Source organism: Fundulus heteroclitus, chromosome 18 (assembly GCF_011125445.2).
Source record: "Fundulus heteroclitus isolate FHET01 chromosome 18, MU-UCD_Fhet_4.1, whole genome shotgun sequence".
Lineage (NCBI taxonomy): Eukaryota > Metazoa > Chordata > Actinopteri > Cyprinodontiformes > Fundulidae > Fundulus > Fundulus heteroclitus.
Genome location: NC_046378.1, coordinates 6,589,172 through 6,661,260, shown reverse-complemented (window position 1 = coordinate 6,661,260; position 72,089 = coordinate 6,589,172). Strand labels below are relative to the sequence as shown.

Genomic DNA, 72,089 nt, shown 5'->3' with positions numbered 1-72,089 from the left:
AACTACGAACACATCTCTGAATTAAAAGATAATGAAGGTAGATACGACATGATAACAGGAAAAATCGAAGGTACTCTTACAACCTTATTAAATGTATATATTCCTCCAAACAGTGACTTATCCTTCTATAAACACATATTTGAACTAATTTCAACAAAAAGTCTAGGGATATTGATATGTGCCGGGGACATTAACGTCCCATTAAAAATCTCGCTGGACTCTTCCACTGGTAGGGGCGATTCTAGGAAAATAGGAAAAAAGATCCTACAACTAATGGAAGAGACTGGTTTAGCAGACGTGTGGAGGGAAAATAATCCAACCAAGAGAGAATATACTCATTACTCACACCCTCATAACGTCTACTCAAGGTTAGACTATATATTTATGTTCAAAAATGACTTATTAAATGTGAAGGATTGTGAAATTGGACCATGTACAATCTCAGATCACAATCCAGTCGCCATGAATGTTTATCTGCCAAGGAAGAAATGTACACTTTGGAGATTAAATAATAACATTTTAAATAATCAAAATGCTAAACAAAAGCTTACTGAAGAGATTAAAGACTACCTTAATCATAACGATAAAGGTGAGGTGTCCCCAGGAACCCTTTGGGACACATTAAAAGCAGTAATGAGAGGAAGAATAATAAGCATCTCCTCTTACCTAAAGAAAATCAACCAACTCAAATTAACAAGCTTAGAGGAGAAGATATTAAAACTCCAACAGGAACATTCTAAAAATATGAAAAAAGAGATCAAAATTGAAATTGATGAACTGAAAAAGAAATAAATGAGATTGAAACCTTAACAATACAAAAGAAATTAATCTTTATGAAACAACAATACTATGAAACGGGTGGAAAATCCTTAAAACTCCTCTCTTACAAACTAAGGAAACAACAAGCAGAGAGAACAATTTACAAAATTAGGAACCCCCAAAATGATAAAATAGAGACCGAACACAAACAAATACAACGTTGCTTCCAAAAATACTATACAAATCTTTACTCACAATCAGTCATAAATAATGAGGGTGACATAGATAACTTCCTGGAAAAGTTAAACTTACCAATAGTGACAGAAGAACAAAATAAGAAGCTTCTTGCTGCAGTTACCACAGAAGAAATTCATTTGGCAATCACAAAACTAAAAAGGGGCAAAATGGCGGGAGCGGATGGATATGGCCCAGAGTGGTACAAAACAATGGAGAGTCATCTCACTCCAGTTTTACTCAAAACCTTCAACTGGGTGCTTGAAAAGAAAACTACTCCAACATCATGGAATGAAGCAATAATTTCTCTCATACCAAAAGAGGGAAAAGATAGATTGGAGTGCGGCAGCTTTCGGCCTATCAGTATTCTAAATATTGATTACAAACTATTCACATCCATAATTTCACGGCGACTGGAAGCGATCTTACCAATAATAATACACAAAGACCAAACAGGGTTCATTAAACAAAGACAAACACAGGACAGTATAAGAAGAGTGTTAAATATAATACAACAGGTTAATCAACAAAAACAAGAAACCCTAGTAATTAGCTTAGATGCAGAAAAAGCTTTTGACTCCGTGAGGTGGATCTTCTTATACAAAGTACTAAATAAATTTGGCTTTCATCGATCAATAATTGAGACAATTTCAGGACTATATTCTAAACCTACAGCTAGGATAAAAATCAACGGAGACCTCACGGAGTCAATCGCCCTCGAAAGAGGATCAAGACAAGGCTGCAATATGTCTGCTCTCCTTTTTGCCTTGTATATAGAACCGCTCGCTCAATGGATAAGGGAAAACCAGAATATAAAAGGTGTAACAATCCTGGGACAGGAGCAAAAGCTTGCCCTGTTTGCAGACGATCTACTGCTGACCATTACACATCCAACCCAAACATTACCTTTAACTATCAAAATGATTGAAGAATATGGTACATTCTCAGGATACAAAATTAATGTTAGTAAGACTCAAGTTTTAACTTTAAATTACAATCCTCCACAGAATATTAAAAATAGCTACAAATGGAAATGGGAAGCCGAATCAATCAAATATCTGGGTATGGTTTTACACAAAGATTTTAATAAAATGATTGATGTTAATTATGGACCTCTGAATGTTAAATTGCAATCTGACCTACAAAGATGGGGTTCATTACCATTTCTTGATTTGCACTCAAGAATTGACTCAGTTAGAATGACTCTCCTCCCACAAATGCTTTATCTATTCCAATGCCTTCCATTCTATATTCCACAAAAACAATTTGATGAATGGGATAAAATTATATCCAGATATATTTGGAAGGGTAAAAAACCTAGAATCAAGTATAAAACATTACAGTTACCGAAAAATAAGGGGGGTAGGAACTTGCCATGTTTACGGAAGTATTTTTATGCTGCACAGTTAAGACCTCTTGTATGTATGTGCTCTCCAGTTTACACAGCAGGCTGGAAAGATCTAGAGAAAAAAGTAATTAATGGAATACCTTTGAAAGCCTTAATGGTGGATACTAAACTACAGAGTAACATTGATATTCAGGAAAACCACCTATTAAACGTTATGATTAAAATATGGAATGAAACTATAAAACTTTGTCACTTAGAACAGGCCTCCAAAATTTTAAGATGGTGTGCTTATGACACCGACTTTGCCCCTAATAAATCTGACAAAAGATTCAAACTATGGGTTTCCAAAGGAATAACTGACTATAACTCCCTTGTCCACAAGGGGGCATTCCAATCTTTTGATAATTTAAAAAGAAAACATGGATTAGATACTGATGACTTCTTTAGATATCTTCAAGTAAGAAGCTATTTCAATAAAAATATCGACATGCACTCAATTAATCAAGGCTTTTTTCATACTTTCTTATCAATAATAAAATCAATGTCCCCATCAAAAATAGTTTCTAAACTATACAAAAGCATCCTTGGGTGTGAAGTGGAGAGCACATATTATGTGAAAGAAAAGTGGGAAAGGGAAGGTGGTTTCGTAATCACAGAGGAGGGTTGGGAACATATATGTGAAATACAATGGGCTACAACTGGATCAAATGTCTGGCGTGAATTCTGTTGGAAGAATATCATGAGGTTTTTCATTACACCAGCACAGAAAAAATACCAAGGGACGAGTGATGCTTGTTGGAGATGTAACAGTGAAGGTGCCAACCATTTCCATATTTTTTGGGAATGTGCGATCATACAAGAATATTGGTCAGAGATTCACTACCATTTACAGAATGTATTCTCTATTGTTTTTCCCTTGTCATTTGAATGCTTGTACTTAGGTAGAATAGAGGTGGACAACTTCAGTAATTATAGCAGAAAACTTTTGTACATTTTGTTGGCAGCTAGTAAGAAAGCAGTCACAAGGAAATGGCTGAAGCCTGACTGCCCAACGGTCGATGACTGGATCAATATTGTCAAAGAGATCTACACAATGGAAAAAATCTCTTTCCTCATCAAAGTGAAACTGGATGCTTTTTACGCTTTTTGGTCTAAATGGACAGAATATGTGAAGCCTACTCATACAGACTTTATGTAAAAATCCCAGTGAAATGTCATGTGATTGCAATGTTTCTGCTCCCCACAATGTTCACTGATGTTCTTAACTGTTTAAAAATGAAAATATGTGAAAGAGCAAGCATACAGTAAATGTATACAATGTAATTTGTAATGTACAATATGCTTTTTCAATAAAAAGTAAATTTGAAAAAAAATAATTCGTTGTTGGACTAGAAATAACCCCAAATGGGCTATTTTCCAAGCTTCTTTTCAATGCTCATTGTAGTTCTTAGTGTTGGCTTTCATTCAACTGTTGCCTCATGTTTAACCATCCAGACCTCTAAGGGTTTACATTAACTGTATTTCAAGGTGAATGAGCAAACCTCCGTGAAGAGTCCCAAAGAGCACATGCTCCTCAGTCTGGCAACAGATGTGTACGATGCTTCTCCAAACCAGCAGGAGCTTCTGCCCTACATCATGAAGGTCAACCCACTACCTGTGGTCAAGAACCAACAGATCAAGATCACTGCCCACACAGGAGGTCAGATCCCACCGTTAATTCATAACCAGTTTCCAAGTATGAGCTTAACAGGGAATCTTTCGGCTGTGTGACAGAAAACGAGGAGTGGATCAGTACAGGCCTGTACCTCCCTCCTGGCCTGAAGACAAAAATAATCCTACCGCTGAAGCTGGTCAACAGTGGATGGAAGGTAGAGGACCCACTTAAACAACCACTATGAACAGCTAAGTCTGTTATACATCAAATATTTCCACACATCAGTGCCTCTGTTCATTGGTCAGGCGAGCAAAGAGAAAATCAAGCCATGAAGAGCAGCAGCACCTTATGCAGATTTTCAACCGAGTAACAATTGACCTGTGTCGTCCAAAGATCCAGATAGGCTGCCAAAGTGATGAGCTGCACAAAGAGGAGTTATGGAGAGCACCATACGTCATCAAAATATTCCCTGTTGCATCAGAGAAGATGCAGGTGTGGAACATGTGGGGGGGACTCATCTACCTGCTAGCTCCACGTGATGTAAAAGTGGATGAGGAAGAGGTTGTGGTCCAGGAGGCTGTGTCTGCTCCCTATTACAAGTCTGGTGAGTGTTTTACCATCTGCACACATGCTTTATAAGGGGATCATTTCATGATTTTATGTGTGTGATGTGCTCTAGACTTTCTGAAATGTTTAATAAGTTCCCAGACCCTCACACACAACAAATGTCAATATTGTCACATGGTTCTCCATGACTTAGTTGGAAAACGAAGGGAATCTGTCTGATTGCTGTGTTGTAGAGAAATGTCCTTCAGGTTGACTTACGTCAATAAGTAAAAAACTAGAGGCAAACTTTTGATACGGAGAACATTATGATTACACTGCTAGATGAGGCAAATTGGTTAATTTGTAGAAACAAACTACCCATATTTCCATCCATTGTCTATTCCTGTTTGTCCTTGAAGGACTAATAAAATGAACAAAAAGCAGTTCGTTGATCTTTAGTCGATCAGTATTTTATTCATTTTTGCAAGAATGAATATAGAAAACCAGACATGTGTCACAAGTCGCTCAGCATCTGTTTTAACCAGAGATAGAGAACCAATTTTACTGGCAGTGATTTTAACCAATTAACATAAGAATCATTGTGAAAGAGAGAAAGCGCCCAGAGTGAGATTTGAACCCATGACCTTAGCATCTGTGTCAACCACTACACCACTGTCCAAATATCCTCTTAGGCTCAATTTCTTTTTACTACAAAAGTATAAAACCCAACAAGTTGGATAACAAGAACATTATACTCTTAGCTTACACAAGTAGCTTTCTTTCATGGCTGAAAATGTCGTCACTGTGTAGGTTATATCAACAACTTTTTCTTATAGGGTTATTATCCCAACCATAGTTCCTTTAATGAAAAATATCATCCAGATATTTCTGTGACAACATCCATTCTTGTTTTTCCTTCAGGTGTAACAAAGGAAGCTGATTGGTCCTCTCTGCGCCAAGCTCCGGCACCGTGGGCAGAGATGGAGTTTGACAACATCATCCTCACCGTACCGTCACACATCGTTCGTGAATTGGAGAGGCCTGAGGAGGTGGAAAAACTCTGGAATGGTATCATGAAGGGTGTTGCCGATCTGGCTGTCATTCCACAAAAATTCATCCGCAAAGAGCGCATCGTGGCTGATGTACAGATTTCTGTTGGTACGGACGCTTTTCGATCAAATTCTCCTCCTTAAAAATAACTTTAAAAAAATATTCAAACATTCTTTGTTGCCTTCTGCAGAAATAATCAGGTAATTTTGGCTTACTTAAATAAAATGAGATACTTTATGATAAATAAAAACTATTAGAACGTATTTAAGGAACAGATAAAAAAAATATACCTCACATTATACATAAACCTGCTTTACTCAATTGCTAAAGACTAAAGTCAAATGAACATAGTCTTGCAGCAGTGCAACTTTTATTACAGCAGGAGCTTTTAAATAAAAAATTTTTTTTTGAAAAGGTCAAAAACCACAAGGCTATGGCATTTCCCTTGTAATTCAGACAGTTATTTGTTTTATTTGTTCTGATTTCTAATAGCACACCAAAAAGCAATAAAAGAGCGCCACCGGATTCTGCTAATGTCAACATTTTGGTTTTGTATTCATCCAAAGCTCCACTTTGCACATCTGTAATGCAATGATTCAAACAAATACTTTAGGTGGATAAAAGATCCAGTAGTAACAACACTGCTGTGGAGGCAGCTGGCCGGACAGCATCACTGTTAGTGAAAGAAAAAAGCTTGAAGCTACTTTAAATATTAATTATGTTTTTAAAACCTGGACTATTTTATGTTTTCTCTTTCCAGGTTATATGCATTCTGGTTATCCTGTCATGATGCATTCAACGGTAGCAAAAAGGATCCTAGACGCAGAGTATATCAGGACCAATGGTCTGTGGGGAGAACTTCATGAACTTGGACACAACCAACAGAGAAGCTGCTGGGAGTTTCCACCTCACACCACAGAGGCCACATGTAACCTGTGGCCTTTGTATATTAATGAGCAGGTGCTGGGAGTCAGCAGGGCAAAGGTGGGATTTTTTTTATTGTCTATTTCAGATGGAGGTTTGCACAAGATGTTTATGTCTCTTCAGGCATGCCTGCTGTGTATTAATCCTTTAACAATGTTATCTTTATCAGCAAACCAGGATCTTTCTGTAGCATTCATGAGGGTAATCCTTTTTGAGGGTCTATTTGTTCATAAGGACTATTTTGAACGCTGTAGGTTTAGAAGATGCCATTTTAATGGAAATTAAAATGGCATCTTCTTTCATCCTTCTGTCTTTCATGTGGTTCTGTAGCTCGTCAGACCTGCACTGTGTAGACAGTGATATCTACTGGTTTCATTGACAGATGCTCAGATTGCAATGAAAAACCTTTATGTACAAAAGGCGCAAGGTCATCTGCCGGCAGATAACTGTATCGCTCTCCCAGACATGTATTCATAAAATACATGGAATATAAATACTAAATGTGGGCAGTGTCTGTGTGACTTACAGGATTTCGGCCTATCCATGAAGCTGTTAAACAGTCTCATGTCTGAAATTGTATTTACAGTCCAGATACACGGCCTCATCTTCAAAGATTCCTAAGAAGGAGTGCTAAATTGTGTGGGGAAATTGCATCCACAATGGATAAGATGAGCAAAACCAATTTGGTCCAACCCATTTATTTGAGTAAATTGCGTGTGCTACTTTGCACATAGTAAATTTGCATATCCTCCTTCCATAAATTTGTGTGGTTTTGTCATCAGCATATGATCTGCATATTCATGAAGGCACACTTGGAGAAAAAAAAAAAAAAGTTTGCACCCGCTGTTCCGCTCATTTTACACAGAGAGATTGCTCTGTACTAGGGCTGGACGATGTAGAAAAAAAGCATATCGAATAACATAGAAATCAAATTGATATCGATAATTATCAACAAATTCAAAACATATATTTTAAGTGCAGCCCTGGCCATTTTATGCTGTTGCTTAGCGACCTATTTTTAGATACACAACACTGAATTCAAAGTCAACCCTTTATTCATGCAACTTTTTACCAAAACTGCAAGTTTTACAAAAAGAAAAAGAACCTGTGCTCTCTGAACTCTTTGAAGGGGGCGGAGCTTTGTGATGGAGCATTTCCTGGGTCTGTGTTTGTGATTGGTTAGGAGGATGTAACGACTGTAATGTTAACCTGCATGGCTAGAATGCAAAAGTAGGGAAACTGTTAATTTATTGAACTATTTATTGATCTTTTTTTTTTCTATCGATCGATATATCGTAATTGAATTATCATCCAGCACTACTCCGTACCTTGTATGAAGATAGTTTTTGTACACACTAATTGATTTGCACATGTTTTAATACGTGCAAACCATTTGAAGATCAGGCAACAAATGTGTCGCAACAAAAGGCTGAGTGCATTTGTTAATTTACATTAACTTAAATAACACTGGACACTTTTGTCATCTTTTTCTAATATGAAATAAATGTCTCAAATGCAGGCTAATGACGTGGCTCCGGAGTTTCGGAAAAAAACCATCAAAGAATATGTTGAAGGAGGCAAAAAGCTTGATGACTGGTACACCTGGACAGCCCTGGAGACATACATGGAGGTGTGTGTGTGTGTGTGTGTGTGTGTGTGTTGGAGGAAGTAATATGTGACTTGGTAACCATAGGATACTTTTTCTACTCTTTATTTGGCTTTTTTTAAGTTACAGTGGGGCTTCATAGCATTTACAGTATGCTGTTGGCACATATAGATGAACAATGTTTGCATTGTTAGATGAAGATGATAAATGTGCAGAACGATTTTAATTTATTTACTCACAGCTCATGTTCCTGTCCTAATGTGTACAGGATCAGGGAGGTGATTGGCCTGAGAGGCAAAAAGGCATTTTACAGCTTCTATCTTTTAACTCTTGATGTTTAAAACAACAGGATTTACTTTGAGGAACAAATGAGGTCATATCTTTATAATCATGTTTTCCTTTTTTGTAGCTTCAGGACAAGTTTGACTGGGATGCCTTTAAAAAGGTGTTTGCCATCTACCATAAAATGAAAACCTACCCCAGTGACAACGGTGGAAAGATGAACCTATATGCTGAGACTTTCTCCAAGGTTGTGAATATGAACCTGACTGGATTCTTCAAAGCCTGGGGATGGCCCATCGAACAAGCTACTGTGGAGAAACTCTCCAACCTGCCTCCTTGGACCGATCACCCCATGGCCCAGTATTCCTAAACCTGCCGCTGGATCAGGTTTAGAGCATTATGGACTTGAGCTAGTTTATGATAACAAATAAACACTCTTTTCCTTTCTTTAGTTTACACTGTAGGTGTGTTGTAATCAACAAAAATGTCTGTGTTTCAATGTGTGTCATTGGTGGGATCTGAATTTTCTGCGAGAAAAGGAAAACATTAGATAAGACTACAGTTGAGTAACGAGTAGCCAAATTTGAACAAACATGCGGAACAGGGCAGGAAGCACAGTAAAATAAAACAAGCCAAACCACAAGTAGGTTAAAGGTCAGCAAAATGCTAAGATCTCAGTACTACTCACCTGGAGTAGTGGGAGTGGTAGAGGACAGGCTGCAACAGCACCCATAAATAATCTAGCACCAAGTTTTCTGGGAAAAGTCAGTAAAATTTGAGGTATTGAGCCAACATGAAAACCTGTGTTTTTGTTCAGCATGTTCTATCGAGAACAAGTTACACGAATGGTTATTGGTGTGTCCGACCCACTTGTTCCAACTGGCAGATTGAGACAATAAAATTCTTTATTGTAAATAAGAATTTCTTCTTAATAACTTGCCTGGTTAAATTGGGTTTAAAATAAATCAAATAAAAATCTGCTGTAGTCTTTTAAGAAACTTAAAATTCAACCTAACAGTTAATTATCTTTTTATTTGATGGCTATGAAACAATAAAAAAAATCTTCAAGATACCTTAAAAATGTATATTTTTTTCTGTAATGGAAATGTACTGAAAAAAGTACAAAATTAAAGGAATCACAAAGCAGCTGGGAAGAACGTTCTCAACAGTTTATAATGTTGTGCTTTTCTATTGTGTTGAAATGTTGGGTTTTCACTCCTTGTTGTCTCTGTCGGTTAAATGAAACCCTTTCATGTAATCAGATCGCCCTTTTTAGTGTGACGCTCGTTTTTAACTCTTTGTAATCACATATACACAGCTAAAAAGCTTGAAGCTCAGACTCGGTTGCTTTGTTTTGAAAGTTTGTTTTAGGACAGCACGTGCAGACGTTTGGCAGGAACAATATCATGAATAAGCTGTTGTTTTTGCAACAAAAAAAAATCTTGTGAAAAATGAAGAACTTGTCTGATAACCTTTGTACAACATTCTGTAACCAGTTAGAGCCGAGTAAATTTGGTTCCCTTTTACATTTGTTTAAGCATGTTTTCTGCGTCTGACTGCTCATGTGTTGATAAGCACTGTGACAGCTTCATGAAGTTTCAAAAATATTTCTTGGTTCTCTGGCTGGAAAATAGTCAGGGAGTTATGAAAGACAATAAATATATAAGCTTCCATTTAAGTACTCCCAATCTCACTTGTCTTCTTTCCAGAAATTGTACCTAATTTGTGCCAGACTTATTAGGATAACCTGAGTCACTGTGTTGTTACTGTTGCGGTTGGCAGAGAACGCAAATCTAATTCAAATAATGATAAAAATATATACAGTTTTTGACCTTACCTATTTCACTTTTTTATTCAGACCACCAGCACAAACTGTTGTTAGTGAAAAAAGAAAGTTTAATATTATTCTACAAACCACTGTTTATGTATGATCAAACTAAAATGCACAATAAAATTCATGCACACAAACACATGACAGACTATATACTATATACTATATTTGACACATGAATGTTGAGGGTGTCGGCCTTTTGGCTGCTCAGAGGATGATTTTTATATGTAAGATACATAGATGGAACATCCTGCTGGAAACCTGAAAGCTTAGGTCAACTTTTGTGACAAAAACGTTATTTTAGAAAAATATTACCCCCGTGATGTTTGAACACGGACATCTATATCCATCTGTGCGTCCGTCCATTCATTCATTTGCCAAGACTGGGTTGCAGGGACAACAGCTAAAGCAGAGATTTTCTGACTTTCTCTTCTAAGACTCCATGAAATTTTGATCAGCCATGAGATGTAGTTTCAGGACAGAGTCTTGGGTCTTTCCTGAGCCTCATACCAATGGGACAAGTCTGATATAACTTCCTTCTAAACTACTCTGAAGGCATTCTTACAAGTGACAAAACCACCTCAAAACAGATAATTTTTCACTTTTTTCAAATTTAGTGGTTGATATACAACTCCTAAGTATCTGGCAGGATTTAGCCATTTAAATTGTGACTTTGGTCAAACATTTTTGGGTATCCTGTTACAGGCTTTTCTGGTTTGCTGAAATTTTTGCTATGATTCTCGCCTTTCTGTCAACTCATCCTGCACCACTGTAATCAAGATTATCTAAAGCACCCATGAGACATCTCCCTTGGCAGCTCTATCAAGCTCATCTCCTTCACCTGATCATCTGCCTATTTATACCAGATTTCATCTGTTTTGTAAGATTCTTAGAAAAAAAGAACAGCAATAAGCACCTTGACTAGCTTACCTTGTTGTGGTTTCTCATGACACCTGCTGCTTACATTTACATTTGATATCACAATTGGCTAAAACCAACCTTTGGTAGGCGGGTACTAGGTGTGGCTTTGTCCAATCAGCTGGGAAAGTTCTGCTGAATGTCCCTCCTTTCCCCAAATAGATTCGATGGGGGCAGCCCCAGGTAGAGGATGTGCAGAACAGAGAGGGATACACATTATCAATCTGGCTTGCCGGGTTAGTCTCGCCTTGCCCTTGTCAGATATCTCATTGCCGTCCAATTTCTGGACTTCAACCAAGTTTCTGCCTATCGACCAACCGCCCTTGCCCAGACCCAGTGGTGGACAATCATAGATAGTTGTTAATTGCTTTATTATTCAAGCTAAGTTTATAAAGTGTTTGCAGACTGGTTATCGTCCATTTTATTGGGTTTCGATAACTAACTACAATAACATTGACAACAATATATTCTGCTGCCACTGTTCTGGTTCCAAATACACATCTACACAGACTACAAAACACATTGGTGCCGTTTTCATCTTACCTTTCTTCTGCTTATAATGCAGTCAACTCCCATTGTTGGCTTCCATTGCTCAATAACATAGGCACCAGTATCCACCTTTTTTTCTGTAAACAGTGCGTGGCTGTGTGACTCTATTGCAACTGAGCTTTCTGAGTTTGTTATCGGAGGTTACTGAGATTCTGGGTCGCTGCATGGCTCAGCAGGACTAACGCTTGTGTACAAAACACTGGACAGCTTACTGCCCTAGTACATACAATCCTCGAGGGACGTGTAAAATAGGAAAAGATGTTACTTGTACACAGCAATGATGAAGCAGATCTTTATGCTTTTCTAGTCAAAAATGGTGCACATTAAATGTATATCACTGATGTTACAACAACAAATACGCCCTTAAAATCATGATTTATTAGCTCTTTAAACATTTTAAAATGGTTCCCGTGTTCAGCGGAAATTTCGGGTCCTGTCTGGTTCATTATAATTTAGCTCATTATTTCAGAAAGAAGTGGTGTACATGAGCCAGGTTTGTCGGGCCTTTTCAGTTCTGACAAAAATTTTTAGTGGGCCTGAGATCAGGGCTTTGTGACAGCAATTCCCAAACATTAAAGGTGTCGTCCTTAAGGCATGCTGGAAGATCTGTTTGAGCCCAGGTTTTAACTTTCCAGTTAATATTTCAAGGTATTGCTGTAATATATCCACATGATGCTTTTTATCATCTATTTTGCAAAGTACACCAGTCTCTACTGCAGCAAACCACACCCACAGCATGACGCCATGCCAAGCTTGACCCTCAATCAGCAACCCTGCTCCTGCTTTTATGAAGGCTCTCTTGCCTTCGTAAGGCAAGAGATGGCGGGGCTTTGGGGCAATGGCCTTTGCACCCAGTTTGTATGCATCTGTTACATACACACTGACTCCAAGATCTTTACTAAATTCCTCTAAAAGACTGACTTGGTAGTGGGCTCTGTTCGGTATCCCCAAAGTCTCCAAGCCAGATCAGAGCATTCTCCACCAGAGCAGGACAGAGGGTCTCATGGCTCAGGACTACAATTCTCCCTCGGCCATACACTGAAAGCAGCCATGAGGATGAGACGTTGGCTGTTTATCTATAAGGGAAAGGCATTTCTCTTTAGTACCAGTGAGAAGGAGACATTAAGTGTAACAAAGGTTCCACTTTGTGTCAGGTAGTGTTTGTTTCTAAGAGGAAGAGAAGTTTATTAGGTTAGAAATGTTAGGTCATATAATTCTAGGACATCAGTAATTACATTTTTGCACATCTATATTCTTCAACAAGCAAGCAAGAACAAAGCAGGCATTTTTGCTTGAGCAACTTTGTGTCTGTAGCAAAACATTCAAGCCCAGACATGTGTAGTTCTGAGAAGGCCAGGTGAGCAATGTGGGCTGTTTTTTCCCCTGTAAAAAGGGTGGAATGGGGAGGGACTTCCAATGATCAGTGAGGTGAGCATGTCTGTCCTTTATTGGTCTTTAACCTTATCTTACACATTTTGCAATGTTACTGAGACCACTAACCTTGTTTGCAAGTTACAATGATTAAGGTAACACTATTCCCTCTTTCTGTACACTTCATCACTGAGTTGTTTATCTGACTTTCCTCTGTGTCCTGCGTTGACAACAAAGTTGCTGCCAGAGCTGCCACAAATGTTTGTGAGTCGGGTGATGGGCTCAGCACACAATGCTCTAAGTCAGAGACAATTCCCTGACCTTTTCTCTGAAAATTAAACAGATATTTTTCTTAGACTACTTCTTCCACTACTACCAATACTACTAATACAAACCTTAAGAACTTTCTTCCTCAAAAAACAATCAAAAATATTTGAATCACATTTCAATTAGACTTCAGCAGATTTTTGCTGATTGATTTTAAACTCCATTTAACCAGGCAAGTTATTAAGAAGAAATTCTTATTTACAATAAAGAATTTGGTCATGAGTCTCAATCTGCCAGTTGGAACAAGCGGGTCGTACACGCTAATAACTATTCATGCAACCCTTTCTCGATAGAACATGCTGAACAAAAACACAGGTTTTCATGTTGGCTCAGTACCTCAAATTTTACTGGCCTTTCCCTGAAAACATAAATCAAATTTGGTGCTAGATTATTTGTGGGCGCTGTTGCAGCCTGTCCTCTGCCACTCCCACTACTTTTCTAGGTAGCTCTTCCTCTCAACTACACCTTTAGTATCATTGCAGAATGTAGAAGTACTACATAATACACCCTGATCAAACTAGTCCCCCCTCCTTTAAACCTTGCACAAGAGAAAGCTTGCATTCTTTTGACGCTGGTTTAGTATCACACTGAGGGACTAGAACACTTTGTGAGAGCTGGGTGGAAGACTGCTATGCTGTTTGGGACACTGGCTGACAGAGAAAGTACTCTTTACTTCACTACTTCCTATTTCAGCATTTAACTTTGATTCCTCTTCAGCGTATGCATTGTATTCAGCCTCTATGACCTCAAGGTTTCCTTGATTTTCAACATTTTAATCTCTGTTGTTGAGCACCAGCTCGCCTTTCTCTTGGCAGATATTTCCATGTTTATTTCATCTTGTTTAGACACCAATCGTGAAGCTGCCTCTGCTTTTCTTGCAGATAAATGACTTACTTGCTGACTATGTGTCACGATCTTGGGTTTTTTGTTTAGTTTTTTACTTTTTGGATTGACTATTTTACTCCATGCTCCACATTTCTCAGCCACTAGTCATCCAATCAGCTCTGCTGCCTCCCTGTCATCTGATCAGCTCCACCTGTTGCAATTAATTAGTGATAACTCTGCTCACCTGTTTACATGCCTATTTATACCTGCCCCAGTCAGCCACTGGCTGCCAGAACGTCTCGTCTCATGTGCACTACTGCTGTGATGCTACCAGTTCCTGTGTGCTCAGCCAGCTGGACTCTTCTGTTTTCCTCTCTGATGAAAGGTGCCTGGATCTGCAAGCTGCACAAATCTGCCTGTTTCCCCATGAGTTCCAGCCACTCACTCTGCCCATTCTAGTGGTTCCTCGGTCCACATTGGGCTGCACCTGATCAGCTCCTGCCTTCAACACTCGGTCTAAGTCTTACTACCTGCATCTTCTGGTTTCCTGCACATCCCTGCCCGCACCATCAGCCACTACTCATCTGTCAAGTCTGGTTCTACTTGTCTGGTTCTGCTTACCTGCCCCAGCTACCACAACTAATCGTTACAGTATGTTCTGGCCAGCATTAACCCGACGCCGACAGTGTTCACGTTCAGGAATTGCTATCATGAGGGACACTTGGATTCAGTTTAGTATCAATAGTGTTGTGCCAGTTCAGACGTGACAAAAAGCGGGCATCAATTCGGGACGTAACGGACTGCGTTACCCATGATGCAATGTGGTCAAAATGGCCACCAACTTCCATCACGCAACACAACAAAATGGCAGCCGATCAAGATAAGGTTGCTATGGTGATGGCTATAAAAGCCGATCACACACGACAATCTTCTTTCTTCCCTGGCTTTTAGCCAACCCGAGAAGACACACACACAGCTGTTTCCGTTGGGGTGATCCCACGCCACGTGTTCGATTGCTCGCTGGACCGAGATTTTTCGACGCAACGGTTATTCCCTGCTTTTTATAACAGGAGGTCGACTAAAATAAGTACTTTTAAATTCCCTCTGATCAAAAGACTGAGAGACGCCGTATCTCCCAGTGATCGAAGAGGACCCCGCTTTGTCTGGCCAACAAAGCGACTGTGAACCCAGAGGAAGAAACAAAGCAGCTTTTTCCCCGTCCCGCTGCAGCCTGCGGACTACTGCGCTCGTCAAGGCGCGTCCAGAAAGCCACTACTCGGAGCGCTCCGGACCAGCCCCGAGGCACCTCAAAGTAACGGGGTCTCCCCTTTTATTTCTGTTTCACCAACAGGGTGTTTAGAAGTGCCTGGGCAGGCGTTAGAACTTTATAGGTGTTGGTTAATGCTTTTATTCCACGACGAAGTTGGAATTATTTTGCTGAACATTTTCTTTGTATGTGCATGCATTTTACAATTGATTTTGCTGTGTTGATTTGTGATCCATCAAGAACCCCGCCGTGGGTTACTGCTTCATTTTCTTTTCCATCTTCTTCCCTGCTTTCCCCCCTCTCTCTTTTCGCTTCTTCTTATCAACTTAATCTTTTTGTCCGAGCTCGATTCGCGGGCTTTGCTTTAAACTCCCAGTTAGCTGCGCCCCTCGAAGCGAGGCATTATCCCATCAGCGTAAGCGTGGTTACGTCATTAGGACCTCCCCTCATACGTCATCGTAGCAGCCATCTTGGGAGGGTGAGGTATATATGAACTGTGAGTCAAGTTAAGATCTGCTAACCGCTCATTTTAATCCATTGTTTATTTTTGTTTTGTTCTTTATTTCCACATATATATTTTGCATGTTTTAGTTTAGTAATGAGTAAGAATTCCAAAGTTGTTGAATCAGAGAATTACTGTAACAGGGAATTGCTTTTGGTTCAATAAAACCAACGACTGCGGAATAGACATTGTTTTGTGTTCAGTCCAATTCACAGTTGCCTGGGTATTCAGAAATCAGAGCTAACCTCCTTTGGAGTTAACATCTGATATTAATACAGAGACAATATCATTGGATGGTGATAAGGAATAAGGATTTAAACTCTAATTGCAGTTACATTGGGGTTCTCACAGCCTGCTGGATAAACCTGGTCGGTTAACAGTCCGACCTGATCATTTATTCCAGCATGAACGAGTTCATAACAGCAAGTTAACTAATGCATTAGGGGTATAAATATTTATAAGCTTATAGCTAACATCACCACCATTTGAACTATATTTGTTATAGCGGAATTTTGAGTTGAATGATTTATTATTTAAATTATAATACCAAATTATAATTAATAATAATAATAAGCATATTCAACCAGCTTATGGCATAACAATAGCAACATCGGTTACTCATCTGACGCTTTCCTTGAGGTGGATGCTGAAGTGATTCAGCATCCACCTCTTCGTTCTAATCTCTTCCTGCATCAGTGTCTGCTCCCTTCTAAAGAGAACGAGGAGTTGCCACGATTGCCAGTTATCCCGCTTCCCCATGGCCACTCATCTCCTCAGTGATGTTGGTCTTACTAAGACTATCAGAGTCTTACTATCAGAGCTCTGATTACCCCGTATTTTCCTAACAGAGCACTTCGCTCTCAGACTGCAGGTCTGCTGGTGGTTCCTGGAGTTTCTAAAAGTAGAATGGGAGGCAGATCCTTTAGCTATAAGGCTCCTCTTCTGTTTAACCAACTCCCAGTTTTGGTTCATGAGGCAGATACCCTGTCTACTTTTAAGATTAAGCTTACAACTTTCCCTTTTGATGAAGCTTATAGTGAGTGTCTTGTTACCATGAGCTACCTCTATAGTCATGCTGCTACAGGCTTAGGCTGCTGGAGGACATAAGGGTCTATTTCTCTCACTCTGCTGATCTCTTCTCCTACTGTTCTCCATTTTGCATCGTCTGTTATTTCAGCTTTTTGTTTTCTTCTTCACTAGGTACACCTGGTCTGGTGTTCTGTTAACTGTGACATCGTCCAGGAAGACAGATCACCCGCTAATACCATCTAATGTAGAACAGATTACTGAATCAATGTGTGCTTCTGTGCTTTTTTGTCTCTCTTGTTGTGTCTCTGCTCTGTCTTTTCTAACCTCCAGTCGGTCGAGGCAGATGATCGTTCATACTGAGCCCGGTTCTGCCGGAGGTTTTTCCTTCCCAATAAAGGGGAATTTTTCTTTCCACTGTCGCTTCATGCTTGTTCGGTATGAGGGATTGCTGCAAAGCCATGGACAATGCAGACGACTCTCCCTGTGGCTCTACGCTTCTTCAGGAGGAGTGAATGCTGCTTGTCAGGACTTAATCCAAAAAACTGGGTTCCCTTATATAGTAATTTTTTTCTGACCAATCTGTATAATCTGATTGAATTTATCTTTGGAAAGTGCCTCGATGACATGTTTCATGAATTGCCGCGATATAAATAAAAATAAAGTGAATCTGTGCCTCTTCATCTAAGTATTGGCATGAGTTTCTGATGTATCCTGCTCCATTTTCAACAATAACTTGAACCAGCAACTTCAGAAAATAAAGGAAACTTAACCAAAGCACTAGTTAACAAGATTAGCTATTTCAAAACCTCAGCAAAGCAACAACCTTCAATGAGTTTACAATATCTGCAGCATGTGATTAACTTTTAATTTCTTTTCTTTTTCCAGACTTAAAGACAGTTTGAACTGTTATGATTCAAAGCAAAACTGCAGTTCCAAAATCTTCCATTGGTTGCCTTCAATCCACCTGCAGCAGCCCACTGCAGTTTGAAAGTGCAGCTGATGTAGAAACTGATATGCTGACATACAGTGCAGGCTTCCATCCTCCACACATGGCATGCAGAGCTTCAACTGCTCACTTGTTAACAGGCCACTTTTTTTTTTTTTTTTTTTTTTTGCTGTAGCGCCTTTATTTTCTTTTGGGGTTTATTCATTGTTTTGCATTAGTTTATATGGCAGCCATTTTGTTTCCCCCTTGTGTGTCATATGGTTTAGCTAAACCAGTGTTTAAGTCCCCTAATGTGAGTTCAGCAGGTTTGTCTCATGTTTTTATGTTTTTAAGTTTTGTTTGATTTTCTGTCTAGTTTATTAATTTGACCTTTTACTGGCTGTTTGTTTTGGATTTGTCAATTATTAATATTTTTGGGGTAAATAAAAACTCATCTTTTGAACTAAACACCTGTGTTCTTTATGCTTTACTGCTTGGTCCCTGACAAGGTGTGTGTGTGTGTGTGTGTGCGCGCGCAAGTTGCCAACTCCTCTGCAAGGAAAGTCGCCATTGGCTGTTCTAAAAGTCTCTAGATGATGTAATTGGCTAATCAGCATATTTGTTCATATACTTGTGATCCAGGCTATAGGAAATATAAGCTTTCGGCAAGACAAGGAAAAAAAAACATCGTGCATCACTGAAAATAAACTTTATGAAATAACTCATGAATATTCATACATTGCCTGAATCCACATCATCATACATCAGAATGATTCACAGAATGAATGAGGTCAATAAGTGCATGAAACTGTGGGAATCTAATTCAGGGAATTATTTTAGTGCAGGGTTTTAGGAGAAAAATGATTAGATGAAAAACTAAATTTACATTGTATTCATATACTGCTTTGCAATCCTCAATAGCTTTGCGTTATACATTTGCAACAGAGCAGAGTGGGTCTCCTCTGCTGTCTTTTCTCTGACTGCATGCGGGGCTCTCAGGACAAGGCAGCTGCAACTTCCTGTGAACGCTTGGGGATGTGGAGAGGGACTCATGCAGCCCTCGCTGCTGCCTCAATACAGTAACTGCAGAACGACTGGTACTTTCATGTGAAATCGCTACAATCGCCAAAAACACAGAAAAAAGTCCCTAGATTTTTCTCTTGGCACTTTTCTGAAAAAAAGAGGGTTCTGAATAGGTGTTAAATAGAACAACAAAGTCACTAAATTGGTAACACTGGGCGTGTGTCTGATTGCTGTATAATGCTTTTATACCTGATTGTGGGTGATGAGGGATTAAGTGGTTTGAAAAATGGATGGATGGATGGATGGACAAAAGCATGTATCATTTGTACCAACAGGAAAATTGTACTGCAACCTAGATGTTTTTTAGACAAATACTGCAGAACTAAACAAGTTAACATAATGTAAAACATTCCACAGTAACAATAATTTGACACCCTTAGGCCCAATTTATACAGTTTATCAGCAAAAAGATCTATTCTGAGGTGAATTACGCTTTAAATTTAATCTTAACCTTAAATTAGCTTTCAGGCAATGACAGTCTCAGTCTTAGGCTGGGATCTGAATGATACTGTCTTATTAGCCATCAACCAACCTTTTTTCTAATTTAAGTATGCGTCCTACACTACGTAGAATGTTTGAATTTACTCCTCGGTTAACAACAAGCTAACACTTCTGTTTCCATTTTCTCCAAGAAAAGTCACATCACCTTTTAAAACAAAACCCAAACGCATTTCTTGATTAGAATACACATGTTCTCTGTCAACATTTCCATAATTACAATGGCAAGAAAAGACTAACTATGCCTATTGTCAAGTAAACCTGGTCAGTATATTATAAACCTGATCTAGTGGGAGGTTTAGGAATACTGGGCCATGGGGTGATCGGTCCAGGGAGGCAGTTTGGAGAGCTTCTTCTCAGTAGCTTGTTCGATGGGCCATCCCCAGGCTTTAAAGTATCCACTTAGATTCATGTTCACAGCTTTGGAGAAAGTCTCAGCATATAGGTTCATCTTCTCATCGTTGTCACTGGGACAGTTGCTCATGTCGTGGTAGTCGGCAAACACCTTCTTGAAGGCAGCCCAGCCAAACCTTTCCTGGAGCTACAAAGAAGAAAAAAGTTAGAACTGTGCAGATGGTCTTCTATAATCATTCATGTTAATGACAATGCACGCAGACACCGTTCGTATTACTACAACTACTAATTCAGCTGCTGGTTACATGCATTCAGCCCAAGTTTTATTCATATCACATTAACTTTGCTGTGTTTTTCCTCAAGACATTTTTTGTTTTACTAACCTGTAAGTATGTCTCCAGGGCAGTCCAAACTTTCCAGTCGCTGAGCTTCCTGCCTCCTTCAACATACTTCTCTACACATTCCTTCCGACTCGCAGGGGTCATCGCAGGATGAGCCTGGATTAAAGAAATTAATTTCACTTAAACAGCTTCTTCACATTCTTTGACTCTCCAAGCAGCTGAAGGTCTGAGCATCTTCCACAGCCCGAGGTGTAGCTTCAACCTCTTGTCCTGCAGCTGCACAGAGTGACCTCCACCTCGAGGAAGATCAACACCAACAAGGCAACAGGTCCAGACATCGTGTCAGTTCGGACACTAAAATCATATGCTTACCATCTTGCAGTTGCAATATTAATGAGCCAATCAAAGATTGCCGTTGTATCTGAATTTATCATGACAGATAGCCAGCAAGAGCTGGAAAGCAATGTGCTGGGAGAAAGGGGTTCTCTCTCAGGATAGCAAGGCTCAACCACTCGGTCAACTGAAAGCCGGCTGGGAGAGAGGCGGTTTGTCTGGGCATAGCAAGCTTCGACCGCCTGGTCAGCTGGAAGCCATCAGTAGTCTGCAAGCAATCTGCTGGGAGAGAAACGTTCCCTCTGCCCGGTCAGTTGAACGCTGACGTTTTTCATTTACGCCGGCTGCGTATGCGCACTTGTAGTGTTTATGTATCCGGTTAGCTTAACAGTATTAGCTGTTCATTGTAGCTCTGCTGCTAGCACCGTATACTTTGAATATGGCTGGAAGTCACAAGAAGCAAACCACGTACAAGTTTAAGAGAAGAGGAAGGCCTCCGTGGAAAGAAATAAGACCAGACTGGATTCTGACGCAATGCAGTTATTCGAAAAGGGACTTGGGGAAACTTCTGAAAAATTTTTTTTTAAAAATTGCAGACTCTACCTTTAACTTGAACATGACTTTCTGCTAACTTTTTAAATTCTCCAGGAATGTTTAAGATTAACATTATTAATAATTATATTAATTAATTACTACTACTAGCATAGCTTTTGTAAAAAGCATCTTACAAAACACTCAAGCACACTGTACAGAACAAGGAGACCAATACAGATAAAACAAAGTTCTAATAAACCAGCCATCCAAAATTATGCTCTTTTGAACAGTTTAGACTCGAACTGGTGGAGGATGTTGTTATTGCGGATGTCTGGAGGAGTTCCAGAGTTTGGGAGCAGGGCGAGAGAAAGCTCTGTGGGAGCGGGGAACAGCGAAGGGAATGGAAGAAGAGGTCTAAGGTGGCAGACGATCAGAAAGGTAGGGGGAGCGAGGTTGTAGATGGCCTTGAATGTATACACACAGAAGGGTTTTCAATTCTATTGTGAAACTAGCAAGGAGCCAGTGGAGCTGATGTAGAAAGGGGATGATGTGATGAAATGAGGCTGTGTTAAAAGTAACGCAAGCAGCTGAAGCCTGAACCACTTGAGCTTATGGCAGGATTTTTGAGGTAGGCCAAAGAAGAGAGTTACAGTAATATAGGAGGTGACAAGGTGATGGACTCCAATTCAGTCCATCGCCTCCAGAATGGGGCCAAAGGGAGGTACGAAGATGATTAATGTTGCATAGATGAAAATAGGCAGAACAGGTAACGTTATTGATGTGACAGGTAAATGATAGAGTGCTAGTGAAGATGACACCCAGACTCTGTTTGCCTAAAACATTTCCGCAATTGCACAGCAATTAAGATCATATTGTAAAGTGACTATTCTGCCTTTCTTGACTTGAACATTTAACTCTTATCAGATTTAACTCTTTTTAGCTTCTCATCAAGTCTATTCAAACAGCTGCTTAGTAAAAATATTAATAGGCGACATTCATGTCTGAATGAGTCTTCAGAAAGCAAAGCCTCTTTGAGCTTTTTGATAAAAATAAATAAAATAAAAGTAACCTTAGCTCTGTTGAGTCCCAGCACCTCCTCATGCACATACACTGACCACAGGTTACATGTGGCCTCTGTAGTGTGCGGCTGAAACTCCCAGCAGCTTTTCTGTTGATTATGTCCTAGCTCATGGATTTCCCCCCACAGACCTTTGGTCCGGGCATCTTCTGGTTTGAACAGCTCAGCTCCGATAGAAGAGTGCATCATAATCGGATAACCTGAATGCATCCAACCTGGGAAGAGAAAAAAAAGAACGATCAGTTCTGGTTTAAATGTAACTAATTTCAACAATGGTTGACACCTTTCTTCTCTTCAGCCAACGGCTTTCCTCACATTAACAGTGTTCCTATTTGTTATGCTCTTTCCCCACCCAAACACATTTTCCTTTATAAATTGAATGTTTTTGAGTCATAAAAGATGACTAACTGGAGCCATTTAGAAAAAGAAATCTACAAAGTCCTAAAACAGATTTGAGCAGAATCGTGTTACATGTTTTATTGTTATGGTGTACCACGATCTGCTGTGTTGGGCTGAAAATAAACTGCGTCTGCGTATTAAAGAAACGTGTTTCACCTTGTTAGTTTTTAACTTTTACTTTAACACGGTTTTCTTCAGAAACCTTGTGTTGGATCTATGTATAATGAAATATTTGTGACTCCATGTCCCAGCAGGCTTCACAGCTGCTCTCTTATGCTGTACATATGCTCCTGCAGTCTGAGCTCCTCCCACACAAGCTAAAAGCAAGGTTCAATCTTCAAACTGGGCTGTTTTCTTTCTCTGTAACTTTCCTGATGTTTCTTTCTGGGAACACCTAACTGGGTTTTGAGGAACTTGCTGGCAAGTTCTCCTTCCACACGCCTCATTCTTTCGAAGAAGAAAGCTCTGTGCAGCTTTTAAATCCAGCTGTGTGCAGCCAGCTGATTTTCAACTTTATTACGGTCAAAGACAGGACTCCAACAGTGGACCCTGGGGCTAGGAAATCCAAAGGCATCCACGTTTTGTTTTTTTCCAGTCGACTTAACTGAGATTTTCATGATTTTTCTTTCCTGAACTGAAGTAAAACTGAGATTAGCATACGTGTTGTATCTCCAAATCCAAGCGCAGAAACCTATTTCCAGCCCGCAAAAGACAGCAACAATTTAATTTTGGTACATTTTTCTGGCTTGGGCGGAATAACAGGTTTTAGAAGTAGCACGGTCCTATACTGTCACTGTGTGTGTTCAAAGTATTGAACTGTTGCCTCAGACTACGAGCGGAGTTTCATGCAAGGATTGTGTATGTGTTTTCATTTTTTTTTTGTTTCAGTGCCTGAAGTAGTCCATAAACAGTCCAAGGCCTTTGGGGCTACAAATCCTTTCTCTTCGTTGCCTGACCTGTGAACACCTGGTCTCGGTTTTATGACCCTTTGTTCTGGGAAGCTAGTTAGAAGCTGGAGGGTAGACCATGCTGCCTTCCTTCTGTTTTAGGACCCATTGTTATGGGAGCTCGTTAGCAGCTAATGATGAACACGGCCTAGCTCACCCCGTTACCTGATCAAAACATTTATTACCCTATGAACGTTCCATCCCTGCTTATACACTCCAAGTTGATTCACAAAAGGTTTTTTTTCCCCCACATAATTTGATGGTGCTGGTGTACAATTAATCACATGTTGGAATCAAAGTTAAACTTTATGATGGCCTGTTCATATTTCTAGGAAGTGCTAGTTCACATTTGTAATTTTTCACTTGCTTACTCATTCTCATTTGATTGTTTTTCATTTTGCCTATTATTATTAGTTAGTAGATTCAATTCCTGCAGAATTATTTTTAGCATCTCATGTCATTTTGTCGTTTTTTTGACATGTGAAAACAGGTCAAAATCTATTGTCAACAGTTTTTTATATGCTGCTTAATTTTGTTATGTATTTTTTTGTTTACATTAATTAGTTGTTAGCACTGCATTCACATCAGAAGGGACAGCAACTATTTTCCTGTTTCTTCACATGAATCCAGTCCTATAAGAGATTTAGAAGTTTAAAAACAAGGACTAATGGGCTGCTAAATAGTTTTCTCTCCACTTTTAAATCAGAAAAGGTGAACATTAAATTGGTTTCCTTTGGACTCTACCCATGTTTTCACTCATTAAGCCCTGTAGGTTTAGCCTTTTTGGTGCTTTTCTTATTAGCTGAGTCGTGTTAGTTTCAAAGGTTTTTGTTGAATACTGAAGCAAGTTTTTCGATTAGCTGCAGGTATGAAATATCTATAATAAATTTGTATGCAGACCACATAAATCTAAACATTTTAAAATTTGATAGAAAAGCATAGTTACCTGCAGAAATCTGCACATCAGCCACGATACGTTCCTTGCGGATGAATATTCTTGGGATGACAGCCAGATCTGCAACACCCCCCATTATACCATTCCAGAGTTTTTCCACCTCCTGAGGCCTCTCCAGTTCACGAATGATGTGTGACGGTACGGTGAGGATGATGTTGTCAAACTCCATCTCTGCCCACGGTGCCGGAGCTTTGCGCAGAGAGGACCAATCAGCTGGCTTTGTTACACCTGAAGAAAAACAAGGTTAGATATTGTCATAAAAACATCTTAAGAATATCAGTCATAGAAGGAAGTACAGTTGTAGAAATATGCATATTTTATAAACAAGTACAAAACTATACACAATATTAGACATACTGTATCTACCAAGAAAGAAACTTATTTTAGCAATCAGTCACTCTGAAAGTCAGCTTTACTCGAGATCTAATTCATATTGTTTTGTACTTTTATAGTCATTGCAAATTTTGCAGACTAGAACCTTTGTGAATCAAACATGGCAGATGACTGATTTATGCTTTAAATCCAGATTTCCCCAAAACTCATCTTCCTGATCACAATGTAGTCTACTGCATCAATAAAAAGAAGAAACTGTCTGGCTTACATGTCAGTCAAATGAAGGATTGTTTTAAACGGCAGCTCAGAAACTTGACCGGTATAGCCCCTATGCAGCCTCTTTCTTAGTCCTGGATTCTGTTATGAATAGGAGTTTGAACCCGAATTCAGCCGCACACAGAGCTAAGTTAAAGAGATTTATTGAAATCAGGATGAGTTGTGGACAGAGAATGAACCAGTCTTGACTGTACGGGTGCAGGAGGATGAAGATGGCAGGAGCTGGAGGACTGGAGAGAGAGAGAGAGCTGGAGGACTGCTGGTGCTGTGCTGTGAGTCCAGGGAGACGCTGAGAGCCCAGGAGCATCCACAGTAGGCGTGAGAGCACTTACTAGCAGATGCGAGGAGTTCAGACTGACAGACGTGGGAAAATCTCTGACAGCCGGTGCGAGGAACTACTGGCAGAACAGACGTGGGAAGATCTCTGACTGACAGAAGAGGGTAAGGTGGAGAATGAAGCACAGAGGTCCAGGATGCGCTGAAAGCTCAGCAGCAGAGTGAGTACTTGGAGCGCTGAAGCTGCAGGTGAGCCGACAGCACAGCAGCGTGATTAATTGGAGTGCGCTGGTGCACTTGAAGTTGCAGGTAGCCGGCAGCACAGTGGTGTGATACTTGGAGCGTAGGAGCGCTTGAAGTAGCAGGTAGCCGGCAGAGAGTTCCTTGGACGCGGAAGCGCAGCAGAGAGAGAGTCCTTAGAATGCCTGATTGGTGCCTGACAGGTGTGACTGATTGCTGATGAGTGGAGGCTGAGCTGCGTGAGAGGAGAAGGCGCTGAAAAATAACATGAGGAGACAGCCAGGCTAAAACTGTACCATGACAGATTCATGGTGAATCGTGTGATATCCCACCTTTTAATGTGTTGTGTATGTCTGGGACATCGTTGTGAAATAATTCACCTGTTTGGCAAGTCTCCTGAAAGCTAATGTGAATTTCCTATTTCCTTTGTTTTGTTATGTCTGTGCAGTGTACACTGTTAATAATGTACACTAGAAAACATTTTACCTATTGTAATATTAAATCAGAAATCAGTTAGGATTGCCAAAATAATTTGTCAGAATGTGAGTCTCTATTGAATTTTTGACTACAGTCTTCAAAGTCAGTAATTCACATTCAATTATTATGCCTTTAAAAAGTTCTGGGAAAACCCAAATGACAAAAGTGTTGATGTAATGATCATGTAAGTTGTAAAAAGGAGTTTACAAGAATTTAGCATATGGTATCAGGTATATGTAATCAAAGTTTATTTAATCAGTTCATGCTTCTAAACTTGAAAAGAATGAAGGCACTGCTATGACAATATCATCACATTTAGAGTATTAAAGCTGATGTTCCTATATGTTCTTTTATGTGTATTTGTTCTGCAAGGGATCATTAAAACGTGAAAAGGCAACACCGGATGTTGCCAACAGAATGCATCCAAAATATCACAGGATGAGGTGCATGTGACCCTCTCTTCCATGCTGGAAAATTTGTCATTGCATTCTATTATTATAAACAGACCTTTACATAGGTACCTTAAGTCAAAAACAAACATGGTAAGTCACCACTGAGATAGCATACATAAAAATGTAACCAATGGTCTCAATGTTTTAGAAAGTTACCAAGCAGCCAATGGATGTGATGTAAACAGTAGATCAGAAAGCTTAGAGCTCATCATAGGCATTAGATTCCCCAAATATCATCATCTGGAGCATGTGCAGAAGGTGACACTCACCAGACTTGTAATAGGGAGCAGACACAGCCTTTTGAACCACAACCTCTTCATCGTCCACCTTTACATCGCATGGAGCCATCAGATAGATGAGTCCCCCCCACAAGTTCCACACCTGCATCTTCTCTGATGTAACAGGGAACCTTTTGATGACGTATGGTGCTCTCCATAACTCCTCCTTGTGCAGCGCATCACTTTGGCAGCCTATCTGGATCTTTGGATGACACAGACCAAGAAGTAGTGGGTTGAAAAGAGCATAATGTGCTGCTGTGTTTTGTGGCATGTCTTTTCTTCCACTGGAAAGTAAGACACAGCCATGAATTAAAGCACTGATGTATATGGTGACATTAGAATTGTACATTTGATTTGGATATGGGATTTAGCATAATGTTTAGGGGAACACAAAAAGACAGTAAAGATTTGATTTTATATGCACTACCATCCATCTCCTGTTGACAAGTTTTGGCGGGAAGATAATTTCTGTCTTCATGGCAGGAGAAAGGTACAAGCCTGTACTGATCCATTCCTCATGTTCTGTCACACAAATAGAAGTGTCGCTGTTAAGTTCATACTTAGAAAAAAATAGTCATTTATTGTAGTTGTTCTATAATAATTGTGAGCTCTGACCTCCTGTTTGAGCAGTGATCTTGATCCTTTGGTTCTTGACCACAGGTAGTGGTGGGTTATCCTTGATAATGTAGGGCAGAAGCTCTTGCTGATTTAGGGAAATGTCGTACATATTTGTTGCCAGGCTGAGGACCATGTGCTCTTTGGGACTCTTTGCGGGCTTCTGCTCACTCACCTTCAAGAAATAGTTAATATAAACACTTAGAAACCAGAAGTGTTAAACATCAATGAAAGGCAACATTTACAACTGTACTGATAAGTGATGAAAATAAAATTTTAAACTGATGCCACAGTGCAAGAAAATATTATATTTGCAAAAAAACACAGTTGTAAGTCTTGTTATTCTATAGTTTTTGACTCTCAAGTATAACTTTTACTCTTTTAGTTATAGGGTAATTATTAAATGAAAGCATATTTGTTAAGGTTGATTTTATAATGGAGTTGATGGCTATTTGCAGGCTTTTTAAGACCATATCCACAGGCCAAAAGAATGTTCTTGCTGATCAATATGAGGGTGGCCTTAATGTCAAGGTGTTTCTCAGCGGCCCTCATGTGCCCGTTAATTGTGGAGACAAGATTTTCTCCAGAATTCTGATGCTAAACATGCAAACAAACAACTGTAACTTTCATAGACAACTTGAACATATTTTTGGAGAGGAGACATCTATTCAACAGAGAATGTTTCTCTCTAAATAGTTCAGGTACAAAACGGCTGATTTCAAACATCTTCTATTCTGTGAACCATGCACCATCAGCTTTGTTCCAAAACAAAGCTCAACCAGTGCCAAAACAAATGATAAGCCCAGTACAGCCCGAACAAGCCAAGATAAAGATGGCCAGAAAGATGACATAGAAAGAGGCTACGTCAGAATTGCAGGAGGATTCATCCCGATCTCAAAAGAGGACCAAAAACTTCCATCCCTACAAACACCGATCAAGACTGCACCCGCCTCCCCCTGTTCTCCACAAAGCCCAGAGGTTCCTTTTCTGGATTTTTCTCATAACATGAACAAAGTCCTTAAGATTGGTCTACAGTTGACATCCTCTCCACATATTAATTCTGAAAACCGTAGTTCTGTGACTAAATCAGCATCTTTCAAAGGACGCAGAGGTCCAGATCCTCCTCCTCCTCTACATATCACAGAACATGCCTGTCCTGAGGACCTTCAGATAACTTCCTTGTGATGTACACCGGGCCCTGGCCGCACGTTTATCAGACAAGACCGCTTCCAGCATCCGCCTGGGCCTCTTGACGGAGAATATGGAATATCTGTTATGATATGTGGCAGAAATAAGAAAAGCAAAAGGAAAACAAACAGGAATAATCAATCGTACTTAAAAGTCATAAACTGTCAGATGCAACCTGCCACAGAGACACCATCAACCACCAAGTCATATAAACTGGGTTTATTAAACATTAGATCTCTGTCAGGAAAATCCCTTTTAATTAATGACTTCAATATTGACAATAATCTTGATTTAATGTTTTTAACAGAAACATGGCTGCATGAATTTAGTGAAGCAGCTATACTGATGGACACCTCCAAACTACAATTTCCTTTGTGAGAGCAGACAGCAAAGCAAAGGTGGAGGAGTAGCAACATTGTTTAATGATTCACTCAAGTGTAAAAAGGTGTTTTTGGGAAAATTTGACTCTTTTGAACATTTGGCTCTCCAGGTAAAGAGCCCGGTACGAACTATGTTTCTGAATGTTTACAGGCCTCCTAAGTCCACATCAAACTTTTTTAATGATTTTAGTGACCTGCTGTCTGTGATATGCGTTGATTATGACTGTTTAATTATTTTTGGAGACTTCAACTTTCACGTTGACAACCCTGAAGACAGAAGTGCAAAAGAACTGTGTGACACACTTAGAAACTTTGGTTTTACTCAACATGTTAAACAGCCAACACAAAAACAGGGACATATTTTAGACTTGATCATCACTAAAGGTCTAAACATTTCTAACGTCAATGTAACTGATGTTGCCCTATCTGATAATTTTTCTGTTACCTTTGAATGTATAATTTCCAGTGACTCATTTAGCCAAAGGGACATCATAAGAAAACACACCTTTAAGGACAATGCCACGGAAACTTTTATTCAAGCTTACTCTGATACTTCAACCTTGGGCTGCAACTCAGTAGATAACTTTCTGTCTAAAGTCTCAGATATCATTGACTGCATTGCTCCAGTTAAAGTGAAGTTATTTTTCTGGGAAGAATACATCTCCGTGGAGAAATGCTCCAGCAGTTAGAGGTGAAAAAAGGGAGTGTCGGAAAGCTGAACGCAGGTGGAGAAAGAACAGACTGCAGGTTCACTATGACATCTATAAAGAGAGACTTTACAGATATAACTTACAACTGAAAAATGCAAGGGAATGTTTTTTTCTATGAGATCAATAAGAAAATCATTAATAATGCTTGTGTCTTATTTTCCACAGTCGACAGATTAACAAATCCTCCTATGTCAGTGGCTTCCGAACTCCACTCCACCAGGGCCTGCAATGAATTTGCTAACTTCTTTACTGAGAAAATCCTAAAAATTAGAGGATCAGTTTGTGCATCCATACCAATTCTAGAACCAAAGCTGTATCCAACTGGGACTTATCCTGACAAAATGTCCCAATGCAGCCAAATAAACTCCAAAAGCTTAGAGCAGATCATTCAGCAGCTAAGTTCCTCCTCCTGCTGCCTTGATGTTCTACCCACAGTTTTCCTTAAGAAAGTTTTACCTGTCATAGCGTCTGATTTGACTCAGATAATAAACACGTCCCTTCTGTCAGGTGTTTTCCCCCAGTCACAAAAAACAGCAATTATCAAACCACTGCTGAAAAAGAACAATTTAGACAAACTACTACTCCAGAACTACAGGCCCATCTCAAACCTCCCCTTTATCAGTAAGATTATTGAAAAAGCTATGTTTCAACAATTAAACACCTTCTTAACAACGACCAGCCGCTTTGACGTTTTCCAGTCTGGCTTCCGTGCTCACCACAGTACAGAGACCGCCCTTATCAAGGTGTTTAATGACATCCATATAAATAAAAATTGCAGATGAACCACAGTGCTGGCATTATTGGACCTCAGTGCAGCATTCGATACTGTCGATCACTCCATTCTGTTAGAACGCCTGGAGAACTGGGTCGGCCTCTCTGGTACAGCTCTCCACTGGTTTAAATCCTACTTAAAGGACAGGGACTTTTTTGTATCAGTAGGTAACTTTACATCAGAGATTACAAAAATCACATGCTCCCTCTTGCTCAGATAATAAAAAACAACATCAGCTACCATAACTAAGCAGACGACACACAGCTTTACATCACCATGTCACCAGGTGACTATGAACCCATTCAGTCACTAAGTAAATGTTTAGAAGAAATCAATACGTGGATGTGCCAACATTTTCTTCAGTTGAATAAAAACAAAACAGAAGTAATAATATTTGGACCAATAGAGGAGAGATCAAAGGTTAGCGCACAGCTTCAGTCGCTGCAGCTAAAAACCACTGATCAGGCCCGAAATCTGGGTGTAGTGATGGACTCAGACCTGAACCTCCAAAAGCATCTAAAGACAATTACAAGGTTGGCTTTCTATCACCTGAAGAACATTTCTAGGATTAAAGGACTAATGTCTCAGTAGAATCTGGAAAAACTAATCCATGCGTTTATTTTTAGTAGAATTGATTACTGCAACGGTGTTTTCACAGGTCTGCCTAAAAAGTGGATCAGACAGCTGCAGCTGATCCAGAACGCTGCTGGCTACGTCCTCACTAAGACTGAGAAAGTAGAGCACATCACCCCAGTTCTAAAGTCCTTACACTGGCTCCCTGTATCTCAGAGAATAGACTTTAAAATCCTTCTGTTACTTTATAAATCTCTGAATGGCCTAGCACCTAAATACATCACAGACTTGTTATCAGTGTATCAACCATCCAGATCATTAAGGTCTTCTGGCTCCAGCCTGCTCTGCATACCCAGAACCAGAACCAAACATGGAGAAGCAGCATTTAGTTCCTATGCCCCACTTATCTGGAACAAACTTCCAGAAAACTGTAAAGGTGCGGAAAGCCTGAGTTCCTTTAAATCAAGATTAAAAACACATTTGTTTAGGATTGCCTTCAACTGTTTTAGTTAACTGAAACACCACTAGTGGTTTTTTTAATGTTCTATTTTCTATCTACATTTTATTTCTACTTGCTTTTATTCTGTTTTATTTTGCTATATTTTAATCATGTAAAGCACTTTGCATTGTCTTTGTACTGAATTGTGCTATATAAATAAATTTGCCTTGCCTTGCCTTGGGTGGATTTGAGCACCTGATGTCTTGACATGAAATGCCTTACAAAAATATTCATCCCCCTTTAGCATTTCCACATTTTTAGTAAGCAACCACAGTTTTCAATGTGTTTTCTTGGCATTTTATTTGATAGATCAACATAAAATTGCACATCATTGGTATGTTCAAGGCATTAAAAAATTATGTATAAAAATCTCAAAAGTATGATGTGCACATGTTTTATCCACCCATCTTTAATCTTTTACCTCTAAAAAATTCAGTTCGACTATTAGTAAACAGTCTCCCTGAGTGTAGTTGAAATCACACTCTACATTCAGCTTTTCTTTAAAGGCATCAAGGATGTTTGATAGAGATCATTAGAGAGAAACAGCATCTGCTGGTGAAGATTCTCAGTCATCCAGGTCATGGTCATTCCAAAAAAGTTAAAAAACAAAACAACTGGACTGTTTTCCCAAAGTTTGAAGACGTTTTGCTTCCTATCCAGAAAGCCTTCTCAATTTACAATGTCTGGAGTAGTGTGGAGTTGCAAGCTTTATAGTACTGCCCAACAAAGGCCTTGTAATGGCTTAGATAACACACAAATTGAACTGAAACTAGTCCACGCCTCTGCAATGGAGAGTCGAGTCATTGTTTGCCTGGCTTACAAGAGCGATGTTTTGATCACCCATATGGAGGTGAGGATTGAGGTGATAATTGGAAAAACAATCATTTGGAGTCTACCAAAACACTACATCCATGTAGATGCAAAGTCTAAGTGCCAAAATACCTTTGCGGATACATCTACTCACGTCTCTATGTGAACAGGGGCTTAGCTGCATTAGAAAGAGCACCGGTGTAATTATTAGTCTGTTACTGCCTGTGAAATCCCTGTCTGCAGTCTTCGTCATTCCCTGCACCTGCTCCCGCTCTACCCAGGTAATCAAGGTCTGAGCAGTCACACCTACGTCAGCTCCAACTAGGTGGAGTCGCTGCACCTGGATGAGCACTATATATTCATACTGAACTTCATGCTTGCTCAGTATGAGGGATTGCTGCAAAGCCATCAACAATGCAGACATCCCTGTGGCTCTGCGCTCTTTCAGGAGGAGTGAATGCTGCTTGTCAAGACTTGATGCAATCTACTGGGTTTACTTAGATAGGAAACCTTTTGACCAATTATTCATCCACTTTCCAACACGCTTATCCGTATTGGGGTCGCGAGGGGTGCTGGTGCCTATCTCCAGCTGTCAATGAGCGAGAGGCGGGGTACACCCTGGACAGGTCGCCAAACTATTGTACCTTTTGACCAATCTGTATGATTTAATTAAAATTGACTTTGTAAAGTGCCTTGAGATGACATGTGTTGTGAATTTGCACTGTATAAAAAAGTTGAATTGAATTGAATTGAATATTTCAGCATTTCTCAGTGTGTAACTGCCAGATTCTTGAAAGCCACCATGCAAGTAATGGTGCATTCCTTTTGCCTCAGAGGTTGGGACAGACAAGTTGCAGATTATGTCATCTGAGCATTTTTGCGTTTCCCATGTCGGAAAGTAGATAAATAGCATGGACGCTCGCACTGTTGTTAAAACCAAAAATGACGTTAATGCTGTTCTAGGTGGTATTTTGTGCAAACAAACAGAGCTAAAACATCCCATCGGATGAACACTGTAAGGTAGCACCTCTACGACTGACTAAAAGTTACAAAAATAATAGAGAGCTCCTGCAAACAAAGTATGAGGTTTCACTCAATATTGCTGTGAGTAGCAGCCATCATGAAAACAGAAGTCAGGTACAATCCTGTTGCACCAAGTTTCCGACTCGTACTATACCGACTTTAGGGGGCATTCTAGTTAAATTTTCCAATCCGGAGGTCGAGAATTCCGACCACCAAGGACAAAAGGAACACACTATAAACCCTTCAGTGTTCCTTTATTGCCTGCCTGTGATCGACCTGTCTTGTTCCTGTGATTTTTCCTGTCTACCTCTGCCCCTGTATGGACACCTTTGCCTCCCGTTAATGACGCGAAGCCTGGATCCTGGATTCACCCTTTGCCTAAGCCCTTCTGGAAACTTCTGCCTGGTGAACTACTTTGCTCTGCTTGACCCAGGACTTGACTTTGGATTCCCCTTCTGTCTCTTCCTCACAATCACACTATGTTGTTCTCAACCACTAACCCTGTTCTCTGCCCCACTGTAGTTGCAGAGTTCATTCCTGTCAGTTCCTGTTACAGCCACTGTAGTTCATATAATAAACCTTTTCAACGTTTATTACTGTCGGCTGAATCATCGGGTCTCCAGTCAAAGAGCCAGTGATGATACGGTTCACCAGTGCACCTTCTCTAGGTCCCTTTCTGCTGCAGAGAAGACCTATGATGTCGGCGACCGTGAGCCTCTGGTAGTCAAGCTGGGGCTGGAGAAACGGAGAGACTGGCTGGAAGGGGCCAAAGTTTCAGGTTTGGACACACCATAAGTACCTGGAGTACTTGAAATCGGCTAGAAGATTTAACTAGGACAGGTGGGCACTCTTTTTCAGTCATTTCAACTTCACTATATCATATAGACCCGAATCAAAAATCGTCATGAACAGAAACGGAGGACCCAGTATTCCGCCAGACAAACAGATGACGTTTAAAGGCAGTTTATTAAAAGGACAGGTAATGGGTCGGAACCAGCATGACAGGCAGGCAGAATGATGAAAGGAATAAACAGAGTTAGTAATACAAAACCAATCCAGGGTCAGAGCCAGTTGGTCAGAAATCCAAATGACAGTCCAAGTCAAAATCCAAGAGCAGAGTGAGTGCACAGATACAGGTCCAGTAAAAGACAAACTTCATAATCAGACAGGGATCAGGCAAGCTCATATAGTCCAGAGACAGAACGGGGTCAGGCAACAAAGGCAGGCAATCCGATCAGGCAGGGGTCGGGCAAAACAGGCAGGCAGTCAGATCAAGCATGAAAACAGGTCATTCAGGGGTCAGGCTGGCTCAGAATATCCGGAGGCAAACTCAGGTCAGATCAACAGGTCAACAAAGAAACAGAACGCTGGACTAGACTCACCGAAAGGCTCGAAATAATCTGGCACCGAGCAGCGAACAGGGGCAGGCATAAACAGAGGAGTGAACAGGTGAACAGAGTAGAAAACTAATTAAAGGAAACAGGTGGAACTAATCAAAGGAAGGGTGGTGACTGAAAGTGAACTGAACTGATTGGTTGGTGACTGGTGGCTGAAAGGTGAACAGATCTGACTGGTGACAGGGGAGTGACACACAAACTGATAGGGTAGTGGCTGTTGTCTGCGTTGTGAAGTGAGCTGGCTGATGAACCGATAAAAAAAAAGAGAAGATCAGAAGAACACCAAATCAAAATCAAAATCATGACAGAAATATCAAACCTGATGCTCTCTCATATGGAGGAATTGGGATTGAGCTCTCAGACCTGGTGATGAAGGGGACTACATTCTCCCAGAGAATGGTTTTCTGTCTGTGGCTATGATAGATCTGGAGAGGGAGGTCAGAGAAGCTCATCACAACATCTGTATATCTGAATCGTGCCCAGAAGATCGTCTGTTTTTGCCTGGTCACCTGGTTCCTAAAGAGTTGGCACATAAATACAATCCAAGTTCTGCTGCCACCCTGCGATGCCCTCCCCCTGCCTTGGTCCTTCCATGTTTCATCTGGTGTGATGAGATGGAGCCTGCATGGCATGGTGGGGGCTCTGGGTAGGTTCCCCCATCTTGGTGTTGGGTGGTCTCATTGCCAGGGGTCATATGGGCCCTGGGTCACCTGGGGGATCAGTTCCTAGGCTTGGCTGGTGCAGCTGGCGGTGTGGCTGAGTTGGTGGGGTTTGATACTTTGCGTCCAGTGGGGAGCACAGTTTACCAAAAAGTTAGCTTCACTAACTCATATTCCACAGACAAACATATTAGCTTCACTACCACTACCGAAACAACAGTGGCGCAGGAGATAGGGAGTTTGTCCTGCAATTGTCGAGTTGCCGGTTTGATCCCCTGCTGTTCCGACCATCTCAGTCATTGTGTCCTTGGGCAAGACACTTTAGACCCGAATTGCCTGCTAGAGGTGGCCAGAGCCGGTGACCTTGCTTCTGTCAGCCTACCAATCTAGCTCATCACCGCCAGGGTGTGAATGTGTGTGTGAATGGGTGACTGACTGACTGTAGCGCTTTGGGGTCGTTGGACTTGATAAATAGCTATACAAGTACAAGCCATTTACCAAAAACCAATGATAAATGAAGAAATTAACTACCGATGTCACTCAGTCTGTGTCATACGTTTTCAGACAAAAGATGCTGCATGCAGACACATGGTCCATGACGGACCATGCTGCATGTTTCAGGGGATAGCTCTACAGTAGAGACAGTAAACTAAATAAAACCTAAAACAAATTAATCTTATGTGGCCCACCTCTGAGACGCCCTGCTTCTTCAGGATGTCAGTCAGAAGGGACAGAATCTCCATGTAGGAGAACCTGTCATAAGCCTTCATCATTAAGAATGAGGCACAATCTGCTCCCAGTTTCTTAAGGTGCTCCTCATCTTGCTTGGTGAGTTCTCCATTCTCTAGAACATGATCAGCTAAGCGATGCAGAAGATGACGGAAGTGGAAGCTGTTGACCTGGCTTGGATCGGGAGCTTTGTAGACACCTGCTGTTATTGTTTCTTTCAACAAGCTCAAGCCCATTTTGTTCAAGATCTTGTTTCCTGGAACAAAGAAAATTGCAATTAACTTGTAACACTATCATCTTCATTTTGAATCACATATCAACATTGATCTTATTATTTGTTTTACTGAATTTTCATCTGTGTACGTTTTGTTTTTGGCTTACATACTGTAGGTTGGTATTCAGGGTACAATGTAAGCCTTGTGACAATGCAGCGTATGCACCACCTTCACAGAGTACAATGATTCTGTTTAGAAGAATGTGAGCCTAAGCGCTGTAGTCAGTTCTGATGCCCTGCCCACAGAACTTTCTTCTATGTAAGCAAATAACCATATCTTGATACAGTTAAGCCCAAATTTATTTATACCCCTGGCAGATTAAGGCCTTGTCCACACATAACTGGATATTTAGGGAAAAAGTGCATTTTTATGCGTTTTGGCCTTTCATCCACATGAAAGGTCAAAACCAGTTTTCCATCACTGAAAATTATTATTTATGAAAACTCTCACCAAAGTGGAGATTTCAGATAACCCTGTTTTTGTGTTTAAACATTTGGGTATGAATGGTTTGGGGTTTAACAGTACTTATGTTTTCAGCTTTCAGGTTTGTAGGCATTTAAAATACTGTCAAAACAGTTTCTGTAACTTTCCCTTCTAAACAGTTTCTAAGAAGAATTACAGTTTCCAAAAAATGTCATCGGTCAGGTATCAATAAAATAGCTAAAATGTTATGATGATATTGTTAAACATGTATACTGTTATGTAACACTACTGAAACTTTCCAAAAACAAAGGAGGTTTGAGAGCATGCTTTAAATGAAGTCATTGGTTGAAACTTGGTGAATGACATCATAGTTTAGTATTGGTTATCAGCATAAAAATCCAACAAATAAAACCACCTTACCGAATATAAACTCATAACATACTCTATCAATGAAAAAAAAAATTCTTTAAATATCTTTACTGTTCAATGAGGCAGCGTTTTGCCCCTTTCAAACTTGAGCTATTAATATTGGGTAAAGATAACTTGAGCAAATACAAAAAGCAGTGAAAAAAAGAAAAAAAGAAAAAACAGTTTTCAAATAAGGATTTAATTTATTAAGAGGAAGAGGCTATCCAAACCAACCATTTCCTCTCGAAAAACAAAATTATGACACCCATGTTAAATCATGAATTGACTGGGATTTTGGAAAACAGCTTAAACCCGATTACCAGCTTACATGCAGTTATAATAAATAATTTAAATAAAATTCGAAATGACAAAATGTGTATCATACCTGAGAAGTCATGCATGGGGTTTCCCCCCTGATGTGTCGATGCCCAATACCAGGCATGTCCACCAATCAGCAGGCCTCCTCCTTCAGCCACAAAGTTTTGGATCCTCTCAGGATCAATGTTACTGTATGCTTTGCAGACAAAGACACTGAGATCCTGGTTTAACTCTGTCGTCTTACATGTCAACCCTAATTTAGGTAAAGGTTTAACACCTCGTTCAAACCCAACTATCCCTCTTCTGCCTTGGTCCAACCAATCACACGCATTCTTCCAAAATGATGCCAGTTTCTGTTAGAAAAAATTAGAGGAAAAGAGCAAAACATCTTCTGAACTCTCAGTAGATAACAAGACGTAACAATTGAAACTGTACATTACACTATGAACACATACTGTAGCTCATGCTGTATGAAATTTACTATATTCTAGTTTCATGTCCTTTTTAGTGCACCTTGTATTGCAGAAAAACCTCATGAGTCATCAAAATGACCCGTCCCCGCCCGTAGTAGGTTCCTGCCAGGAACACCTCTTCTTTATCTGTGGTACAAATGGGAAATGCAAGACGGCCATGGACCAAAGCTCCAGAGGGAACTCCTTCTCCCTGAATGTCAAAATCTGAAATCCCTTTCAGCAAGAACTCCAGGTCTTCTTTGAAGTCCATCCTACAACTGTGTGGGGAGAAGATGAAGACAGACACAAAGAGCTGTGATTTGTGAAAGAAAAAATAATTTTTAACTAACACCAATGTACAAGCTCAACATCAGTAGCTCATCAAGCATGGTATGATATACTGAACAAAAACATCTGAAATGTGAATTAAACCCAAAGTTTATACTTACTCTATAGCTTTCCAAGAGGATGGGATCTCAGGATAAATGGGCAGTTTTTCTGCTTTTCCATACTTAGCAGAAAAATGGATCCCGGCCACTCCTGCTACTTTATTCCCTGGAAACTCAAGGATTAGGTTTTCATTCTCGTTCTGTGAAGCCCAATGCCAAGCTTGACCCCCAATCAGCAACCCTCCCCCTGCTTTCATGAAGGCTATCAGCTCTCCTGCCTTTGCACCCACTTCGTAGGCATCTGTCACATACACACTGACCCCATGATCTTTATCAAAGTCATCCATAAGACTGACTTTGTAGCTGGATCTGTTGAGGTTATCTGCCACTGCCTGTCTTTTTTTCTGCACTCCCACAGACAGGTTTGCAGACCCTCCTCCCAGCCAGGCCAGAGCATTCTCTACCAGAGCAGGACAGAGGGTCAGGTAGGTCTCATGGCTCAGGACCACAATTCTTCCTCGGCCATACACTGAAGCAGCCGCTAGGATGTGACCGTGGCTGTTTATTACTAAAGGAAAGGCATCTCCTGTCAGCACCAAGTTACAAGGAACACTGGAGTGCTGAAGATCCAGCTCATTAATGCCTCTCATCAGAGCCCGGTAGGCCTCTTCAGGGTAGGACTGGGTTGTCTGCTTAGACATGTTGGGGAAAAAAATTATCCTCTATAGTTTGGATGAAGAGGCTATTGATGCAAGAAAGGAGTCCCAGAGATCTTTGTGTCACTGTTTCTTCCTGTAAGGAAAACAAAATGCTTATGTTTATAATGCTATCTTGTAGATGAATATTATGTAAGTCATAACATTTTGTTTTCGTCATAAAGCAACACTCATAAAGAACAGTTTTTGGGAGGTATGGGGTGTTAATGAAACTTAGAATACAGAGCATTTTCACCACAAAAAATCAGGCTGGCTGGTTGAAGAAATTTTAGATTGATAACTTATCTTGAGAAATAAGTCTAAGTAAAGATGAAATAAAAGTACTTTCACTTTAAAAAAATGTACATGAGAAAGTTATATTTATTCCTAATCAACAGGAGAAAAGACTTTACATTTGTTGAACTTATTATTCCCATGTGTGTACTTAAAACCTTAAGAGAAAGAAGAGATGGCCTTCCTTTGCAGTCAGAGCACCCCTAACCAAAAATGGGAGGAATGAGAAGTGGTAGTTCCTGAGTTTTCTCTATGGCTTGAACAACTGGTCAGTGCAGCCTTTAGTAGGTTTGTTTAAAATTGCTCTGTTATATAAAGGAGATTCCATGGGAATTCTATAACACATAAGAATAAAATTCATCTAAATTAACTATACATCCTAACTGTGAAAACTATCTTGGAAATGCCTGAAAGAAATTAGAAGGACCTGCTGCTTGGTGCATGCATCTCAGACCAGAGCCAACATTTCTGTAGGTAGTTCCACATTACGCCACGTATGACATTAAAAAAGTGAACAGCTTAAATGTACACTAATTTTATCAAGGCAGATTCCAAATAAAAGGTCAAAATGAATGTCTGCTGTATTAAAACCGCAAAGTATATATGAAAACCTTGTTTAACTGTGGTCGACAGCTGTCCCTTGTCATTAATCATGGAGATTTTCATGGCTCCTCTTTATTTTAAGTAAAAGAGAGGATGATGGACAGTGTGCAACATCTGGCTTTCAGCCCGAACTCTTCTTAAAAATACATTAGACAGGGCTTCAAAATTCTGTGACCTTTGTGCAGTTTGAAAGAGTTTGACCAAAAACTGTGAGATTTTAGAGCCATTATGAGGACATCATGTGAAGGCACAGACAAGCCCATAAATTGACAAAAATGATTACTTTGTGACTGAGAGGGCAAGTTAAAAATAAAGTTTCCCTATAAAAAGAACACTTTTTCCCAACTCTAACCAACAGCCATCTCTTCTCTTGCAGTTGTTTTTTCTTCAAAGGTTTGTGGCGCTTCGATGCTAAAGGTATAAACAGTGTTCAATTATGAAAAGATTATACATACACAAACAGAAAGTTAAAGGGTAACTCACCCCAAAATCAACTTTTCTTTGCCAATAAGCCCTTAACATGGTAGTGCTGTCTCAATATCCTGGTCACTATTTGACAAATTAGTGCACATTTGTTGAAATCTTGCTTTTTTTGTCTAGAACTGTCAGTGTGGCACTGGCACCCTCCTAAGGTTCTACGAGTGTCTTGCATTTAATTTCGAATCATATTGTTATTGTTTCAAATGTTCTTTGTGACATCATTTGGAGAAATTGACGTCAGAGGCTCTGACGCTGTGGAGTGTAAAAGCAGCTCTGTCGTCTAGAAAAAACACATGTCCGTCTTGTGCATCCGTAGCGAGCACTGTTGCACTTTTCAAACTCCTCTAACAACATTTTTTCTTAATAGAAGTAACTAGCAATAAATTTAGTGTCTTTTGCAACTTTATGTGAAAGTACCACTTATTTCGCAATTGACTGTCTGCTGCTGCCTCACCCTGAAACCTGCCTGCAGTCAGAGCAAAGAGTGCAGAGATCCACCACACTCCGTTTCCACATTGCAAATGCATGTGTGCAAAGCTGTCGGTGATTCTGCCCTGGATTACAAAGTGGGAAATAGATGTGATAATGTATAATTGGACTGATCCTGTCCTCCGCTGCCTCGGCTGTCTTCTGGCATTCCAGAGTCAGTGCCTTCAGCCAGCAGCTCAAACTGATGAGGCTTTGGGCTCAACAAAAACACTACCTAAACCTCTGGTGATGAGGTGATAATCATCCTTTAATGCTTAACCCCATTCTTTGTCCTAATTCAAAACTGGTATATCTCATGGTGTGGATTGAAAAAACCCAAAGCAGAGAATGGCAATGACGGAAATAAGGACTGCAGCAGAGACAAAGCTGTTTGCATTCAACGTGGAAGACAAGCTTATTGTGGAGTCTGCGGTCGGCCTGAATTAGCTTCTGTATCTGGAACTCGAAAACCCCAACTATCTCTCAACCAAGCTGGTCTGCATTTGCCCCTGAATGGATACCTCTGCCTGGATTGTGTTTCCAGATACTGATTATCTCGCCTGGATTCTGGATTCATCTCTTGTCTCAGCCCTACTGGAAACCTCAGCCAAGTCTACCGATCTGTGTGTGACCCAAGCTTGGACAATGGATTCAGGTCACCACACGGAGCCTTCTGGATCCAACCATCTAAGACTGAATCATCTGAAAAGGTTGGTGGTTTTTATGCACTACACTGAGTGCACATTACACCACACTGAGTTGGTCTTGGCTACTATTTTTATTTAATTTTTTTATTTGACAGGGACAGTGTACATTAATTAGCATTCCTGCAAATGCACCAGAATTAGCCAAAAGGCTATTTTTTATCTATTGTCCCTGGACAGTTCTTAAAATTGTCCAGGGACAATTGTCTAAAAACACAACAGTACGAATTTTTCATTACACAAACAGCCATAACTCTTCAAAACGTGTTTAAAAATACAGAGATCATGTTCGCTAGACTACAGATTTGTAGGTTAATAACATTCAGATAAAAAGACTATATATATATATATATATATATATATATATATATATATATATATATATATATATATATATATATATATATATTAGGGCTGGGCAACGATTAAAATATTTAATCGCGATTAATCGCCCTGATTAATCGCGATTAATCGCGATTAATCGCATTGTATTTACAAACTCCAAGAATGAATTCAAAAGTAGTGTAAAGAGCACTTTTATTTTAATGTTCTGCTGCCATATGAACAAAAGTGTTGTAACATTTGTACCACTTATTTTATACTGGATATTTTCAACCCATCTATTTAATTTAGTGCACTAGTTGATCTTTTCTTCATAAGAGAACAAGCACTGCAGCCAAAATATGGCCTTTTTTGACCTGCTGTATATTAGCCAGTCCCTAAGCTTGATGTATCATGAAACTGTTGACCTTTTGGGTTTTGTGGTTTTTATTTTATTATTACAATTTAATAATAATAATAATAATAATAATAATAATAATAATAATAATAATAATAATAATGTTGTTATGTTCAGTGTTTTTTCGCTAATCCACCTCTTATATATTTCAATCCTTATGTAATTTTGTCTGTGTTGTGTGCACCTGCCTGTTGCTTTAATCCTATAAATTTCCCCGTCGTGGGATAAAAAAAGGATTAGCTAATGTTATCTTATCTTAAATAGCACTTTTTAATATATGTACTAGGTTCTTTCAAGGTCTTAATTACATGTTATGTGTGGGCTCCAGTAACATCCATCCATCCATCCATCCATCCACTGATCTACCTGGATGTTCCCTGGAGGACTGAAACGCCTCAGTCAGAGACGTCAGTCTGTGGGTCTGTCGGGGCAGTGAGAGAAGTTTCGTCTCCTCTCTCCGTTTCTGGGGCTCGACGTTTTCATGTTTTTTCACGTGCTTAGATAAATTTGTTGTGTTTCCACTTAAATGAACCGGCTTTTTACAAAACATACAGCTTGATTTCATTTACGGTATTAAAATAAAGCCGAACGGTGCTACTTCCTCTGTTCATGTTTTTTCGCTGCTGCGGTCTCTCTCAGCTGTTTGTGTGTTAAGTTTGTGTGAGACCTAAGTGGGCGGGCCAGGCTGAGCCTGCGTGCTGATTGGCTGGCGCCGCTGAGCCATGTACGAGAGGGGAGGGGGAGCGGTAGAGTGCTGCCGACAGCGCGCTGCAGTCAGCGCGCGTGCTGACTGACACTGACTGAAAGCATGATGTGAGCAACATGCGTTAATGCGCGATAAAATAAATATCGCCGTTAATAGTCTAATGAATTAACGCGAAATTAACGCGTTAACTTGCCCAGCCCTAATATATATATATATATAGTATTTTTATATATAAAAAATCTGAATCAGAAATACTTTAATAATCCCAGAGGGAAATTGTTGTTTCAGTACAATTGCCATAACAAACAAACAAACATCACAAACATTTCAGGGGGAGACGATTTACTAAGGCCTCGCTGCCAAGGACAACGGCCTTACACGGTGCCCACAGGGCACTGACATTACTCTGAAAAGATAGAGGCAGGAGGAAGGTGGGAGGGAAAAAACATAACTCATACTTTATCCTATAACAGGATACAGTTTGAGATATCAAAAACCTCTTGCACAAAAAGCACAAATAAGACGAGACACATATAGCAGAAGGTAAACATTTTAGACTAGTCGCATGTAAGTTCATCAGTTATGTGTGTCTGTTTGGGTGAAAGTGTTTATATTTCCGTGAACGCTCTCCAGAGGCCATTGTCCTTGAGACAGCTGCCCTGACTTTCCTGTCAGCTTTAAGTCTTTTGATGGCTCCAAATGGTGAAATCCAGTTTTCCAAATTGTTGGGCTTTTCCGTGCTTCACTTCCAGATTTTTAAGTCTGCGTACCAGCACATCCAGCTTTTCGGCTCTGCTCCTTCCAGAACTGTCAAAAAATAATAATTTGTGTGTATATATATATATATATATATATATATATATATATATATATATATATATATATATATATATATATATATAGTTTGAAAAGTGTGTATGTTGTGAGTTCTCTTATGTTCTGAGGGACATAGTTCCACTACTGAGCAGATGTGACTGCTTAGGTGTCACAGAGGAACTTTTATGCAGAGGAACAACAGAGTCCTCTGGCCAACCCTCGTGTTACTCTCAGTGTGTCCCTGATCTTTACAAACTGACTGGGTGGAGGAGATGACAGACCATAGATGTGTCAGGATAACAGCTTCTCAGAGACGGCTAACAGAGTTAACAGCATCTCAGGGACGGCTAGCAGAGTTAACAGCTTCTCAGATGTACGTTTCTGTCGGTAAACGACAGAAACGTACATCCAACGATTTGGAATGCCTCTCTGTGCAACCGGGAGCACAACAAGTCGTAGGCTTTGTTTAGATTCCAAAAATAAACCAACTAAAAGTACGCTCTAAATCACTCGTTTTGTCATGTAGTAGACGAGAGCAGCTCTGTTTTTTGCCGAAGGACGAAGAAAGAAGAAAGAAATGGATAATTTCAATGAAAAGGATGCAGACAGACAATCCCAATGGACTGGGGGAGCCATCATACTATGACAGAATTTGCAGTCTACACTTCATCTCTAGTAAATACAACTTAATTCTGATCTAGTCATTGTTCTACTTAAATAGCGGCAGGGGAGGTGGCTATCGCTAGACGGGGCCGGGAGAAGCGGAGTCGATGCGCTGCAGCAGCAGCAGCACGCCGCATCATTTTAGTTTTCTTTGTGCAATCAGTGTGCAATAATGTGCACCAGACAGCGGCTGCATTACACCCCTAAACAATGCCACCAAAATAATCTGTAGTGAACAATATTTTTTTTTAACCTACCAGGCGAGTCTTCCTCTCTGCTGACTCCGCGGTCTGTGTCCGACTCCGCTTTCTGCTGTTACACAAACATGTCTGGACATCCATCCATCCATTTTCTGACCCGCTTAATCCCTCATGAGGTCACGGGGGTTGCCTATGTCCACGATATAAAATAATTGTAGCCGTCCAGTGGTTTCATGGTTTTTATGCTCTTTCGTCTGTACTGGCCTGCCGTGTTTATAAGGTAGCTGTATATGTCGCCGTACGTAACACTTGGCCAGCATTTTACAGACTTGCACTGTCCCTTCAGGCTTTTGTTGTGTGGATCTGGCAATCTGATACCATCAACTTACTCTTAAAACAGTATTGTGATACTGTCAGGGTTCTCTGTGTTTCCTTGCTCTAACTCTGTTCCCCGGGTGGTTCTAGTTGGCTGAGGGGGCGTGGCCCACACCTGCAGCTCATTGAAGGCGGCTTCCCCTGGCTTCTTAAGCAGAGCTCGGACAGATGGAAGACGCCAGAGCCTTAAACCAGTCGTGGTACGATGTGGCCTCTGACCAAGTTCTCTGAAACCTGTTTGTAACTCTTTTTACTCTTAGACTTTGGACTAATTTTGGATCTCCTGTTTTGTCACAGTTTGGTGCTGTAGCACTCACCTGCCTTGACGCTCCGTCCGAAGAATTCACCTCCAGAATCACAAGGCTCAGATTTTGCTCTGGTTTATGCAATGCTCCAGCTGTCTTCCGATCTTTAGTTAACAATGTCCTTCGGGATTTTTTTAACAATTTTGTTTTTGTCTACTTAGACGACATTCTCATTTATTCTAGTAACCTCGAGCAGCATAAACAACATGTCCGCCTTGTCCTGCAACGACTATTGGAGAATTGTTTATATGTCAAAGCTGAAAAATTTCAGCTTTCAGACACAGATAATAAACTCCATCCATGTGCCTTCTTTTCATGACGTTTATCCCCAGCCGATCGTAACTATGATGTTGGTGATCGTGAACTGTTAGCGATCAAGTTGGCTTTAGAGGAGTAGCGGCACTGGCTTGAGGGATCCGAGCAACCCATTATTATATGGACGGACCATAAGAACCTCTCATACCTACAGTCAGCTCAATTCACGACAAGCCCGTTGGTCATTATTCTTCTCACGATTCAACCTCTCAATAACTTACAGACCCGGTTCAAGAAACATTAAGCACAATGCCTTTTCTCGTCAGTTCGCTCCTCCTGAACAGGAGAAGGAGCCGGAACGGATTCTTCCCCCCTCATGTTCTGTCGGAGCACTTCATTGGGACCTTGAAGATAGGATCAACTAGGCTCTGCGATTAGACCCAGACCCCGGTACAGGTCCCGCGGGTCTTAAGTATGTTCCCCAGTCTGTCCGACCTGACGTCCTGCAATGGTGCCACGATTCCAAGTTTTCCGTCCACCCAGGTATCTTCAGAACACAGTCCCAAGTCTCACGATGCTTTTGGTGGCCTTCATGGTCTAAGGATGTCAGAGAGTATGTGCTAGCCTGCCCAGTTTGTGCTCATAATAAGCCTTCTAATCAGCCACCCTCAGGTCTACTCAGTCCATCCTAACCGTCGTGGACCGTTTCTCAAAGTCCTGCCACCTTATGCCCCTCCGTAAGCTGCCTAACACCTTTCAGACCGCCCAGCACCTCATAAGACACGTCTTCCGACTTCATGGAATACCCGTCGACACACGACATGTCCTGACGAACTCTTCAGCCAAGAAACTTACACCTTGATTCTCTCGACCCTACGAGATAGACGCAATCATCAACCCTTCCACTGTTTGTCTTTGTCTGCCACCCCACTCAAGAGTACAGCCAACCTTCCATATCTCGCAAATGAAGCCCGTTTTGGACAGTGATTTGTACCCGCCTTCCAGACCCCCTCCACCCTCCCAGGACAGTCAAGATCCTCGCGTCCTCAGGGTTGTGGACGCCCGTCGACGAGGTAAGGGTCATCAGTACCTCGTCGATTGAGAAGGTCGCAACCCTGAGGAACGTTCATGGGTTTCTGCAGCAGCCATCTCCAACAAGGACTTGATTCGGGACTTTTGGTCCGCTAAGCCAAGCAGCTCCTCGTCTGGGCCGCCAGGAGATGGCCGTTGAGGATGGGGGGGGGGGGGGGGGGGGTAGTGTCAGGGTTCTCTGTGTTTCCTTGCTCTAACTCTGTTCCCTGGGTGGTTCTAGTTGGCTGAGGGGGCGTGGCCCACACCTGCAGCTCATTGAAGGCGGCTTCCCCTGGCTTCTTAAGCAGAGCTTGGACAGATGGAAGACGCCAGAGCCTTAAACCAGTCGTGGTACGACGTGGCCTCTGACCAAGTTCTTGGAAACCTGTTTGTAACTATTTTTACTCTTAGATTTTGGACTAATTTTGGATCTCCTATTTTGTCACAGTTTGGTGCTGTAGCACTTACCTGCCTTGACGCTCCGTCCGAAGAATTCACCTCCAGAATCACAAGGCTCAGATTTTGCTCTGGTGCTCCCCCTTTTGCTTCCTGGAAGTTACCCAGCCAGGCTTGAGGTCCCCTTCCCGGATTCTGATGGTTCCCGCTTCTCTCTGGTTAATCCATCTGTCACTCGGCTTCGCAGAGGTTTGCTCCAGATCCTTCGCCAGCAAACATCTGCCGCCCTCCAGCCACTAGCCACCAACTAGAGTAGGCTCACAGAGTTACCTTGGCACACCCATCCCCGGTTAGGTCCGTCCAGCTAAAGGTAAGCGGCACACGTTCTGGCTATTTCCTGGTTCTTGCCCTCGAGTAATATTCTCCCTTCTCTCTCTGCAGTCTCCCCGCTTCGACGTTCAGGCCTCGTCTTGTTACTTGCGCCATCGTCCTTGTTGTTTACACGCTCTTAATGTATACTGACTGTTGTGTCCCGTTCGTATCTGCATGTGGGCGAAATATCTGAAAACGATGACAGAAATGTTATCTAAAGAAGAAAAATACGTTGAGAACTGGTCTGTTTCCTTTGTTTGAGCCCGCTATGTGTTCGCCTTCTTCCTTCCAGTCCGGTGCGCATGCGCAAACAACCCGGATGAAAACAATAGCAGTGAACTGGTCTATAGCACTGGTCTTGGTATGTAAGTAATTTGCTAGATTGAGAGAGAGAGCCTGAAAGACATATAAAGTTAAAAAGGTGGAGAAAAACAGAAACAGGTTTAGAGAGAGAGACAAAAATATGAAAAAGTAAGAGAAAGATGGAAAGAAACAGAGGATGGCTATTCACATAGAGCTAAATATACATCCAAGCAAATAATTAGAAAGTTGAACTTCTGTGCAGCTAACAGCCTACAAAGTGTCTGCACACTGGGGAAAAAAATCTCTGTAAATGCTGCCGAGTTGTTCCACTCCGCCCCCTCCAACAACTTCATAAAACCCAAAGAAGGAATGACATTTGTTCACTTGTGCAACACTGAAATGTCTCCAAGAATTGCAGGCCTCAGCTATGGTGTTAGTGTACACCCTTACAATTTGTTTCACTTTTCAAATCCTTCCATGTAAGAATCCTCTGAGTCCAGTTGTCTGGTTCCTACTGTCATCTTGCCCAAACACAGAGAATTAAAATTACAGAAATGAAAAGAGTTTTAATAAAAAAAAGAACAAAACATTTTTACAAGAACAGGGCAGAATGCATGGGCAGTGTAACAGAAGGAACAAGTATGAACACTGAAAACCAGTGAACTTATATACTGAGGTAAGGTTGAATAATGAATCAGATTCAGGTGAGTTTAATCAAGGAAATAAAAAAACAGGTAGATGGAGGGGAGGGGAATAATAAACACAGCTAATACACAAGGAGCCTAACTTGACATTGATCTAGAGATCTAGGATCTTTAGATGAAAAATCTAAAGACTAACACTATTATAATAGAACAAACCGACATTCACAGAGGGCAAAACATAAGAAGAAACTTAAAACAAAGGACTTAACCTATGTAATAAGATTGTAATAGCAATATGAACACAGATAAATTAATGGGATATGGTAATACCTTTCTAACAATAATAAAGAACTAAAAAAGATGCAACCAAGCAGTAACAAAGAATTCAGAAAAAGCCAAGCAAGGTGATATTTTTCTTTGTTCAGGTCTTTCAATTTTACATTCATTTTGCATAGGAAAAGCTGTTCTTTTTTTATCTAACAATATCATTTAATGTTTTTCACATTGAAAGCACCAAAACACAAGTGAGTAGTTGTTCTTACTTGTCTTGCTGTGTTTTTCTCTATATATTGAGAGGGTTGTTTACATTTATTTTTATTAGCACATACAATTCCATTTTAAAATGGCAACATTTCCAAATTAAATATAAATGATTTTCTTTGTTCTTTATGACGCATGGTAACATTTTTAACTCTGATGTCAATATTAAACTTTGTAAAAGGGAATACATTAACATACTGGACAATGTATTTGTTACCCACAAGTAATGAATACTAAATCTAAAAACTGGGTAGTTTCTTCATCGTGCATTCTGAAGAAACAAGGTTGCCAGACCTTTCCTATGTAGTCACTTCAAACAGGTAAATTAAACACTTTGATAAATTGTACCTTGTAAACTTTGCTTAATAATCACAAAAATATGGAAACTTTTTAATATTTATATAAAATGAATCAGATCATAGGGAATAAACAAATATCTTCACCCACATGGGAAACAGAAATACCTTAAATACTCCAAAGGACTAGACTTGCTAAATTTGTACAAAACGTATCAGGAAAACTAAGATTAACTAAGTTAACTTTACAATGACAACACTTTAGAGGTAAAATAAGGCTTATTCATGGTGATTAGGCAATTAATCATAATTTCAATTTGTCTGTTTCACCTAAATTTGAAAAAAGAAATAATGTTAAATTTGACCTACTTACAATCTGTAAAAATCTTTAATTCCTGTTTTTAAATTAAGGAAGATTATTTCTCTTAAAGGGGAGAAGGTTATATTTACCTGAGTGCAACCTGAGTGATGAATCTGTAGGGGTATAAACCTGTCCCGACGTGCAGTTTTTCAAATAGTTGCTTGAAAAGATAAAGGGTAGTGTCAAGGAAAACAGATTTTTTTCTTATAGGGAACAGTGAGCTAGAGGAAGTAGGGAGGGACTTCAGTAACCAGCCAGTAAACATTTAGTAAAGACAGCCTTTCCTTTTAAGTCTCCAAAGTATGAAATAAATATGAAAAAATATAACTTATAAGAATAAATAAGAAATACTCCATTTACATAATGATTTAGTTTGTTAAGGGAAAATGTATCCAAACCAGCCTGGTTCTACATAAGATGTCTCTCATTTGTTAAAAAACTTGAACCCCAAGACTTTTGATAAAATAATATTCTTGGACTACTGAGAAAAAAGTAGACAATTTGGAAGGACTGCATCCGATTGAAGAGTAACAGGCAACACTCCAGACTGAAGATTATACAGATTCTCTGGAATCTGGACAGATTGTTGTTATTAAGGAAGTCATGAAATCTGCTCTCTACCAGACAATCCTGAACTGCAAAGTGTTTGTATTAGTTTAGGACCTTAAACTTAAGTGTCGATCCTTGTTAATTTTCTGATTCTGTCTTACAACCAATAAAAACCTACGTTTGATTTTTCAAAAGAGATAGCAAAACTCTTTTATACGTGGCTCTCCCAGAGTGACTGTATTGTCTTGGAGGCTGCAGCAAACTGAGCTAGATCTGTCACAGGTAACCACTCCATGCAGCCATGTCTCAGTTTTCCTGCAACAGCTTGAAGGGGCGATCAGCTTTTCTTCTGCAAAAATCAGCTTGGTCGACCCATGCAGATGCTTGTGAGTCTCCGAGCCCCATGCGACTCGCATGGATGGCTTGTCTCCACAGTGTAGAACTCCTCTGTCCTCGAGGGTCCACAGGCAAAGAGGGTGATAAATCTGAGAGGGCTTGTTTGCGACTTCTGATTATTTCAACCTGAAATTTGCTGCATAGTAGACTGAAGTTCATGTTTTAACGCTAACACTAATGCATTAGCGTTTACCAGCAAAGTGAATGGACATTTAGTCCTGGGTCCTAGTTCAGCTAACAGAGACCCAGCACGTTTCTGGCGTGGAAGCTTCCAGATTTGAACACAGTGCAGAGAGGTGAGCAATACTAATCATTTATGGGACTGAACTGCAGGACTGCATCTTTACTGGACCTTTCTACTGCTTGCTGTTTTCCTGGGCATAGAACTGACAGCACTCTGCATTATCCTGCATTATCTTCATTTATTCAACTGAAACCAAAGGACAGGGGAAATTCTAGAGGGTTCCAAAATTCATCACATCACATTACCACTGTTCAACATCATATCAGGCCTGCAACGGGTGTTTTTTGCCAACTCTGAAGAACTATATGCTGGCTAATGTGTAAGTTAGGGAATGCAGGCTCACATAATTTGGTTTAAGTTGGACAATTGAAACTGAAACTTTAATACACCGTGGATTTTATTTTTAAACAATTGTGTGTTGCATTTTTTTTTGTGTGCTCAGTATGAGTTCAAAGAGTTCTACACTTTAATCTTGTGTGTTGCTTGGGTATTTCTGATAAGTTAATGCTTTGAACAAGAAATAAGCAGAAGTAAGGTTGGGTTATTACACTGATTTTGATTGCCTTATTTTGTATTCACAGGCTGTTACTTCTATACTCAGTCAGAGAACATTGAAGTACTAGTGTACTGGTGCTCAGTGGTGGGTGAAACTCACGTCAAAACACATATAGCATAACATAATTAAGTGACACAGAATTATTCGCTTTAAGTTGAGATTTTAACAAAATCAGGGTCCATTATCTACTTCAATGGGGTATAAGTGGGCTACATCTGGAAGAAACAAACAGAAACCCACAGTGCTGATACCCCAAATTTATTTAAATCAAGGTCAAGGTTAAACAATTTGTTTAGAGTTGCATTTGAATGTTAATGTCAAAGTCTTTTGTCCAAATTATCTTATATTGTAACCTGCTGCTACTGTTCCACTGCAATATGTTTTCCTCTGTATGTTTTCTTTTCTAATGTTCTTTTCAAGTCCATCATTTGAATTGTCTTGTTACTGAAATGTGCAAAACAAATACTTGCCTTGCCTTATAGTCTTCAAAAAACAAAAAAAGAAAGCACACATTTTTACATGAGCAAGTTAGAATATGTAGCAGGAACACCAAGCCCAGACCTGTATAGTTCTGAGAATGTGAGCAATGTGGGGGTCACTGTTGTTTTCCCTTTTTTTAAAGAAAAAGTGGAGTAAAAAAAGGTGGAATAGGGAGGGACTTCCAGTAATCAGTGAGGAGAGCATTCCTTTATGATCTTTAACCTTATCTCTACAGAGCTACACGGTGTGTGCCACACTGTGGAGTATTCCTGAGAACCCTGTAATTCCTGGCTTGCAAGGTGTTCACAGCATCATCATCTAAACAACACGGGGGCTACAATTCAGCACAACAAAATGATGCTAGGGCACTTCCAGTAAGATTTTAGATGCCTACAGAAGCAAGTTCCTCAGACTGATGTAATCACAAAGCTGGAGACAGCAGCATGAGTGCTGCCAACAAAGGTATTGGCATTAAACACAGGAAGCCAGAGCTGCCACAAAGGTTTGCGCACTTAGTCGGGTAATGGACTCAGCACAAAATGCTATATGATAGAGACAACCCCCTGCCTGTTTCCCTAAAATAAAAATAGATTTATTTCTTAGAATAATACGACTGCTAATAATAACATGACATTTTTTCCTCACAAAAAGAACCAAGAAGATTTAAATCACATTTCAGTTTATCAGGAGCAGCATTTGCCAACCTGCCCTTTTTTCCTTTCTCCTTTCTACTCAGGTGATTGCAGTTGGCAGGTGGGCATGGCGCGCACACCTGTGGCTCGTTCCTCGGCGCTATGTGGGTCTATTTAGGCATTGAGCTGACAGCTGGAGGACGCCAGAGTGTTAACCTTGTGTGGTATGCCTCAGTTGGCCACTGTCTCCTGACAGTTCTCGTGTTACCAGCATTAATCCCCTGGCTCTTGTGTCTCAGCCTCATGGGCTTGGATCCCACTCCAAGCATTTCTCCGTGCTCAAGAAAGATCATAGACCAGCTTCTATGCTCACATTGATCTGGATCATCTTCCAGACGCTCCCTCGTGCTCACGTTCAGTCACCGTTCACTCTCTGCATGGATTCTGTTCTGAGGCTCCCCTGGTGTTACCAAGCCGGGCTGAAGACCTCACTGGATTTCTCCTGGTTCCTCCAGCTATCCACTGACCATTACTCCCAGCTTTGGTGGTGCTCGGACCCCGCTACAATCTTCTGTCTCACCCATCTGCCACTTTGCCATCTGCCACCACCTCAGAAAGTCACCTGCTGAGTCCTCCTCTCTATTCCACTCCCCCGGACACGTTTTCGATCTCGGCGGTAAGCACTCCTCCACCCTGCACTCTTCCTCTTGCTTTAACTCTGCCTAACCCTCCACTCTCTTGCCCGCAGAACGTGCCAGCCCCGTTTCGCGTCACCGTCTGTCGTTCTCCATTGTGATTCCTCCTCAGATCCTCCCTTGCACTTTGGATATTACATAAACATCCTAAACTGCTCTCTGCATCCCGATTGTGTTCTGCATGTGGGCCAAACACCTAAAAACCATGACACAGTTAGAGAACAGCAAATTTTTATTCATTTATTTTAATCTCTATTTAACCAGGTAACTTTGTAAGAAGACATTCTTATTTACAATAAATAATTTGGCCATTTGAGTGTCATCCCACCATAGGAATAAATATTCATGTAACATATTCTTGACAGTAAATGCTGAAACAAAACACAGGTTTTCATGTTGAGACAAACATGAATCAAATTTGGTACCAGATTATTTGTGGGCACTGTTGCAGCCTGCCCTCTGCCACTACTTTAATAGATAGCTTTTCCCCACCTCTGTTATCCCAGATTTAACTATTGTTGTAAATTATTTCCTATAAACTAAACCTCTGATTTCATTGAAGAATGAAAAACAAGTTGACTAAAGTTGGGCACAAACCGAACACAAGCAAGGCACATTTTTCGCCTTGTTTGCCTGCCGTTGGTTGCTTGATATTCTGCCTCCATCTCAAACAATTCGTAGGGACAATGAGACGAAATTTACCCCAGCTTGCTTCGCCGCGTCATCAAATAGGAGGAGCTTCTATCTGCTTGCCGGTTCCTCTTGTCTACTGTTAACTCACCATAACGGATTTAAAATTTTTTTTAGAGCAAATCACAGTGCTGTATGTAATGTGGAAAACCAAGCATCAGCACCAGCGTCCCTAGGTCTTACCTCTAGAGACGCACCCGGTTCGATGAGTACCACCCACTGCCCTAGGTGTCTTGATGACGGTGGCTTCCAAAAGTACTCTTTTTTGTCCAGGCCCCAGTATTAGGACCTACCGTCCGCATCAGGGGACGGATCATCTATAGAGTAGATAAGATAAGATAAGATAGTCTTTATTGATCTCACAATGGAGAAATTCACTCGTCACATCGGCTCATACAAGAAGGTGCAGAGTAGGGAAGGTGCATTCAGTTATATACAGTGAATCTTCATATATACAATGGATCAGAAAGAATACCAAAAAATACAAAAAAGGAAATAGGAATGGGCATATGATGTCTCATTTACATTCTTAGTGGTCTATATATATATATATATATATATATATATATATATATATATATATATATATATATATATATAGACCACTGACGTCCGCGCTACTTCCGGGTTACGCCGGTAGGCCGGTACGCCGGTAGGCAAAAGCCGGTACGCCAGTACGCCGGTAGGCAAAAGCAAAACTGTTCTTGCCAAACACCGTGACAAAACGGGTGAATTAGAGCGTGCTTTTATTTAATTTATTTTTGGAATCTAAACAATGTCTACGACTTGTTGTGCTGCCGGTTGCACACAGAGGCATTCCAAATCGTCGGAAGTACGTTTCTTTCGTTTACTGAAGGACGAAGAAAGAAGAAAGAAATGGATAATTTCAATGAAAAGAGCACAGACAGACAATCCCAATGGACTGTGGGAGCCATCGTACCCCGACAGAATTTGCAGTCTACACTTCATCTCTGGTAAATACAACTTAATTGTGCACTAGTCATTGTTCTACTTAAATAGCGGCGGAGGGGAGGTGGCGATCACTAGAAGGGGCTGGGAGAAGCGGAGTCAATGCGCTGCAGCAGCACGCCGCATCATTTTATTTTTCTTTGTGCAATCAGTGTGCAATAATGTGCACCACACAGGGGCTACATTACGCCCCTAAACAACAGCACCAAAATAATCCGTAGTGAACAATGTTTTTTTTAACCTACCGGGCGAGTCTTCCTCTCTGCTGAGGCGCTGTGTGTCCGACTCCGCTTTGTGCTTTTCCACAAACATATCTGAACATCCATCCATTTTCTGACCCGCTTAATCCCTCATGGGGTTGCTGGTGCCTATGTCCCCGATATAAAATAATTGTAGCCGTCCAGTGATTTCATGCTTCCATGCTCTCTCGTGTGTACTGGCCTGCCGTGTTTATAAGGCAGCTGTATATGTCGCCGTACGGAACCCTTGGCCAGCATTTCACAGACTCACTCTGTCCCTTCAGGCTTTTGCTGTGTGGATCTGGCAATCTGATACCATCAACCATCAACTTACTCTTAAAACGATCTTGTGATACATTATCTAAAGAAGAAAAATATGTCGAGAACTGGTCAGTTTCCTATGTTTGAGCCCGCTATGTGTTCGCCTTCTGCCTTTCGTACCGGGCTCTCCAGGTAAGGAGCCCGGTACGAACTATGTTTCTGAATGTGTACAGGCCTCCTAAGTCCACATCAAACTTTTTTAATGATTTTAGTGACCTCCTGTCTGTGATATGTGTTGATTATGACTGTTTAATTATTGTGGGAGACTTCAACTTTCACGTTGACAACCCTGAAGACAGAAGTGCAAAAGAACTGTGTGACACACTTAGAAACTTTGGTTTAAGTCAACACGTTAAACAGCCAACACACAAACAGGGACATATTTTAGACTTGATCATCACTAAAGGTCTAAAAATTTCACAGGTCAATGTAACTGATGTTGCCCTATCTGATCACTTTTCTGTTACCTTTGAAAGCATCATTTCCAGTGACTCATTTAGCCAAAGGGACATCGTAAGAAAACGCACCTTTAAGGACAATGCCGCGGAAACTTTTATTCAAGCTTACTCTGATACTTCAACCTTGGGCTGCAACTCAGTAGATGAGCTAGATAACTTTCAGTCTAAAGTCTCAGACATCATTAACTGCATTGCTCCAGTCAAAGTGAAGTTTTTTTTCCGGGAAGAAAAAATCTCCTTGGAGAAATGCTCCAGCAGTTAGAGGTGAAAAAAGGGAATGTCGGAAAGCTGAACGCAGGTGGAGAAAGAACAGACTCCAGGTTCACTATGACATCTATAAAGAGAGACTTTACAGATATAACTTACAACTGAAAAATGCAAGGGAATCTTTCTTCTCAGAGATCATCAAGAAAAACATTAATAATGCTCGTGTCTTATTTTCCACAGTCGACAGGTTAACAAATCCTCCTGTGTCCGTGACTTCCGAACTCCACTCCACCAGGGCCTGCAATGAATTTGCTAACTTCTTTACTGAAAAAATCCTAAAAATTAGAGGATCACTTTGTACTACCATATCAACACCAGAACCAATGCTTTATTCAGCTGGAACTATTTCTGGCAAAATGTCCAATTTCAGCGAAATAAACCACAAAAGCTTAGAGCAGATCATTCAGCAGTTAAGTTCCTCCTCCAGCTGCCTTGATGTTCTACCCACAGCTTTCTTTAAAAAAGTTTTACCTGGCATAGCGTCTGATTTGACCCAGATAATAAACACGTCCCTCCTGTCAGGTGTTTTCCCCCAGTCCCTAAAAACAGCAATTATCAAACCACTGCTGAAAAAGAACAATTTAGACAAACTACTACTCCAGAACTACAGGCCCATCTCAAACCTCCCCTTTATCAGTAAGATTATTGAAAAAGCTGTATTTCAACAATTAAACACCTTCTTAACAACGACCAGCCGCTTTGATGTTTTCCAGTCAGGTTTCCGTGCTCACCACAGTACAGAGACCGTCCTTATCAAGGTGTTCAATGACATCCATATAAATACAGACTGTGGAAGAACCACCGTGCTGGTTCTATTGGACCTTAGTGCAGCATTTGATACTGTCGATCACTCCATTCTGTTAGAGCGCCTGGAGAACTGGGTCGGCCTCTCTGCTACAGCTCTCCACTGGTTTAAATCCTACTTAAAGGACAGAGACTTTTTTGTATCAGTAGGTAACTTTACATCCCAGATGACAAAAATCAAATGTGGGGTTCCCCAAGGGTCCATCTTGGGTCCCCTCCTCTTCAATATCTACATGCTCCCCCTAGCTCAGATAATAAAAAATAACAACATCAGCTACCATAACTATGCAGACGACACACAGCTTTACATCACCATGTCACCAGGTGACTATGAACCAGTTCAAGCACTGAGTAAATGCCTAGAAGTAATCAATACGTGGATGTGCCAAAATTTTCTTCAGTTGAATAAAAACAAAACAGAAGTAATCATTTTTGGACCAATAGAGGAGAGATCAAAAGTTAGCACACAGCTTCAGTCGCTTCAGCTAAAAACCACTAATCAGGCCCGAAACCTGGGTGTAGTGATGGACTCAGACCTGAACCTTCAAAAGCATCTAAAGACAATTGCAAGGTCGGCTTTTTATCACCTGAGGAACATTTCCAGAATTAAAGGACTAATGTCTCAGCAGGATCTGGAACAACTAATCCATGCGTTTATTTTTAGTAGAATTGATTACTGCAACGGTGTTTTCACAGGTCTGCCTAAAAAGTGGATCAGACAGCTGCAGCTGATCCAGAACGCTGCTGCCCGCGTTCTCACCAAGACTAAGAAAGTAGAGCACATAACCCCAGTTCTAAAGTCCTTACACTGGCTCCCTGTATCTCAGAGAATAGACCTTAAAATACTTCTGTTAGTCTATAAATCCCTGAATGGCTTAGCACCAAAATACATCACAGACTTGTTATCAGCGTATAAACCCTCCAGACCACTCAGGTCTTCTGGCTCCAGCCTGCTCTGCATACCTAGAACCAGAACTAAACAAGGAGAAGCAGCATTCAGTTCCTATGCTCCACTTATCTGGAACAAACTTCCAGAAAACTGTAAAAGTGCTGAAAGCCTGAGTTCCTTTAAATCGAGATTAAAAACACATTTGTTTAGAATTGCCTTTGAATGTTCAAGTTAAAATGTTTTACTGTTTTCAAATGTTCTTTTTTGTTTCTACACTATCCCTACTTGCTTTTATTCTGTTTTATTTTCCTATATTTTAATCATGTAAAGCACTTTGCATTGTCTCTGTACTGAATTGTGCTATATAAATAAATTTGCCTTGCCTTGCCTTACCTTCCAGTCCGACGCGCATGTGCGAAAAACCCGGATGAAAACAATAGCAGTGAACTGGTCTATTCAGATATTCAATGTTCAGGCAAAGTTTAAGGCTCTCAATTCTTTAATTATTTAGTATTTTTAAACAACAAAAAGAGTCTCTGCTGGAGAAATCATTCGTTCAGTGACCCAAGCAGGTTGGAGAGCTTAATTTTTTATTCACTTATTGGCCATCAACATTAATTGTCTGTTGTATCGACACTGTTTCCATCTGAGTTCTGTCTGACAAAATCGGGTAAGACTAGAGGCTTTTAATAGCAGCTCAGTCTCCTCGCCTGCTCTTGTAGGTATGACTCTTCCCTTGAGTTCTGTCTTTCTGACCAAAAGTCCAATTGGTAATCATTCTTTTCAGATTTGGATACAATACAGAAAACATTTTGAAGTATAGGCAGTTTTTCTTCAGTGTTCAATGGTGGCCTCTGACTTATGTTTTTGGGGTTGATGGTGCAATTCATGCTTGGTATTGCAGTGTTGAGCAATTATACACTGTTTAAATGTTAAATAAATACCATTGTCTGTTAGGTATTGTCCAGTGGATATCAGCTATTAAGCTGATATCCACCAGACAATAGCTGAAAGGGATGATTTGAGCACTGGCGTTCTTTTAACAGCAAACTCTGCACACACATAAAATAAGGAGTGACAACTTATCTTTAAGTTCAAGAATTTATTAACAGAAATAAAATGAACATTCAGAGAACATCACTATTTAATGCTGTTTATCTAAATTAACACTATATTTCTATCAACAAATCCTCTCTACTATGCTAGTGAAACTTAACTAAACTGCTAAGCAAAAGAAGATAAAAAGTAGCTAAGGAACTATATACATGCAAAAGAACACAAAAGACAAAACAAAGTGGTTGGACATCAGAATAATTCAGTGAATCCTGGTTCACTGCAGATCTGACTTAAAGAGCATGGAATGGAGTTAAATTAGTTTAACTAATGTAGAACGACATCTGGCATGTGTTTCAACCCATTCACAGTGCAAATCCTGAGTTAAACAAAACATTTGATAACATTTTATTTCAGTTAAAGAACCAAAGTTCACCTTAAAAATCATGGAATGAGCTTAAATTAGCTTCACTAATTCAGAACAACATTTGGTATGTTTTTCAACCCATTTACAGTGCAAATCCCAAGTTACACAAAACAGAGGAAATAACATTTTAAAGAATGGTTTGCTCAATAAAATCATTAACTTTTGGGACTCTTTGTTTTATTAATGCGATTATACCCCTGGGAGGCTAGGGGTCGCTGTAGCGATCAGTGGCTAAAATCAATCAATCCTAAAGTTAAAACAAACTCCTTTATATCGACAATATTCCATATTAATGTGGTAACAACGCTCATAGCACTATCGAACGATGGCGGAGCGAAACGAAGCAAACATTATGCTTGAACGAGCAGTAGTTCAATAACAGAAAACCGGAAGTTGCCGGGAGCTGATACCATTTAGGCTAGAGGGCTTTCGGCGCCAACTTTAAAAAATACAAAAACAACAATGTTCTGAACAACCATACTATACTCTTTTTTTCCCCCCTCTCTTTTTATTCTTTATTTATTCACTTTGTCAGGATTTGTTTACAGATGAACCCAGAAACACACACACAGGACTAAAGTTGAGTCTTTATTGAAATGTTGGATGGGACGGAGGGTAATGTAACCAGCGAGGTAGGACTGCACGGGAACCAGGTTGAAGATGATGGCCTGAGCTGACGGCCCAGAGAGAGAGTTCCTGGAGCCCAGAGACAGGTAGCTGAGTCCACAGTTCGGTACTGAGCCAGCCAGAGCACCACAGCAAAGTCCACAGCACGACAGAGGGTGAGCCAGAGCACAGCAGCCGGTTTCTTAGCACTGCTGAGAATTCATAGCACGGCAGGGGAAAACAGAGTCTGGCAGTATAATTAACAGATGGCAGAGAGCAAACCTTGAGGAGATGCAGAGGAGGCAGGGTTCCAGTAAACCAGGAGTCAAAACATGAGAACATGCATGTGGTAGGTCTTGAATGATGATGAAGCAGCAGAGAAGTGAGAAAAGAGGGAGGGTTAAATAAGGACGCTGGCAGGTGAAATGAGTCTGACTGATTGATTGACTAACTACCAACAGGTGTGACTGACTGCAAGGGGAGTGAAGTGAAGGCTGAGTGAGAAGGGGAGGAGGAAACAGAAAACTAACAATAAATAATCAAATCATAACTAAAACCCAAACGAAGAAGAAAAAATGAAAACTAATGGTAAACAAAAGCTGAATCAAAACTAAACCATGACACACTTGTTCTGTAATTTACTCTACAGGTGCTGGTCATATAATTAGAATATCATGAAAAAGTAGATTTCAGTAATTCCAATTTAAATAGTGAATCTTGAATACATTAATTCATTACACACAGACTGATTCTTTTAATTTTAATTTTGATGATTATAGCTGACAACTAATGAAAACTTCCTGGCTGTTACTGTTTTTCACTGCTGTCAATTTTTTATCTCTTTATTGTTAACCTGCACAGTGCTCTTATAACACAACAAGGGGACGCTCTGCGTTCTGAACAATTTCTTTGAGCTGCTCTTCATTTTTTTTGCCAACAACAGGTTTTTAATAACGTAGGTGATGCAGAGAATCTTTCAGAGACAACTGTATGTTGTCCTGTCAGGATTGTTACTTTTGCACTCAGTTTTAGTAGATTTTAAAGGTGTTCCATAGTCAGAGACCCACAAGATCAATAAAAGAGCTACACAGAATGAAAGCAATAATTTAGTCTGCATCACATTTTGAGAATTTCAGCTTGGATTATCCATTCAGATATTTTAGTTTCCATTCCATCCATACATTTTTAATGCTGCATCAAATAACTCTCATATCACTCAAGCATGGACTTTTTCAGCCATTCTCTGCAACTAACTTGCTTTTTCTGCAACAGAATTGTTTCTTTTTGTTAGTTATGGTTTAATATTTCATATCATTAAGAATTTCTAATTCCACTCACTGAAAATGCTCACTTCCAGGCTTCTAGTTCCCTGCTTTTGCCATGGTGAATCATGTTATCTGCATTCCATTGATGAGGGCTACTTTCGTGCTCAACTTAGGGTTAGAGGACTCGTCCCCCCTGTCCCTAGTGTCCCATGCATTATACGATGGCATGGCGGAGCATGCTCCCTAAATCCAGGGAAAGTATGTATAGCCATTTCACTATTAATTTGAATAGGCCGCTAGGGCTCATTAAAGACCTTAGGGAGCAGGTGTAATACCGAGCATTGGCCACTGGATGGGAGCCTTACCTTACGTTTTTGAGAATGTCGCTAGGTTTCAATGGGTGACAGGAGGCTATCAAATGGGTTCTATTGGGTTGGGGTTAGTACTGGTAGTCCAGTATGTGTGTGTGTGTGTGTGTGTGTGTGTGTGTGTGTGTGTGTGTCCATTAGGGTGTAAAGTGTGACATGCGGTAATTAAACGTGTGTTATTTGGTTAGACCAAGTGTTTTGGTACATGCAGTCCAATGTATCAGTGTGTGCGTTATGGATGTTGGTTCTCCAGGAACCAGGGAGGGGGTGTTAGCTCCAGGGAGGTTGTTGCGGGCTTGTGTTGCTTCCTTGCTGGGTACATGACCTCCGTGGTCCCCCCCTGTTTCCTCCAGGACCCTGGAGGTTCCTCCAGGACCCAGAGTCTGTTCCATGACCCTGGGTGTAAGCTCCAGGGAGGTTGTTGCGGGCTTGTGTTGCTTCCTTGCTGGGTACGTCACCTCCATGCCCCCCCCCCCCCTGTTTCCTCCAGGACCCTGGAGGTTCCTCCAGGACCCAGAGTCTGTTCCAGGACCCAGAGTCTGTTCCAGGACCCTGGGTGTTAGCTCCAGGGAGGTTGTTGCGGGCTTGTGTTGCTTCCTTGCTGGGTACGTGACCTCCGTGGTCCCCCCTGTTTCCTCCAGGACCCTGGAGGTTCCACCAGGACCCAGAGTCTGTTCCAGGACCCTGAGTGTTAGCTCCAGGGAGGTTGTTGCGGGCTTGTGTTGCTTCCTTGCTGGGTACATGACCTCCGTGGCCCCCCCTGTTTCCTCCATGGTCCCAGATTGAGCCAGCAAAAACCCTAGTAATCCCATGTGGAATGTATTGTCTTCCATGTTGGAGTTTGACCTGCAATGTCAATTGCCGTCCCCTGTCCCATATAAAATGCAGCCTATTGTACATAGTGGTTCCCCTGTTTCCTCCAGGACCCTGGAGGTTCCTCCAGGACCCAGAGTCTGTTCCAGGGAGGGGGTGTTAGCTCCAGGGAGGTTGTTGCGGGCTTGTGTTGCTTCCTTGCTGGGTACATGACCTCCATGGTCCCCCCCCCCTGTTTCCTCCATGGTCCCAGATTGAGCCAGCAAAAACCCTAGTAATCCCATGTGGAATTTATTGTTTTCCATGTTGGAGTTTGACCTGCAATGTAAATTGTCATATAAAATGCAGCCTATTGTACATAGTGGTTCTGCATGACCATCATAGGGTAGCACTGTCCAGGCCCTGGTTCCTCCATGGTCCCCCCAGGCCCTGGTTCTGGGCCCCCCCCCCAGGTCCTGGCCCTCCTCTGGCCGCCCCTGGTCCTCCATGCCCACCCCCCCCTAGGCCCTGGTTCTGGGGGCCCCCCAGGCCCTGGCCACTCCTCGGGCCGCCCCTTGTCCTCCATGGTTCCAGATTGAGCCATGGACAATTGCAATCCCATGCGCAATGTATTGTCTCCTCCATTGGACCCCAGTCCCTGGTTCCTCCATGGTCTCCCCCAGGCCCTGGTTCCTCAATGGTCCCTCCCAGGCCCTGGTTCCTCCGTGCCCCCCCCCCCCAGCAATCACATGTTGAATGTATTGCTTTTCATGGTGGAATAGACCTGTAATGTAAAATTTTGCCTACTGTCCAATGTGGTTCACCTTTCCCGGGTACATAACCTCCATGTCCCGCCCCTGGTTCCTCCAGGACCCAGAGTCTGTTCCAGAACCCTGATGGTTCTGCAGGAGACATATTTGCTACTCTGCAGCCTGGTCTCACCCAAATTGATTCTGGGTTAGTGGACACTGAGTTTAGTTACCTGAATGTTCTGAAACCGAAAACACTGAGTATTACGGAGTGGGGTAGAACTACTTAAAGTGGCTGCTTTTCTACTCAGCGTAGATCAGCCATTCTTTCTGCAACGTGGCCCTGGTGTTTGTCCACTGTGTTTTATGAGGTCTAAGGTCAATGCAGCCGTCTACCAGGAAGTTTTAGAGCACTTCATACTCCATGCAGCTAACTAACTTTATAGAGATACAGATTTCATTTTCCAACAGGACTTGTCGCCTGCACACAGTGCAAAAGCTACCAGTACCTGGTTTAAGGGCTATGGTATCCCTGTTCTTCATTGGCCACCAAACTCACCTGTCTTTTACCCATAGAAAATCTATGGGGTATTGTGAAGATGATACCATACCAAACCATACCATCTTTATTTATAAAGCGTTTAAAAAAAGCCAACTGCTGAAACAAAGTGCTGTGCATTGCTACAAGCTAAAACACATCCATTGAAAAAAGGAAGATGCGATACACCATTCCTAACAATGCAGAAGAGCTGAAGGCCACTATCAAAGCAACCTGGGCTCTCATAACACCCAAGCAGTGCCACAGACTGAGCAACTCCATGCCATGCCGCATTTCTGAAGCAATCCGAGGAAATGGAGCCTTTATTAAGTATTGAGTGCTGTACATGCTCATGCTTTTTATTGTCATACTTTTCAGTTGGCCAACAATTCTGGAAATCCTTTCTTTTGTATTCGCCTAATAAGTAATATTCTAATTTGCTGATGTACTTAATACAAATGGACAGTTTATCTCGGAGCTGAATGGACACATGGATATCCCTGGAGCCAAACTCTTTCAGTCTAATGGTGACAAAATCCCGGAAGACAATATGGGAAGAATTGACCAATCCTGACCAGGTCTTTGCTCATCTATATAAGCTGACGAAATCGAGAGTTGGGCTCTCTCTCTTGCATTTGGAAATCTACCCGTTTCACATTGTTTTGTCTATGAGAGTCCAGTACTGAAGCTTTAATCATCCCTCTGCCTTTTTTGATTAAATATGTTTTCCAAGAGTCTTCATATTACTACAGAAGTATACAACAGAGAAGATCACTTCTTTCTGGGTAGAGAGCCTGCATGCCCTTTTATGGCATGATATTCTTTTGGTATCATTTTAGAGTATTTAGGCATTGGCTATCGTTCTCTGTCACTTTTTGCAGGTAAGCGTTTGTCCGGGTTGACAATACGGCTGTCCTCAACAGTTCTTTGTCATATATGTATATTATTGCTAGTTGATGAAATTTTGAAAACATAACAATTTGATTCCAAGACAAGAAGAAAACAGTAGCACAAGAAAACAGCAGAATATCCTGAGTTAAACAGCAGAATATATGAAAGCAGAGAGCAATTAACAGAGACAAAAGTAAGAAAGGAACCTGAGTCTTTTTATACCATTTTGGGGGAGATGGTGCGTGACTGTTTAAAGTTATGATGCAATCTGGACCAAAAAACATGAGCCTTGCTAATGTAAGCTCAATAACGCCAGGAGAAACTGAGCCTGTAGTCACTGCCTGGAACCTGTTCCTGAGGTGAAAGGGGGCATAAAAAACTCTGTCGAGGACGGATTTTGGTTCTACTCACTGCATGCTTTCTGAGTTAGGAGGGGACAGAAGAGCACCTGAAGCAAAGAGGCTCATTTTAAATCCTCAATAAACAGTAAATTGAAACACCATCATTACTGTAATATCACTGTCATGGTGCAGCCTTGCCTGCTGCACCATGGACATTTCAGGGCACTCTCAGCCTCCCATACAGCTCCAGATCCCATGCTCCACTAATCACCTACACCTGTCAGCCACTAATCAAGCCAGGATTCTTTCCACCTGTCATCACTATTTAAACCTTCCTCAGTTAACTCTTCCCTGTCGGACCGTACTGTTACCTCTGGGTTCCTCTGCTCATCGCTTACCTTGTCCTGTTCTTGTCCAGCCTGAGTTTACCATCTGCCTGCTGTTATTCTGGTCCTGCCCTACTCCAGCCCTGCAACTATTCATCCAGTCGTGCTGTTTATCCTGCTGTGGTTCTGGCTTCCTATCTCCTTTCTGCTGTGCTGCTGGTCTTGCCATCTCCGTGCTCCGGTTCAATCTTGTTTACCAGCTCTAGCCATTAACTGCCTCCTGCTCCTGCCTGGTCTTGACTCTGGTCATCATCATCCACCATTCATCTTCTTCAATAAACTCACTTAAAACTTAACTCTGAGTGTGGTGTGTTCGGGTTCAGTTTACAAAACATGGCAATCACTCTTTGGAAAATTGCGATTGCAATTAAATATTTGTGTAATGAATGGTTGTTTTTCCTGTCTGTCTATGTGTTGCCCTGCGACAGACTGGTGACCTGTCTAGGGTGTACCCCGCCTCTCACCCACTGAACGCAATGATGAAAACCCCCTCTGTGTGTGCAGATTGCAGCTCAGAGATAGTCCGATAGGGAACACTCATAGCATCTTTTGTATTAGTGCTCGGAGGGACGTAAACCGCTGTGATGATAACAACAGTAAACTCTCTGGGCAGATAAAGAGGTCTGCAGCTAACAGTCATGAGCTCGATGTCCGGAGAGTAAAAGCTTGTGACTATTCTAGCATTTTTACACCAGTTGTTGTTGATGTAAACGCAGAGTCCGCCTCCTCAGGTCTTACCGCTGAGTTGTTTACTTCTGTCGGCGCGGAAAGTAGCTAACCCCTCCAGGCTAATGCCGTTGTCCGGGATTGATGATGTAAGCCATGTCTCTGTCAGGATGAGAGCGCAGCAGTCCCTAAACTCCCTCTTTGCAGAGAGCTCGAGTTGTAAATGGTCTATTTTGTTGTCCAGTGAGCGGATGTTGGAGAGCAAGATGGATGGAACTGGTGATCTAAAGGGGTTAGCCTTTAGCTTAGCTGCTAAACCTCCGCGACAGCCGCGTTTCTTCGACCGGCCGCACCGCTTCCACTTGGCTCTCCACCGGTGTGAGCTGCTCGTTGAGTCCGCCGCCTCACAGGCCCCCAGGACTGGTACCCGTAGTACTCCGAAGCCGCGTAAACAATCGAGCATAGTAGTGCTTACAAGTCCAAAATCACTACATAACCGTAACTCCAGCAAGCGCTGGCGGTCAAATACTGATCGGCTGGGTAGGTGAGAAGTTTCTAGTGAGTTTGGCAGCATTTTTTATGAAAAATGTCCGCGAGTTGGTCGGAGCTGTATGCCCAAGCCGCTGCCCGGAGGCGCTGCCGGAAGAAAAATTTACGTTAATTCATTTTTGATCCCACAGGAAGCTGCTATCTTCCAGAGATCGACACAAACTCCGCTCGTTGTTTTGGCCAAACAAAGCATTGGAGAGTGCCCAGAGAACTTCTGCTCCTCACAGCAAGTGATTCGCACCTGCCCGAAGCCTCCGCTTGGAACCACGGACCCAGGGCCGAGCCAGAACCTTCTCACTGAAGCGACACCGAGCCAAGAAAGGATTTTCCTTTTTTTATTTCCCTTATCCACCCATAAAGTGAACTTTCTTTCTTTCTCTTCATCTCTTTCCTTTGCCTACATTTGAATGTAATGAATGATTGGATTGAACCCGAAATTCACCCAGACACGGAATAACGTTCAAAAGGTTTATTAACAAAAGGGAAGGCCAAAAACAGAGCTATGAATGGAGCAATCCAAGGGGGAAAAGAAATGACAAATTTAACCAAGACCAAGCGAAGGTTAAAGGAGGGGCGGCAGAGCTCCAGCAACAGTTCAGGCAAACAGACAGTCAAGTCCACAGATAACTGGCCCGATCCCAGAAGCCAGAAAGGGTTCCTCTGACAGGCTCAGAGTCCAACGCCACATTTATGCGGCTTCAGGCAGGCAGACTGAGTTGAAGAGGGCTCAGCAGGCTCGGAGACAACAAAAAGACAAAGAGCTGGTCGAGCAACAAAAACAGGCTCATAAACAAAAGAGCTGGAGGACTCTTACCGGCAGGGTGAGTAGAGAAAAGAATAGAGACGTTCTGGCACTGGAGGCTGACTTGAACAGAGCTTTTATGCAGGTGGAGACAGGTGAAGCCAGTAGAGGTTGATTGCAAGCAGTGTGGAGAGTGACCAGGTGTGTTGAGTAATAATCAGATCAGCTCCAGTGCCAGGAACGTTACATTGAATTCCCGGATTTTTCTTTTGTTCTGAATTGAGACGCCTTGTGATCAAAGTCCCGCCTCCAGTACTAGTCTAGAGTTAGACACTTCATCAGGACTACCTCCTTCATCAATGCTTCCAACGCTCCTATACTCCAGTGTGCTACCTCAAAGCTATTTCAAAGCTGCAATGTCCAAGCGCTAACTTGTTGATTGTGTTCTTGATTGTGATGTCAATCAGTCCTAAACAACTGTGAATTGATATATGCATTGCTACCTCTCATTTAATCCATTTTGACTTGTTTTATTTTCATTTGTTTCATTTTACAAGTTTTTTTGAGTAGCAAGTGGTGTTTCCTTGTGTTTTATTAAGTAGAATAATTGCTGTAACAGGGAATTATTAGTTTAATAAATAATAACTAGTGAAATCATAGTTGTTTGTGATCATTTTGGTCCAGTTAATAACAGAATAAACTGAAACATTTTTCATTGGTTTGTGGTAATGGAATAAGGATTAAAACTACAATTGAAATTATAATTTGAGTCATCAGCGTTTGCTGGAATAGTCTAACCAGTCAAAAACTGGTTAATAACACTTTTCTGGTATAAAGAAGTTCATAATTGCTAATTAATAAACGAGTTGTTAGTGTTAATCATGCCAGGCTCATAGTCTTTGGATCACAATCATTTGAATTAAATTTGTCATAGCTACTATTTTAATTTCAATGATATATTATTAAATTCAACCATTCATCCATCTGAACCGCTTAACCCCTCATGGGGTCGCAGGGTTGCTGGTGCCTATCTCCAGCGTTCTATTATTAAATTGTAACAGCAAATTCTAATTAATAATAATATTCATAATCAAACAGGTTTGATGACATAACTAGTAGGATTTATCCTACATTAGTAGAATTTTATCTAAATAATTCTGAAATAATCTTCATAAACTCTTGCTAAATTATCAGGAAAGAGAGTAAGCAAGAAAATGTATAGTAAGGTTTTTTATTTTATTTTTATACAGGTTTCTAAAGAGTTTGACAATAAAAACAAAAAAAAAACATGGACAAAAACATAAATATGGATAGCAGTACAGTTGTAACAGAACAATTAATGTGACAGGACCAGTTAGACCCAGATAACATTACTAAACAGGCAACTACAGAGGAAACAGTAATGAGTCAAAGACACTAAAATGCTAACATATAACAAATGCACAGGATTATAACTGATATTTTTGCCCTTTTTTTCTTACTTATCAACCCGCTTTGTATCTGTCATGGCCTTTATGTTATAGTTAGAAGTATTTCCAGAATTTTGAATACTTTTAGTAATGTTTACTTTGCAGAAAAAGTAAGTTTATTTTCACAAAAACAAAATGGATGAGACAAAATGTGTTCTAGATGCTAATAAAAGCAGCCAGATTTGTGAATGTTTAAATTCAATATACCCTGATGTAAAAGTATGAGCTGGTCTCCAAATAAATTTAGAAAAATTGCTACAGAAACCCTGACCACCGCCCTCTCTCCTCACTTTATCAATGCTTCCAACGCTCAGAATTCGGACTCCTGACTCGCTAGGAGGGTGTGTGTCTGAATGCCGTATAATGCTTTTATACCTGAACGTGGGCTATGATAACGAAAGCATGTACGTTTTAACCAGGAGGAGTGCCTTTTATGGCATGGTATTCTTTTTTCTATAATTTTAGAGTATTTATGCATTGGCTATGGTTCTCTGTGACTATTTGTAGGGATGCATACGTTCAGGTTGACAATACGGCTGTCCTCAACAAGTTCTTTGTCATATGTTTATTCTTGTTCGTTGATGAAATTTTGAAAAGGATCATGAAACCGAAAACAAAATAATGTGATTCCAAGAGAAGAAGAAAATAGTAACACAGGAAAAAAGCTAACACCAGAAAGTATAGAGGTAGACAGCAAAAAACAATAAACTGAATCACCTTAATTACTGTTATATCACTCTTTACAAAATTGCAATTGTGTGTATACAATATTTAGTAGGATTTTATCATTTAAATAATTATTAAATAATCTTCAGAAACTCTGGCTAAATTATCGGGAAAGAGAATAAACAAGAATATGTAAAGTAAGGTTTGTCTGTTTATTTTTATATTAAAGTCAAGAGCAAAAATAGGAAAAAAAAAATTTTATGTGGATAGCAGTACAGTTATGATAACAGAACAAAGAATTGATGTGACAGGACCAGTTTGACCCAGATAACATTACTGAACAGACTACTATAGAGGAATCAGTAACGAGTCAAAGACACTAAAATGCTAAAATGCTTACACATAACAAAAGCACAGGATTATAACTGTGATATTTTTGCATATAAAACTGCTTTGTATCTGTCATGGTCTTGATGTTATAGAAAGAAATATATATTTTCAAGAATTTTGAATACTTTTAGTAATGTTTGCTTTGCAGAAAAAGTATGTTTAATTTGACAAAAACAAAATGGTTAAGAAAAAATGTGTTCTAGACACTAATAAAAGCTGCCAGATTAGTGAATGTTTAAATTCAACACACCGTGATGTAAAAGTATAACCCTGTCTCCAAACAAATTTAGCAAATGGCTACAGAAACCATGACCACCGCCCTCTCTCCTCACTTTATCAATGCTTCCAACACTCAGAATTCAGACTCCTGACTCGCTAGGAGGGTGTGTGTCTGAATGTCGTATAATGCTTTTATACCTGAACGTGGGCTATGTTGACGAAAGCATGTACCATTTTAACCAATAGAAAAGTTCAACTTCAAAGTTCAACCCCAAGAGGGCAGCACTAAGATGGAATTAAGACAAATTAACTAAACAGGCTCACGTAAAAATGTAAAACAAATTGCACAGTAACATTAAAGTAGCACCAATTTATACAGTTTATTTCCAAAAAGTTGATTTTGAGGTGAATTACACTTCGAGTTTAATCTTAATCAGATGACAGTCACAATCTTAGGCTGAGATCTGAATGATGCTGTCTCAATTATTCCATCAGTCAACCCTTTTCCAATTGTATCATTAAATGGGCATTCTGCGCATCTCAGGATGTTTGAATTAGTTAATCTGTTAACTGTAAGATAAACCTTCTCTGACTGTTCTATTTTCTCCAAGAAACATCACATAATGTCATCTTTAAATCAAAACCCAAACTTATTTCCTGATCATTATACACATGACTTATCATTCAACAGTTCTACGACTATAATAGCAAGAAAAGACTATGACTATCGCTGTCAAGTAAACCTGGTCAGTATGCTCTAGACCTGATACAGCGGGAGGTTTAGGAATACTGTGCCATGGGGTGATTGGTCCAGGGAGGCAAGTTGGACAGCTTCTCCTCAGTGGCTTGTTTGATGGGCCATCCCCAGGCTTTGAAGAATCCAGTCAGATTCATGTTCACAGCTTTGGAGAAAGTCTCAGCATATAGGTTCATCTTCTTATCGTTGTCCCTGGGACAGTTGCTCATGTCGTGGTAGTCAGCAAACACCTTCTTGAAGGCAGCCCAGCCAAACCTTTCCTGGAGCTACAAAGAAGAAAAAAGTTACAACTGTGCTGATGTGACCTCAGATGTAAGCGAAGAGGGTCTGTTGGTTTTCAGCTATTATTTTGTTGTAATTTGATTAGTTAGGGAGAACAGGGTTAGAAAAAGCTGATGATCTATAATCTTTAATGCCAGTGATCCTGTTTACATTAGCTCAGCAATGCATTACATCGGTGACGAAACAAAGCGTGCTAAATTTTCTGTCTTGATTGCACAATGCACAAATCGTTCATCTATTACTACAACTACAAATTTACCTATTTGATTACGAACACTGAAGCCAAATTTGACTCCATTTAACGCTGCAGTATTTTAATCAGGACGTCATTTGTTGTTTGCTTTTCTAACCTGTAAGTATGTCTCCAGGGCAGTCCAAACTTTCCAGTGACTGAGTTTCCTGCCTTGTTGAACGTATTTCTCTACACATCTCTTCCGGCTTGCAGGGGTCACAGAGGGATGAGCCTAGATTAAAGATGTTGATTTCATTTTAAATAAAGGAAACACATGTTCACACCATGTTCCTAGTACTTCTGAACTGTTGCTCCTGCCCATTTTATATTGATGGGGTGGATATAATTAATACATTTTGTCCACTAACTCATAACACCATCTAAAATGCTTGTTGGATTTTGTGATACAGATTGAAGACAAAATTATCTTAATTTATTAAAATAAGACACTGCCACAATTTAAATGTAACAGTAATACTAGATGCAATATATGAAAGGTGAAGAAATTATATCACATTACAGTTATACAGTTTTTCTGTATAACTGTAATGTTATACAAACATTGAAGCCAAATTTGACTCCCTTTCACTCTGCAGTATTTTCATCAGGACGCAGTGGCCCGACTAGCTCAGTCGGTATAGCATGAGACTCTTAATCTCAGGGTCGAGCCCCACGTTGGGCGATTACATTATCTTTAAGGGGGAGTGGTGGCCGAGTGGTTAGACCACAGAGCTTCGGTCCCAGAGGTTCTTAGTTCAACTCCCGCAAGCTGCCATCCTGGGTCCCCTGAGCAAGACCCTTAACC

At 40.7% G+C, this 72,089-nt stretch overlaps 3 protein-coding genes and 1 long non-coding RNA gene across 7 annotated transcripts in view; 2 read left to right on the top strand and 2 right to left on the bottom strand.

Moving 5' to 3' along the window:
* The window catches only part of LOC105933194 (TRPM8 channel-associated factor homolog), a 20,218-nt gene extending 10,134 nt beyond the window's left edge, over positions 1-10,084 (top strand). For all 4 annotated transcript variants that reach the window (XM_036149771.1, XM_036149769.1, XM_021321518.2 and 1 more), the window contains 7 exons: positions 3,869-4,040; positions 4,115-4,209; positions 4,389-4,599; positions 5,463-5,699; positions 6,352-6,575; positions 8,035-8,145; positions 8,531-10,084. In XM_036149771.1, coding sequence (XP_036005664.1) covers positions 3,869-4,040; positions 4,115-4,209; positions 4,389-4,599; positions 5,463-5,699; positions 6,352-6,575; positions 8,035-8,145; positions 8,531-8,773 — 1,293 coding nt within the window. In that variant the 3' untranslated portion in view covers positions 8,774-10,084. The remainder of the gene's footprint in view (positions 1-3,868; positions 4,041-4,114; positions 4,210-4,388; positions 4,600-5,462; positions 5,700-6,351; positions 6,576-8,034; positions 8,146-8,530) is intronic.
* An 8,555-nt stretch (positions 10,085-18,639) lies between these two features.
* On the bottom strand, positions 18,640-49,886 carry LOC105933192 (TRPM8 channel-associated factor homolog). The gene is made up of 12 exons (XM_036149612.1): positions 49,797-49,886; positions 38,482-39,213; positions 38,094-38,310; positions 37,648-37,933; positions 36,117-36,412; positions 27,417-27,591; positions 27,229-27,323; positions 26,793-27,003; positions 24,461-24,697; positions 22,160-22,383; positions 20,266-20,379; positions 18,640-20,069 (listed from the first exon to the last, which is right to left on the bottom strand). The coding sequence occupies exons 2-12, from the start codon at positions 39,120-39,122 to the stop codon at positions 19,827-19,829; spliced, it is 2,739 nt and encodes a 912-aa protein (XP_036005505.1). The 5' UTR covers positions 39,123-39,213; positions 49,797-49,886; the 3' UTR covers positions 18,640-19,826.
* Positions 25,546-26,609, top strand: LOC118566672. The gene is made up of 2 exons (XR_004933198.1): positions 25,546-25,663; positions 25,720-26,609. It is a non-coding gene; the product is annotated as an uncharacterized LOC118566672 (long non-coding RNA).
* A 19,760-nt stretch (positions 49,887-69,646) lies between the features above and the next one.
* Positions 69,647-72,089, bottom strand: part of LOC105933176 (TRPM8 channel-associated factor homolog) — a 23,796-nt gene continuing 21,353 nt past the window's right edge. The window contains exons 11-12 of the mRNA XM_036149611.1: positions 71,403-71,516; positions 69,647-71,036 (exon numbers count right to left, since the gene is read on the bottom strand). Of these exons, the coding sequence (XP_036005504.1) occupies positions 70,794-71,036; positions 71,403-71,516 (357 nt within the window). The 3' untranslated portion in view covers positions 69,647-70,793. The remainder of the gene's footprint in view (positions 71,037-71,402; positions 71,517-72,089) is intronic.

Excerpts from the sequence above, each read along its gene's own strand:
- LOC105933192 (XM_036149612.1), bottom strand. The coding sequence starts at position 39,122 with ATGTCTAAGCAGACAACCCAGTCCTACCCTGAAGAGGCCTACCGGGCT. Across the intron at positions 27,324-27,416 it reads GATCACTGCTCAAACAGGAG|AACATGAGGAATGGATCAGT; the intron begins GTCAGAGCTCAC and ends TTTGTGTGACAG. Across the intron at positions 27,004-27,228 it reads TTGTCAACAGGAGATGGATG|ATCCAGATAGGCTGCCAAAG; the intron begins GTAGTGCATATA and ends TGTCATCCAAAG.